This window comes from Coregonus clupeaformis, chromosome 30 (assembly GCF_020615455.1).
Source record: "Coregonus clupeaformis isolate EN_2021a chromosome 30, ASM2061545v1, whole genome shotgun sequence".
Classification (NCBI taxonomy): domain Eukaryota; kingdom Metazoa; phylum Chordata; class Actinopteri; order Salmoniformes; family Salmonidae; genus Coregonus; species Coregonus clupeaformis.
The window spans coordinates 25,933,406-26,005,494 of record NC_059221.1 but is presented as its reverse complement, the minus strand read 5'-3'; the positions used below and the strand labels follow the sequence as shown (position 1 = coordinate 26,005,494).

Here is a 72,089-nt window from a genome sequence, read left to right as displayed (position 1 = left end):
CCTCAGTGAGATACCACCACCACTCACCTAGTCAGTCTGTCTCCTCAGTGAGATACCACCACCACTCACCTAGTCAGTCTGTCTCCTCAGTGAGATACCACCACCACTCACCCGGCCAGTCAGTCAGTCTGTCTCCTCAGTGAGATACCACCACCACTCACCCAGCCAGTCAGTCAGTCTGTCTCCTCAGTGAGATACCACCACCACTCACTTAGTCAGTCTGTCTCCTCAGTGAGATACCACCACACTCACCTAGTCAGTCTGTCTCCTCAGTGAGATACCACCACCACTCACCTAGTCAGTCTGTCTCCTCAGTGAGATACCACCACCACTCACCTAGTCAGTCTGTCTCCTCAGTGAGATACCACCACCACTCACCTAGTCAGTCTGTCTCCTCAGTGAGATACCACCACCACTCACCTAGTCTGTCTGTCTCCTCAGTGAGATACCACCACCACTCACCTAGTCAGTCTGTCTCCTCAGTGAGATACCACCACCACTCACCTAGTCAGTCTGTCTCCTCAGTGAGATACCACCACCACTCACCCAGCCAGTCAGTCAGTCTGTCTCCTCAGTGAGATACCACCACCACTCACCCAGTCAGTCAGTCAGTCTGTCTCCTCAGTGAGATACCACCACCACTCACTCTAGTCAGTCTGTCTCCTCAGTGAGATACCACCACCCACTCACCCTAGTCAGTCTGTCTCCTCAGTGAGATACCACCACCACTCACCTAGTCAGTCTGTCTCCTCAGTGAGATACCACCACCACTCACCCAGTCAGTCTGTCTCCTCAGTGAGATACCACCACCACTCACCTAGTCTGTCTGTCTCCTCAGTGAGATACCACCACCACTACCCTAGTCAGTCTGTCTCCTCAGTGAGATACCACCACCACTCACCTAGTCAGTCTGTCTCCTCAGTGAGATACCACCACCACTCACCTCAGTCAGTCTGTCTCCTCAGTGAGATACCACCACCACTCACCCAGCCAGTCAGTCTGTCTCCTCAGTGAGATACCACCACCACTCACCCAGTCAGTCAGTCTGTCTCCTCAGTGAGATACCACCACCACTCACCCAGCCAGTCTGTCTCCTCAGTGAGATACCACCACCACTCACCCATTCAGTCTGTCTCCTCAGTGAGATACCACCACCCACTCACCCAGTCAGTCACGTCTGTCTGTCTCCTCAGTGAGATACCACCACCACTCACCTAGTCTGTCTGGCTCCTCAGTGAGATACCACCACCACTCACCTAGTCAGTCTGTCTCCTCAGTGAGATACCACCACCACCACTCACCCAGCCAGTCAGTCAGTCTGTCTCCTCAGTGAGATACCACCACCACCCACCCAGCCAGTCAGTCGTCTGTCTCCTCAGTGAGATACCACACCACTCACCTAGTCTGTCTGTCTCCTCAGTGAGATACCACCACCACTTCACCTAGTCAGTCTGTCTCCTCAGTGAGATACCACCACCACTCACCCAGCCAGTCTGTCTCCTCAGTGAGATACCACCACCACTCACCCTAGTCAGTCTGTCTCCTCAGTGAGATACCACCACCACATCACCCAGTCAGTCAGTCTGTCTGTCTGTCCTCAGTGAGATACCACCACCACTCACCTAGTCAGTCTGTCTCCTCAGTGAGATACCACCACCCACTAACCCAGTCAGTCTGTCTCCTCAGTGAGATACCACCACCACTCACCTAGTCAGTCTGTCTCCTCAGTGAGATACCACCACCACTCACCTAGTCAGTCTGTCTCCTCAGTGAGATACTACCACCACTCACCCAGCCAGTCTGTCTCCTCAGTGAGATACCACCACCACTCACCCAGCCAGTCAGCAGTCTGTCTCCTCAGTGAGATACCACCACCACTCACTTAGTCAGTCTGTCTCCTCAGTGAGATACCACCACACTCACCTAGTCAGTCTGTCTCCTCAGTGAGATACACCACCCACTACACCTAGCCAGTCTGTCTCCTCAGTGAGATACCACCACCACTCACCTAGTCAGTCTGTCTCCTCAGTGAGATACCACCACCACTAACCCAGTCAGTCTGTCTCCTCAGTGAGATACCACCACCACTCACCCCAGTCAGTCTGTCTCCTCAGTGAGATACCACCACCACTCACCCTAGTCTGTCTGTCTCCTCAGTGAGATACCACCACCACTCACCCAGTCAGTCTGTCTCCTCAGTGAGATACCACCACCACTCACCCAGCCAGTCAGTCAGTCTGTCTCCTCAGTGAGATACCACCACCACTCACCTAGTCTGTCTGTCTCCTCAGTGAGATACCACCACCACTCACCCAGCCAGTCTGTCTCCTCAGTGAGATACCACCACCACTCACTTAGTCAGTCTGTCTCCTCAGTGAGATACCACCACCACTCACCTAGTCTGTCTGTCTCCTCAGTGAGATACCACCACCACTCACCTAGTCAGTCTGTCTCCTCAGTGAGATACCACCACCACTCACCTAGTCAGTCTGTCTCCTCAGTGAGATACCACCACCACTCACCCAGCCAGTCAGTCAGTCTGTCTCCTCAGTGAGATACCACCACCACTCACCCAGCCAGTCTGTCTGTCTCCTCAGTGAGATACCACCACCACTCACCCAGTCAGTCAGTCAGTCTGTCTCCTCAGTGAGATACCACCACCACTCACCCAGCCAGTCTGTCTCCTCAGTGAGATACCACCACCACTCACCCATTCAGTCTGTCTCCTCAGTGAGATACCACCACCACTCACCCAGTCAGTCAGTCTGTCTGTCTGTCCCTCAGTGAGATACCACCACCACTCACCTAGTCTGTCTGTCTCCTCAGTGAGATACCACCACCACTCACCTAGTCAGTCTGTCTCCTCAGTGAGATACCACCACCACTCACCCAGTCCAGTCAGTCTGTCTGTCTCCTCAGTGAGATACCACCACTCACTGCACCCAGTCAGTCAGTCTGTCTCCTCAGTGAGATACCACCACCACTCACCTAGTCTGTCTGTCTCTCAGTGAGATACCACCACCACTCACCTAGTCAGTCTGTCTCCTCAGTGAGATACCACCACCACTCACCCAGCCAGTCTGTCTCCTCAGTGAGATACCACCACCACTCACCCAGTCAGTCTGTCTCCTCAGTGAGATACCACCACCACTCACCCAGTCAGTCAGTCTGTCTGTCTGTCTCCTCAGTGAGATACCACCACCACTCACCTAGTCAGTCTGTCTCCTCAGTGAGATACCACCACCCACTAACCCAGTCAGTCTGTCTCCTCAGTGAGATACCACCACCACCCACTAACCCAGTCAGTCTGTCTCCTCAGTGAGATACCACCACCACTCACCTAGTCAGTCTGTCTCCTCAGTGAGATACCACCACCACTCACCCAGCCAGTCTGTCTCCTCAGTGAGATACCACCACCACTCACCCAGCCAGTCAGTCAGTCTGTCTCCTCAGTGAGATACCACCACCACTCACTTAGTCAGTCTGTCTCCTCAGTGAGATACCACCACACTCACCTAGTCAGTCTGTCTCCTCAGTGAGATACCACCACCCACTAACCCAGCCAGTCTGTCTCCTCAGTGAGATACCACCACCACTCACCTAGTCAGTCTGTCTCCTCAGTGAGATACCACCACCACTACCCAGTCAGTCCTGTCTCCTCAGTGAGATACCACCACCACTAACCCCAGTCAGTCTGTCTCCTCAGTGAGATACCACCACCACTCACCTAGTCTGTCTGTCTCCTCAGTGAGATACCACCACCACTCACCCAGTCAGTCTGTCTCCTCAGTGAGATACCACCACCACTCACCCAGCCAGTCAGTCAGTCTGTCTCCTCAGTGAGATACCACCACCACTCACCTAGTCTGTCTGTCTCCTCAGTGAGATACCACCACCACTCACCCAGCCAGTCTGTCTCCTCAGTGAGATACCACCACCACTACCCTAGTCAGTCTGTCTCCTCAGTGAGATACCACCACTCCACTCACCTAGTCAGTCTGTCTCCTCAGTGAGATACCACCACCACTCACCTAGTCAGTCTGTCTCCTCAGTGAGATACCACCACCACTCACCTAGTCTGTCTGTCTCCTCAGTGAGATACCACCACCACTCACCTAGTCAGTCTGTCTCCTCAGTGAGATACCACCACCACTCACCTAGTCAGTCTGTCTCCTCAGTGAGATACCACCACCACTCACCCAGCCAGTCAGTCAGTCTGTCTCCTCAGTGAGATACCACCACCACTCACCCAGCCAGTCAGTCTGTCTCCTCAGTGAGATACCACCACCACCCACCGTCACTCAGTCAGTCTGTCTCCTCAGTGAGATACCACCACCACTCACCCAGTCTGTCTGTCTCCTCAGTGAGATACCACCACCACTCACCTAGTCAGTCTGTCTCCTCAGTGAGATACCACCACCACTCACCCAGTCAGTCAGTCAGTCAGTCTGTCTCCTCAGTGAGATACCACCACTCACTCACCCAGTCAGTCAGTCTGTCTCCTCAGTGAGATACCACCACCACTCACCTAGTCAGTCTGTCTCCTCAGTGAGATACCACCACCACTCACCTAGTCAGTCTGTCTCCTCAGTGAGATACCACCACCACTCACCCAGCCAGTAGTCAGTCTGTCTCCTCAGTGAGATACCACCACCACTCACCCAGCCAGTCAGTCTGTCTCCTCAGTGAGATACCACCACCACTCACCCAGTCAGTCAGTCAGTCTGTCTCCTCAGTGAGATACCACCACCACTCACTTAGTCAGTCTGTCTCCTCAGTGAGATACCACCACCACTCACCTAGTCAGTCTGTCTCCTCAGTGAGATACCACCACCACTCACCTAGTCAGTCTGTCTCCTCAGTGAGATACCACCACCACTCACCCAGTCAGTCTGTCTCCTCAGTGAGATACCACCACCACTCACCTAGTCTGTCTGTCTCCTCAGTGAGATACCACCACCACTCACCCTAGTCAGTCTGTCTCCTCAGTGAGATACCACCACCACTCACCTAGTCAGTCTGTCTCCTCAGTGAGATACCACCACCACTCACCCAGCCAGTCAGTCAGTCTGTCTCCTCAGTGAGATACCACCACCACTCACCCAGTCAGTCTGTCTCCTCAGTGAGATACCACCACCACTCACCCATTCAGTCAGTCAGTCTGTCTCCTCAGTGAGATACCACCACCACTCACCCAGCCAGTCAGTCAGTCTGTCTCCTCAGTGAGATACCACCACCACTCACCCAGTCAGTCTGTCTCCTCAGTGAGATACCACCACCACTCACCTAGTCTGTCTGTCTCCTCAGTGAGATACCACCACCACTCACCCAGCCAGTCTGTCTCCTCAGTGAGATACCACCACCACTCACCCATTCAGTCTGTCTCCTCAGTGAGATACCACCACCACCCACTCACCCAGTCAGTCAGTCTGTCTGTCTGTCTCCTCAGTGAGATACCACCACCACTCACCTAGTCTGTCTGGCTCCTCAGTGAGATACCACCACCACTCACCTAGTCAGTCTGTCTCCTCAGTGAGATACCACCACCACCCACTCACCCAGTCAGTCAGTCAGTCAGTCTGTCTCCTCAGTGAGATACCACCACTCACCCACCCAGCCAGTCAGTCAGTCTGTCTCCTCAGTGAGATACCACCACCACTCACCTAGTCTGTCTGTCTCCTCAGTGAGATACCACCACCACTCACCTAGTCAGTCTGTCTCCTCAGTGAGATACCACCACCACTCACCCAGCCAGTCTGTCTCCTCAGTGAGATACCACCACCACTCACCCAGTCAGTCTGTCTCCTCAGTGAGATACCACCACCACTACCTAGTCTGTTGTTGTAGATACCACCACCACTCACCCAGTCAGTCAGTCTGTCTCCTCAGTGAGATACCACCACCCACTCACCCAGTCAGTCTGTCTCCTCAGTGAGATACCACCACCACTCACCTAGTCTGTCTGTCTCCTCAGTGAGATACCACCACCCACTCACCCAGTCAGTCAGTCTGTCTGTCTGTCTCCTCAGTGAGATACCACCACCACTCACCTAGTCTGTCTGTTTCCTCAGTGAGATACCACCACCACTCACCTAGTCTGTCTCTCCTCAGTGAGATACCACCACCACTCACCTAGTCAGTCTGTCTCCTCAGTGAGATACCACCACCCACTAACCCAGTCAGTCTGTCTCCTCAGTGAGATACCACCACCACCCACTAACCCAGTCAGTCTGTCTCCTCAGTGAGATACCACCACCACTCACCTAGTCAGTCTGTCTCCTCAGTGAGATACCACCACCACTCACCCAGCCAGTCTGTCTCCTCAGTGAGATACCACCACCACTCACCCAGCCAGTCAGTCAGTCTGTCTCCTCAGTGAGATACCACCACCACTCACTTAGTCAGTCTGTCTCCTCAGTGAGATACCACCACACTCACCTAGTCAGTCTGTCTCCTCAGTGAGATACCACCACCCACTAACCCAGCCAGTCTGTCTCCTCAGTGAGATACCACCACCACTCACCTAGTCAGTCTGTCTCCTCAGTGAGATACCACCACCACTAACCCAGTCAGTCTGTCTCCTCAGTGAGATACCACCACCACCCACTAACCCAGTCAGTCTGTCTCCTCAGTGAGATACCACCACCACTCACCTAGTCTGTCTGTCTCCTCAGTGAGATACCACCACCACTCACCCAGTCAGTCTGTCTCCTCAGTGAGATACCACCACCACTCACCTAGTCAGTCTGTCTCCTCAGTGAGATACCACCACCACTCACTCACCGTCAGTCAGTCTGTCTCCTCAGTGAGATACCACCACCACTCACCCAGCCAGTCAGTCTGTCTCCTCAGTGAGATACCACCACCACTCACCTAGTCGTCTGTCTCCTCAGTGAGATACCACCACCACTCACCCAGCCAGTCTGTCTCCTCAGTGAGATACCACCACCACTCACCTAGTCAGTCTGTCTCCTCAGTGAGATACCACCACCACTCACCTAGTCAGTCTGTCTCCTCAGTGAGATACCACCACCACTCACCTAGTCAGTCTGTCTCCTCAGTGAGATACCACCACCACTCACCTAGTCAGTCTGTCTCCTCAGTGAGATACCACCACCACTCACCCAGCCAGTCAGTCAGTCTGTCTCCTCAGTGAGATACCACCACCACTCACCCAGCCAGTCAGTCTGTCTCCTCAGTGAGATACCACCACCACTCACCTAGTCAGTCTGTCTCCTCAGTGAGATACCACCACCACCCACTCACCCAGTCAGTCGCAGTCGTCTGTCTCCTCAGTGAGATACCACCACTCACCCACCCAGCCAGTCAGTCAGTCTGTCTCCTCAGTGAGATACCACCACTCACTCACCGAGTCGTCTGTCTCCTCAGTGAGATACCACCACCACTCACCTAGTCAGTCTGTCTCCTCAGTGAGATACCACCACCACTCACCCAGCCAGTCCTGTCTCCTCAGTGAGATACCCACCACCACTCACCCAGTCAGTCAGTCAGTCTGTCTCCTCAGTGAGATACCACCACCACTCACCTAGTCTGTCTGTCTCCTCAGTGAGATACCACCACCACTCACCTAGTCAGTCTGTCTCCTCAGTGAGATACCACCACCACTCACCTAGCCAGTCAGTCAGTCTGTCTCCTCAGTGAGATACCACCACCACTCACCCAGCTCAGTCAGTCTGTCTCCTCAGTGAGATACCACCACCACTCACCTAGTCAGTCCAGTGTCTCCTCAGTGAGATACCACCACCACTCACCCAGTCAGTCTGTCTCCTCAGTGAGATACCACCACCACTCACGCTCAGTCAGTCTGTCTCCTCAGTGAGATACCACCACCACTCACCTAGTCAGTCTGTCTCCTCAGTGAGATACCATCACCACTCACCCTAGTCAGTCTGTCTCCTCAGTGAGATACCACCACATCACCCTACTCTCAGTCAGTCTGTCTCCTCAGTGAGATACCACCACCACTCACCCTAGTCAGTCTGTCTCCTCAGTGAGATACCACCACCACTCACCTAGTCAGTCTGTCTCCTCAGTGAGATACCACCACCACTCACCCAGCCTCAGTCAGTCTGTCTCCTCAGTGAGATACCACCACCACTCACCCAGCCAGTCTGTCTCCTCAGTGAGATACCACCACCACTCACCTAGTCAGTCTGTCTCCTCAGTGAGATATCACCACCACTCACCTAGTCAGTCTTTCTCCTCAGTGAGATACCACCACCACTCACCTAGTCAGTCTGTCTCCTCAGTGAGATACCACCACCACTCACCCAGCCAGTAGTCAGTCTGTCTCCTCAGTGAGATACCACCACCACTCACCCACCAGTCAGTCTGTCTCCTCAGTGAGATACCACCACCACTCACCTAGTCAGTCTGTCTCCTCAGTGAGATACCACCACCACTCACCCACCCAGCCAGTCAGTCAGTCTGTCTCCTCAGTGAGATACCACCACCACTCACCCAGTCAGTCTGTCTCCTCAGTGAGATACCACCACCACTCACCGAGTCAGTCTGTCTCCTCAGTGAGATACCACCACCACTCACCTAGTCAGTCTGTCTCCTCAGTGAGATACCACCACCACTCACCCAGCCAGTCTGTCTCCTCAGTGAGATACCACCACCACTCACCCAGTCAGTCAGTCTGTCTCCCTCAGTGAGATACCACCACCACTCACCTAGTCTGTCTGTCTCCTTAGTGAGATACCACCACCACTCACCTAGTCAGTCTGTCTCCTCAGTGAGATACCACCACCACTCACCTAGTCAGTCAGTCAGTCTGTCTCCTCAGTGAGATACCACCACCACTCACCCAGCCGTCAGTCAGTCTGTCTCCTCAGTGAGATACCACCACCACTCACCTAGTCAGTCTGTCTCCTCAGTGAGATACCACCACCACTCACCCAGCCAGTCTGTCTCCTCAGTGAGATACCACCACCACTCACTCACAGTCAGTCTGTCTCCTCAGTGAGATACCACCACCACTCACCTAGTCAGTCTGTCTCCTCAGTGAGATACCATCACCACTCACCTAGTCAGTCTGTCTCCTCAGTGAGATACCACCACCACCACAGTCAGTCAGTCAGTCTGTCTCCTCAGTGAGATACCACCACCACTCACCCAGCCAGTCTGTCTCCTCAGTGAGATACCACCACCACTCACCTAGTCTGTCTGTCTCCTCAGTGAGATACCACCACCACTCACCCAGTCAGTCAGTCTGTCTCCTCAGTGAGATACCACCACCACTCACCCAGCCAGTCTGTCTCCTCAGTGAGATACCACCACCACTCACCTAGTCAGTCTGTCTCCTCAGTGAGATATCACCACCACTCACCTAGTCAGTCTGTCTCCTCAGTGAGATACCACCACCACTCACCTAGTCAGTCTGTCTCCTCAGTGAGATACCACCACCACTCACCCAGCCAGTCTGTCTCCTCAGTGAGATACCACCACCACTCACCAGTCAGTCTGTCTCCTCAGTGAGATACCACCACCACTCACCCAGTCAGTCTGTCTCCTCAGTGAGATACCACCACCACTCACCTAGTCAGTCTGTCTCCTCAGTGAGATACCACCACCACTCACCTAGTCAGTCTGTCTCCTCAGTGAGATATCACCACCACTCACTTAGTCAGTCTGTCTCCTCAGTGAGATACCACCACAACTCACCTAGTCAGTCTGTCAGTCTGTCTCCTCAGTGAGATACCACCACCACTCACCTAGTCAGTCTGTCTCCTCAGTGAGATACCACCACAACTCACCCAGTCAGTCTGTCTCCTCAGTGAGATACCACCACCACTCACCTAGTCAGTCTGTCTCCTCAGTGAGATACCACCACCACTCACCTAGTCAGTCTGTCTCCTCAGTGAGATACCACCACCACTCACCTAGTCAGTCTGTCTCCTCAGTGAGATACCACCACCACTCACCTAGTCAGTCTGTCTCCTCAGTGAGATACCACCACCACTCACCTAGTCAGTCTGTCTCCTCAGTGAGATACCACCACCACTCACCCAGCCAGCCAGTCTGTCTCCTCAGTGAGATACCACCACCACTCACCTAGTCAGTCTGTCTCCTCAGTGAGATACCACCACCACTCACCCATCTAGTCTGTCTGTCTCCTCAGTGAGATACCACCACCACTCACCCTAGTCAGTCTGTCTCCTCAGTGAGATACCACCACCACTCACCTAGTCAGTCTGTCTCCTCAGTGAGAAACCACCACCACTCACCTAGTCAGTCTGTCTCCTCAGTGAGAAACCACCACCACTCACCTAGTCAGTCTGTCTCCTCAGTGAGATACCACCACCACTCACCTAGTCAGTCCTGTCTCCTCAGTGAGATACCACCACCACTCACCTAGTCAGTCTGTCTCCTCAGTGAGATACCACCACCACTCACCTAGTCAGTCTGTCTCCTCAGTGAGATACCACCACCACTCACCCAGTCAGTCAGTCAGTTGTCTCCTCAGTGAGATACCACCACCACTCACCTAGTCAGTCTGTCTCCTCAGTGAGATACCACCACCACTCACCCAGTCAGTCAGTCTCTGTCTCCTCAGTGAGATACCACCACCACTCACCTAGTCAGTCTGTCTCCTCAGTGAGATACCACCACCACTCACCCAGTCAGTCTGTCTCCTCAGTGAGATACCACCACCACTCACCTAGTCAGTCTGTCTCCTCAGTGAGATACCACCACCACTCACCTAGTCAGTCTGTCTCCTCAGTGAGATACCACCACCACTCACCTAGTCAGTCTGTCTCCTCAGTGAGATACCACCACCACTCACCTAGTCAGTCTGTCTCCTCAGTGAGATACCACCACCCACTCACCCAGCCAGCCAGCCAGTCTGTCTCCTCAGTGAGATACCACCACCACTCACCTAGTCAGTCTGTCTCCTCAGTGAGATACCACCACCACTCACCTAGTCAGTCTGTCTCCTCAGTGAGATACCACCACAACTCACCCAGTCAGTCTGTCTCCTCAGTGAGATACCACCACCACTCACCTAGTCAGTCTGTCTCCTCAGTGAGATACCACCACCACTCACCTAGTCAGTCTGTCTCCTCAGTGAGATACCACCACCACTCACCTAGTCAGTCTGTCTCCTCAGTGAGATACCACCACCACTCACCTAGTCAGTCTGTCTCCTCAGTGAGATACCACCACCACTCACCTAGTCAGTCTGTCTCCTCAGTGAGAGTACCACCACCACTCACCCAGCCAGTCTGTCTCCTCAGTGAGATACCACCACCACTCACCTAGTCAGTCTGTCTCCTCAGTGAGATACCACCACCACTCACCTAGTCAGTCTGTCTCCTCAGTGAGATACCACCACCACTCACCCAGCCAGTCTGTCTCCTCAGTGAGATACCACCACCACTCACCTAGTCAGTCTGTCTCCTCAGTGAGATACCACCACCACTCACCTAGTCAGTCTGTCTCCTCAGTGAGATACCACCACCACTCACCTAGTCAGTCTGTCTCCTCAGTGAGATACCACCACCACCCACCCAGCCAGTCAGTCAGTCAGTCTGTCTCCTCAGTGAGATACCACCACTCACCCAGCCAGTCAGTCAGTCTGTCTCCTCAGTGAGATACCACCACCACTCACCTAGTCAGTCTGTCTCCTCAGTGAGATACCACCACCACTCACCCAGCCAGTCTGTCTCCTCAGTGAGATACCACCACCACTCACCCAGTCAGTCAGTCAGTCTGTCTCCTCAGTGAGATACCACCACCACTCACCTAGTCTGTCTGTCTCCTTAGTGAGATACCACCACCACTCACCTAGTCAGTCTGTCTCCTCAGTGAGATACCACCACCACTCACCTAGTCAGTCTGTCAGTCTGTCTCCTCAGTGAGATACCACCACCACTCACCCAGCCAGTCAGTCAGTCTGTCTCCTCAGTGAGATACCACCACCACTCACCTAGTCAGTCTGTCTCCTCAGTGAGATACCACCACCACTCACCCAGCCAGTCTGTCTCCTCAGTGAGATACCACCACCACTCACCCAGTCAGTCAGTCAGTCTGTCTCCTCAGTGAGATACCACCACCACTCACCCTAGTCAGTCTGTCTCCTCAGTGAGATACCACCACCACTCACCCAGTCAGTCTGTCTCCTCAGTGAGATACCACCACCACTCACCTAGTCAGTCTGTCTCCTCAGTGAGATACCACCACCACTCACCTAGTCAGTCTGTCTCCCTCAGTGAGATACCACCACCACTCACCCAGCAGTCAGTCAGTCTGTCTCCTCAGTGAGATACCACCACCACTCACCCAGCCACAGTCAGTCTGTCTCCTCAGTGAGATACCACCACCACTCACCTAGTCAGTCTGTCTCCTCAGTGAGATACCACCACCACTCACCTAAGTCAGTCTGTCTCCTCAGTGAGATACCACCACCACTCACCCAGCCAGTCTGTCTCCTCAGTGAGATACCACCACCACTCACCTAGTCTGTCTGTCTCCTCAGTGAGATACCACCACCACTCACCCCAGTAGTCAGTCTGTCTCCTCAGTGAGATACCACCACCACTCACCCAGTCAGTCTGTCTCCTCAGTGAGATACCACCACCACTCACCTAGTCAGTCTGTCTCCTCAGTGAGATACCACCACCACTCACCTAGTCAGTCTGTCTCCTCAGTGAGATACCACCACCACTCACCTAGTCAGTCTGTCTCCTCAGTGAGATACCACCACCACTCACCCTAGTCAGTCTGTCTCCTCAGTGAGATACCACCACCACTCACCCTAGTCAGTCTGTCAGTCTGTCTCCTCAGTGAGATACCACCACCACTCACCTAGTCAGTCTGTCTCCTCAGTGAGATACCACCACAACTCACCTAGTCAGTCTGTCTCCTCAGTGAGATACCACCACCACTCACCTAGTCAGTCTGTCTCCTCAGTGAGATACCACCACCACTCACCTAGTCAGTCTGTCTCCTCAGTGAGATACCACCACCACTCACCCAGTCAGTCTGTCTCCTCAGTGAGATACCACCACCACTCACCTAGTCAGTCTGTCTCCTCAGTGAGATACCACCACCACTCACCTAGTCAGTCTGTCTCCTCAGTGAGATACCACCACCACTCACCCAGCCAGTCTGTCTCCTCAGTGAGATACCACCACCACTCACCTAGTCTGTCTGTCTCCTCAGTGAGATACCACCACCACTCACCGCCAGTAGTCAGTCTGTCTCCTCAGTGAGATACCACCACCACTCACCCAGTCAGTCTGTCTCCTCAGTGAGATACCACCACCACTCACCTAGTCAGTCTGTCTCCTCAGTGAGATACCACCACCACTCACCCAGTCAGTCTGTCTCCTCAGTGAGATACCACCACCACTCACCTAGTCAGTCTGTCTCCTCAGTGAGATACCACCACCACTCACCTAGTCAGTCTGTCTCCTCAGTGAGATACCACCACCACTCACCCAGTCAGTCTGTCTCCTCAGTGAGATACCACCACCACTCACCCAGCCAGTCTGTCTCCTCAGTGAGATACCACCACCACTCACCTAGTCAGTCTGTCTCCTCAGTGAGATACCACCACCACTCACCCAGCCAGTCTGTCTCCTCAGTGAGATACCACCACCACTCACCTAGTCAGTCTGTCTCCTCAGTGAGATACCACCACCACTCACCCTAGTCAGTCTGTCTCCTCAGTGAGATACCACCACCACTCACCCTAGCCAGTCTGTCTCCTCAGTGAGATACCACCACCACTCACCTAGTCAGTCTGTCTCCTCAGTGAGATACCACCACCACTCACCCAGCCAGTCTGTCTCCTCAGTGAGATACCACCACCACTCACCTAGTCAGTCTGTCTCCTCAGTGAGATACCACCACCACTCACCTAGTCAGTCTGTCTCCTCAGTGAGATACCACCACCACTCACCTAGTCAGTCTGTCTCCTCAGTGAGATACCACCACCACTCACCTAGTCAGTCTGTCTCCTCAGTGAGATACCACCACCACTCACCTAGTCAGTCTGTCTCCTCAGTGAGATACCACCACCACTCACCCAGTCAGTCAGTCAGTCTGTCTCCTCAGTGAGATACCACCACCACCCACCCAGTCAGTAAGTCTGTCTCCTCAGTGAGATACCACCACCACTCACCTAGTCAGTCTGTCTCCTCAGTGAGATACCACCACCACTCACCTAGTCAGTCTGTCTCCTCAGTGAGATACCACCACCACTCACCCAGCCAGTCTGTCTCCTCAGTGAGATACCACCACCACCACTAACCTAGTCAGTCTGTCTCCTCAGTGAGATACCACCACCACTCACCTAGTCAGTCTGTCTCCTCAGTGAGATACCACCACCACTCACCCAGTCAGTCTGTCTCCTCAGTGAGATACCACCACCACTCACCAGCCAGTCTGTCTCCTCAGTGAGATACCACCACCACTCACCTAGTCAGTCTGTCTCCTCAGTGAGATACCACCACCACTCACCCAGTCAGTCTGTCTCCTCAGTGAGATACCACCACCACTCACCCAGCCAGTCTGTCTCCTCAGTGAGATACCACCACCACTCACCTAGTCAGTCTGTCTCCTCAGTGAGATACCACCACCACTCACCTAGTCAGTCTGTCTCCTCAGTGAGATACCACCACCACTCACCCAGTCAGTCTGTCTCCTCAGTGAGATACCACCACCACTCACCCAGTCAGTCAGTCTGTCGTCTGTCTCCTCAGTGAGATACCACCACCACTCACCTAGTCAGTCTGTCTCCTCAGTGAGATACCACCACCACTCACCTAGTCTAGTCTCTCCTCAGTGAGATACCACCACCACTCACCTAGTCAGTCTGTCTCCTCAGTGAGATACCACCACCCACTAACCCAGTCAGTCTGTCTCCTCAGTGAGATACCACCACCACTCACCCAGCCAGTCAGTCAGTCTGTCTCCTCAGTGAGATACCACCACCACTCACCTAGTCAGTCTGTCTCCTCAGTGAGATACCACCACCACTCACCTAGTCAGTCTGTCTCCTCAGTGAGATACCACCACCACTCACCTAGTCAGTCTGTCTCCTCAGTGAGATACCACCACCACTCACCCAGCCAGTCTGTCTCCTCAGTGAGATACCACCACCACTCACCTAGTCAGTCTGTCTCCTCAGTGAGATACCACCACCACTAACCCAGTCAGTCTGTCTCCTCAGTGAGATACCACCACCACCCCACTAACCCAGTCAGTCTGTCTCCTCAGTGAGATACCACCACCACTCACCTAGTCTGTCTGTCTCCTCAGTGAGATACCACCACCACTCACCCAGTCAGTCTGTCTCCTCAGTGAGATACCACCACCACTCACCGTCAGTCAGTCTGTCTCCTCAGTGAGATACCACCACCACTCACCCAGTCAGTCAGTCAGTCTGTCTCCTCAGTGAGATACCACCACCACTCACCTAGTCAGTCTGTCTCCTCAGTGAGATACCACCACCACTCACCCAGCCAGTCTGTCTCCTCAGTGAGATACCACCACCACTCACCTAGTCAGTCTGTCTCCTCAGTGAGATACCACCACCACTCACCTAGTCAGTCTGTCTCCTCAGTGAGATACCACCACCACTCACCTAGTCAGTCTGTCTCCTCAGTGAGATACCACCACCACTCACCCAGTCAGTCTGTCTCCTCAGTGAGATACCACCACCACTCACCTAGTCTGTCTGTCTCCTCAGTGAGATACCACCACCACTCACCTAGTCAGTCTGTCTCCTCAGTGAGATACCACCACCACTCACCCAGCATAGTCAGTCTGTCTCCTCAGTGAGATACCACCACCACTAACCCAGTCAGTCTGTCTCCTCAGTGAGATACCACCACCACTCACCCAGTCAGTCTGTCTCCTCAGTGAGATACCACCACCACTCACCCAGCCAGTCAGTCAGTCTGTCTCCTCAGTGAGATACCACCACCACTCACCCAGCCAGTCAGTCAGTCTGTCTCCTCAGTGAGATACCACCACCACTCACCACAGTCAGTCTGTCTCCTCAGTGAGATACCACCACCACTCACCTAGTCAGTCTGTCTCCTCAGTGAGATACCACCACCACTCACCCTAGTCAGTCTGTCTCCTCAGTGAGATACCACCACCACTCACCCAGTCAGTCAGTCAGTCTGTCTCCTCAGTGAGATACCACCACCACTCACCCAGTCAGTCTGTCTCCTCAGTGAGATACCACCACCACTCACCTAGTCAGTCTGTCTCCTCAGTGAGATACCACCACCACTCACCCAGCCAGTCAGTCAGTCTGTCTCCTCAGTGAGATACCACCACCACTCACCCAGCCAGTCAGTCAGTCTGTCTCCTCAGTGAGATACCACCACCACTCACCCAGCCAGTCAGTCAGTCTGTCTCCTCAGTGAGATACCACCACCACTCACCTAGTCAGTCTGTCTCCTCAGTGAGATACCACCACCACTCACCCAGTCAGTCTGTCTCCTCAGTGAGATACCACCACCACTCACCTAGTCAGTCTGTCTCCTCAGTGAGATACCACCACCACTCACCTAGTCTGTCAGTCAGTCTGTCTCCTCAGTGAGATACCACCACCACTCACCCAGCCAGTCAGTCAGTCTGTCTCCTCAGTGAGATACCACCACCACTCACCCAGTCAGTCTGTCTCCTCAGTGAGATACCACCACCACTCACCTAGTCAGTCTGTCTCCTCAGTGAGATACCACCACCACTCACCCAGCCAGTCTCTGTCTCCTCAGTGAGATACCACCACCACTCACCTAGTCAGTCTGTCTCCTCAGTGAGATACCACCACCACTCACCTCAGTCAGTCTGTCTCCTCAGTGAGATACCACCACCACTCACCTAGTCAGTCTGTCTCCTCAGTGAGATACCACCACCACTCACCTAGTCAGTCTGTCTCCTCAGTGAGATACCACCACCACTCACCCAGTCAGTCAGTCAGTCTGTCTCCTCAGTGAGATACCACCACCACTCACCAGTCAGTCTGTCTCCTCAGTGAGATACCACCACCACTCACCCAGTCGTCAGTCAGTCTGTCTCCTCAGTGAGATACCACCACCACTCACCTAGTCAGTCTGTCTCCTCAGTGAGATACCACCACCACTCACCTAGTCAGTCTGTCTCCTCAGTGAGATACCACCACCCACTCACCCAGTCAGTCTGTCTCCTCAGTGAGATACCACCACCACTCACCTAGTCAGTCTAGTCTGTCTCCTCAGTGAGATACCACCACCACTCACCTAGTCAGTCTGTCTCCTCAGTGAGATACCACCACCACTCACCCAGCCAGTCTGTCTCCTCAGTGAGATACCACCACCACTCACCTAGTCAGTCTGTCTCCTCAGTGAGATACCACCACCACTCACCTCAGTCAGTCTGTCTCCTCAGTGAGATACCACCACCACTCACCCAGGTCAGTCTGTCTCCTCAGTGAGATACCACCACCACTCACCTAGTCAGTCTGTCTCCTCAGTGAGATACCACCACCACTCACCCAGTCAGTCTGTCTCCTCAGTGAGATACCACCACCACTCACCTAGTCAGTCTGTCTCCTCAGTGAGATACCACCACAACTCACCCAGTCAGTCTGTCTCCTCAGTGAGATACCACCACCACTCACCTAGCCAGTCTGTCTCCTCAGTGAGATACCACCACCACTCACCTAGTCAGTCTGTCTCCTCAGTGAGATACCACCACCACTCACCTAGTCAGTCTGTCTCCTCAGTGAGATACCACCACCACTCACCTAGTCAGTCTGTCTCCTCAGTGAGATACCACCACCACTCACCTAGTCAGTCTGTCTCCTCAGTGAGATACCACCACCACTCACCTAGTCAGTCTGTCTCCTCAGTGAGATACCACCACCACTCACCTAGTCAGTCTGTCTCCTCAGTGAGATACCACCACCACTCACCTAGTCAGTCTGTCTCCTCAGTGAGATACCACCACCACTCACCCAGCCAGCGTCAGTCTGTCTCCTCAGTGAGATACCACCACCACTCACCCTAGTCAGTCTGTCTCCTCAGTGAGATACCACCACCACTCACCTAGTCAGTCTGTCTCCTCAGTGAGATACCACCACCACTCACCCTAGTCAGTCTGTCTCCTCAGTGAGATACCACCACCACTCACCTAGTCAGTCTGTCTCCTCAGTGAGATACCACCACCACTCACCCAGTCAGTCTGTCTCCTCAGTGAGATACCACCACCACTCACCTAGTCAGTCTGTCTCCTCAGTGAGATACCACCACCACTACACCCAGCCAGTCTGTCTCCTCAGTGAGATACCACCACCACTCACCTCAGTCAGTCTGTCTCCTCAGTGAGATACCACCACCACTCACCCAGCCAGTCAGTCTGTCTCCTCAGTGAGATACCACCACCACTCACCCAGTCAGTCTGTCTCCTCAGTGAGATACCACCACCACTCACCTAGTCAGTCTGTCTCCTCAGTGAGATACCACCACCACCCACTCACCCAGCCAGTCAGTCAGTCTGTCTCCTCAGTGAGATACCACCACCACTCACCTAGCCAGTCAGTCAGTCTGTCTCCTCCTCCATGGGGAAGGGACTCTTCTATTGGTTATAGACCACATGTTCCCTCTATCCCTCAAATATCTATTTACTGTGAAACCATGGAAACCCACTGGGTTGGAAATCCATGACAAATTCAGTGTGATTGGTGAGTGGGGATGCTGTTTCGTTTCTTTGCTGGTATTTTAAGTGTTTTTTTGACATGTTGTTTATTGAGAGTCAGTGGCTAATCTCTGTCTTTCTGTCTCTATTTCTCTCTCTCTCTCTCTCTCTCTCTCTCTCTCTCTCTCTCTCTCTCTCTCTCTCTCTCTCTCTCTCTCTCTCTCTCTCTCTCTCTCTCTCTCTCTCTCTCTCTCTGTCCCCCCCCCAGGTGAGTCTGGACTCCCGGGTGAGAGAGGTCATTAACAGGAAGATAGAGGAGCCCACGCCCCACACCTTTGAGGACGCCCAACTTCAGATCTACACCTTAATGCACAGAGACTCCTACCCTCGCTTCCTCAACTCGTCTCTATACAGATCACTGGTCCACCCGGGCTCCCGGACCTCCTCAGAGTCATAGGTCCACAACATTTCACTCACACAAGCTCCTCTCTCTCTCTCTCTCTCTCTCTCTGTCTCTCTCTCGCTCTCTCTCTTTCTCTGTCACATTCTTGATCTCTCTCTATCTATCTCTCTCTCTCTTCTATCTCTCTCTCTCTCTCTCTCTCTCTGTCTCTCTCTCATCCACTCCTCTCTCTCTGTCTCTCTCCATCCACTCTCTCTCTGTCTCTCTCCATCCACTCCCCTCTCTCTGTCTCTCTCCATCCACCTCTCTCTCTGTCTCTCTCCATCCACTCCTCTCTCTCTGTCTCTCTCCATCCACTCCCTCTCTCTCTGTCTCTCTCCATCCACTCCTCTCTCTCTGTCTCTCTCCATCCACTCCTCTCTCTCTGTCTCTCTCCATCCACTCCTCTCTCTCTGTCTCTCTCTCCATCCACTCCTCTCTCTCTGTCTCTCTCCATCCACTCCTCTCTCTCTGTCTCTCTCCATCCACTCCTCTCTCTCTGTCTCTCTCTCCATCCACTCCTCTCTCTCTGTCTCTCTCCATCCACTCCTCTCTCTCTGTCTCTCTCCATCCACTCCCATCTCTCTGTCTCTCTCCATCCACTCCTCTCTCTCTGTCTCTCCATCCACTCTCTGTCTCTCTCCATCCACTCCTCTCTCTCTGTCTCTCTCCATCCACTCCTCTCTCTCTGTCTCTCTCCATCCACTCTCTCTCTGTCTCTCTCCATCCACTCCTCTCTCTCTGTCTCTCTCCATCCACTCCTCTCTCTCTGTCTCTCTCCATCCACTCCTCTCTCTCTGTCTCTCTCCATCCACTCCTCTCTCTCTGTCTCTCTCCATCCACTCCTCTCTCTCTGTCTCTCTCCATCCACTCTCTTCTCTGTCTCTCTCTCCATCCACTCCTCTCTCTCTGTCTCTCTCCATCCACTCCTCTCTCTCTGTCTCTCTCCATCCACTCCTCTCTCTCTGTCTCTCTCCATCCACCTCTCTCTCTGTCTCTCTCCATCCACTCCTCTCTCTCTGTCTCTCTCCATCCACTCCTCTCTCTCTGTCTCTCTCCATCCACTCCTCTCTCTCTGTCTCTCTCCATCCACTCCTCTCTCTCTGTCTCTCTCTCCATCCACTCCTCTCTCTCTGTCTCTCTCCATCCACTCCTCTCTCTCTGTCTCTCTCCATCCACTCCCATCTCTCTGTCTCTCTCCATCCACTCCTCTCTCTCTGTCTCTCTCCATCCACTCCCATCTCTCTGTCTCTCTCCATCCACTCTCTCTCTCTCTGTCTCTCTCATCTCACTCCTCTATCTCTGTCTCTCTCCATCCACTCCCATCTCTCTGTCTCTCTCCATCCACTCCTCTCTCTCTGTCTCTCTCCATCCACTCCTCTCTCTCTGTCTCTCTCCATCCACTCCTCTCTCTCTGTCTCTCTCCATCCACTCCTCTCTCTCTGTCTCTCTCCATCCACTACTCTATCTCTGTCTCTCTCCATCCACTCCTCTCTCTCTGTCTCTCTCCATCCACTCCTCTCTCTCTGTCTCTCTCCATCCACTCCTCTCTCTCTGTCTCTCTCCATCCACTCCTCTATCTCTGTCTCTCTCCATCCACTCCTCTCTCTCTGTCTCTCTCCATCCACTCCTCTCTCTCTCTGTCTCTCTCCATCCACTCCTCTCTCTCTGTCTCTCTCCATAGCACAACCACAAAAGGAGAAAATATTTATCCTTTTGAAGATTTTTTATAATGATTGTTGTTGGATTTTTCTGTAGGATGTTTTTGGTTGCCATACCCTTCACAGTTTTTCTTTACGATGAACTCCCTTCGTCATGCCATATATGGATTTCCTGACTGCACGGACACCCACGAATGCTTCCCAATTCCCTATATAGTGCACTACCCGCATAGGGCTCTGGTCAAAAGTAGTGCACTATTTAGGGAATAGGGTTCCATTTGACAAGCCAAGTTAACTGGAAGACACAGGCTTTTTTCACAGAAGAAGACAGACACATTATTTCTGTTGGATATCAACTGCTGGTGGTGACAGCTGCTTCATCGCCTACTACTACTGACTATTCAGATATACATACAACAATCTGCTTTTTGTTTTATACACACTACCAGTCAAAAGTTTGGACACACCTACTCATTGAAGGGTTTTTCTTTCTTTTTACTATTTTCTACATTGTAGAATAATAGTGATGATATCAAAACTATGAAACAACACATATTGAATCATGTAGTAACTGAAAAAGTGTTAAACAAATCAAAATATATTTTATATTTGAGATTCTTCAAAGTAACCACCCTTTGCCTTGATGACAGCTTTGTACACTCTTGGAATTCTCTCAACCAGCTTCACCTGGAATGCTTTTCCAACAGTCTTGAAGGAGTTCCCACATATGCTGAGCACCTGTTGGCTGCTTTTCCTTCACTCTGCGGTCCAACTCATCCCAAACCATCTCAATTGGGTGGAGGTCGGGTGATTATAATAATAATAAATAATAATAATTGTGGAGGCCAGGTCGTCTGATGCAGCACTCCATCACTCTCCTTGGTCAAATAGCCTTTACACAGCCTGGAGGTGTGTTTTGGGTCATTGTCCTGTTGAAAAACTAATTATAGTCCCACTAAGTGCAAAGCAGATGGGATGGCGTATCGCTGCAGAATGCTGTGGTAGCCATGCTGGTTAAGTGTGCCTTGAATTCTAAATTAATCACCAACAGTGTTACCAGCAAAGAACCATCACACCTCCTCCTCCAAGCTTCACAGTGGGAACCACACATGCGGAGATCATCCGTTCACCTACTCTGCGTCTCACAAAGACACGGCGGTTGGAACCAGAAATCTCACATTTGGACTCATCAGACCAAAGGACAAATTTCCACCGGTCTAATGTCCATTGCTCGTGTTTCTTGACCCAAGCAAGTCTCTTCTTTTTATTGGTGTCCTTTAGTAGTGGTTTCTTTGCAGCAATTCAACCATGAAGGCCTGATTCACGTAGTCTCCTCTGAACAGTTGAGGTTGAGATGTGTCTGTCCCCCACCTTGTCACGACTGATTGGCTCAAATGCATTAAGAAGGAAAGAAATTCCACATATTAACTTTTAACAAGGCACACCTGTTAATTGAAATGAATTCCAGGTGACTACCTCATGAAGCTGGTTGAGAGAATGCCAAGAGTGTGCAACGCTGTCATCAAGGCAAAGGGTGGCTACTTTGAAGGATCTCAAATATAAAATATATTTTGATTTGTCTAAAACTTTTTTGGGTTACTACATGATTCCATATGTGTTATTTCATAGTTTTGATGACTTCACTATTATTCTACAATGTAGAAAATAGTAAAAATAAAAAAATTAAAAAAATAAAAAAACTGGAATGAGTAGGTGTGTCCAACCTTTTGACTGGTAGTGTATATACTATATTTGTATATAACATACAGTATGTTAATATTTTACTTTCTCCTGACAAACGTCCTAATTTTGGAAGAGAGCTCAGGGAAGACGAACTCGGCAATAATACACTGGAGTTATTAGTCAGATGACTTTCTAACGTTCACACAACATTAAAGACAACGTTCACACAACGTTAAAGACAACGTTCACACAACATTAAAGACAACGTTCACACAACGTTAAAGACAACGTTCACACAACGTTAAAGACAACATTCACACAACGTTAAAGACAACATTCACACAATGTTCCCAACCCTGACCCCCTCTAATCCTATTCTGACCTTTTGACCTTTGAACTCTCACCTTTGACCTGTCCACTGTCTCCCTCACCTCACTGCTGTGATTGGCCATCAGAGGCTTTGGGCTGAGCTGTGGTTGGTCGATCAATCAGGGAGGGGAGGGGCTAACCGACTTTCCATCCTAGGTGGGGAAAAAATAATTACGAAATATGTAAAAAAAAAAAAAATACAAAATGCTATTGAATTGTTAACAACTGCTTTATGGGAAATGGAGTTTGAGGACAACAGATGTCTGTAGTTAGACAGAAGATGATGCCTAGGTCTTAACTTGACTTATTGTCAATCAAAATGCTTTAAAGTTAGTATTTGTAATGTTATTTATTTTATATTTTGTTCAACTGTGATAATGATTTTATTGTACCTATATAAACAGAAATCCTTGACCGTCAACACAAACAGAGCAAGCTGTCAATCAAATCAATCACTGTGGTAAAAGTGCTTTCATGTGACACCCTATTCCCTAATTAGTGCACTATCCCATAGGGCTCTGGTCAAAAGTAGTGCACTTTATAGGGAATAGTGTGCCATTTGGGACGAACACTATGAGGTTTTGGTGTTTCCAGTTTGAAAGGCCCTGCCACTCTGGCTCCACCTGTAGGTGGTGAATGGTACTGCCTCTCTCTGGCTCCACCTGCAGGTGGTGAATGGTACTGCCTCTCTCTGGCTCCACCTGTAGGTGGTGAATGGTACTGCCTCTCTCTCTCTCCCTGTTAGGGTGGTGAATGGTACTGTCTCTCTCTGGCTCCACCTGTAGGTGGTGAATGGTACTGTCTCTCTCTGGCTCCACCTGCAGGTGGTGAATGGTACTGCCTCTCTCTGGCTCCACCTGCAGGTGGTGAATGGTACTGCCTCTCTCTGGCTCCACCTGCAGGTGGTGAATGGTACTGCCTCTCTCTGGCTCCACCTGCAGGTGGTGAATGGTACTGCCTCTCTCTGGCTCCACCTGTAGGTGGTGAATGGTACTGTCTCTCTCTCTCTCTCTCCATGTTAGGGTGGTCCCTGCTGAGTTTACACCATCTCACTAATACACACAACTCACTAATACACACAACTCACTAATACACACAACTCACTAATACACACAACTCACTAATACACACAACTCACTAATACACACATTTACATTACATTTACATTTACATTTACGTCATTTAGCAGACGCTCTTATCCAGAGCGACTTACAAACACACAACTCACTAATACACACAACTCACTAATACACACAACTCACTAATACTGTCAGAAAGAGCTATCTAGTAATGTATCAGCGCACACACTCACACACACTCACACACACACACACACACACACACACACACACAGAGATACTCAGAAGTAAATCAACAGGGGTCAATTATCAAAACTGTGTGTGTGTATGGTAGCGTATGTGTGTGTGTGTGTGTGTGTGTGTGTGCGTGTGTGTGTGTGTGTATGGTAGCATATGTGTGTGCTAGCAGGTGTGCAAGTGTCAGTGTGTGTTTGGAGTCCGTTTCCAGGTATGTTGGACAGGTGTATCTTAGGTCTCATATAGTAGATGCCGTGCCAACACCATGCCAACACCGTGCGAACATCGTGCCAACACCGTGCCAACATCGTGCCAACACCGTGCCAACACCGTGCCAACACCGTGCCAACACCGTGCCAACACCGTGCCAACATCGTGCCAACACCGTGCCAACATCGTGCCAACACCGTGCCAACATCGTGCCAACACCGTGAAAACATCGTGCCAACACCGTGCCAACATCGTGCCAACATCGTGCCAACACGTGCCAACATTGTGCCAACACCGTGCCAACATCGTGCCAACACCGTGCCAACACGTGCCAACATCGTGCCAACACCGTGCCAACATCGTGCCAACATCGTGCCAACACCGTGCCAACATCGTGCCAACACTGTGCCAACATCGTGCCAACACCGTGCCAACATCGTGCCAACACCGTGAAAACATCGTGCCAACACCGTGCCAACATCGTGCCAACATCGTGCCAACATTGTGCCAACACCGTGCCAACATCGTGCCAACACCGTGCCAACACCGTGCCAACATCGTGCCAACACCGTGCCAACATCGTGCCAACACCGTGCCAACATCGTGCCAACACCGTGCCAACACCGTGCCAACACCGTGCCAACACCGTGCCAACATCGTGCCAACACCGTGCCAACATCGTGCCAACACCGTGCCAACATCGTGCCAACACCGTGAAAACATCGTGCCAACACCGTGCCAACATCGTGCCAACATCGTGCCAACATCGTGCCAACATTGTGCCAACACCGTGCCAACATCGTGCCAACACCGTGCCAACACGTGCCAACATCGTGCCAACACCGTGCCAACATCGTGCCAACATCGTGCCAACACCGTGCCAACATCGTGCCAACACTGTGCCAACATCGTGCCAACACCGTGCCAACATCGTGCCAACACCGTGAAAACATCGTGCCAACACCGTGCCAACATCGTGCCAACACCGTGCCAACATCGTGCCAACATCGTGCCAACATCGTGCCAACATTGTGCCAACACCGTGCCAACACCATGCCAACACCGTGCCAACATCGTGCCAACACCGTGCCAACATCGTGCCAACATCATGCCATATATATATATAGTACCAGTCAAACGTGTGGACACATCTACTCATTCAAAGGCTTTTCTTTATTTTTTTACTATTTTCGACATTGTAGAATAACAGTGAAGACATCAAGACTATGAAATAACACATATGGAATCATGTAGTAACCAAAGAAGTGTTAAACAGAGAGTAGTAGATGTGATAACAGAGAGCAGTAGATGTGATAACAGAGAGCAGTAGATGTGATAACAGAGAGTAGTAGATGTGATAACAGAGAGCAGTAGATGTGATAACAGAGAGCAGTAGATGTGATAACAGAGAGTAGTAGATGTGATAACAGAGAGCAGTAGATGTGATAACAGAGAGTAGTAGATGTGATAACAGAGAGCAGTAGATGTGATAACAGAGAGCAGTAGATGTGATAACAGAGAGTAGTAGATGTGATAACAGAGAGCAGTAGATGTGATAACAGAGAGTAGTAGATGTGATAACAGAGAGCAGTAGATGTGATAACAGAGAGCAGTAGATGTGATAACAGAGAGTAGTAGATGTGATAACAGAGAGCAGTAGATGTGATAACAGAGAGTAGTAGATGTGATAACAGAGAGCAGTAGATGTGATAACAGAGAGTAGTAGATGTGATAACAGAGAGCAGTAGATGTGATAACAGAGAGCAGTAGATGTGATAACAGAGAGCAGTAGATGTGATAACAGAGAGTAGTAGATGTGATAACAGAGAGCAGTAGATGTGATAACAGAGAGTAGTAGATGTGATAACAGAGAGCAGTAGATGTGATAACAGAGAGTAGTAGATGTGATAACAGAGAGCAGTAGATGTGATAACAGAGAGTAGTAGATGTGATAACAGAGAGTAGTAGATGTGATAACAGAGAGCAGTAGATGTGATAACAGAGAGCAGTAGATGTGATAACAGAGAGCAGTAGATGTGATACTACATGACCAAAAGTATGTGGACACCTGCTCGTCAAACAACTCATTCCAAAATCATGGGCATTAATATGGAGTTGGTCCCCCCTTGCTGCTATAGCAGCCTCCACTCTTCTGGGAAGGCTTTCCACTAGGTCAGCCCAACTCAACTGGTGGACCGCGGTCCGGTTCCGGACCCAGAGAAGGGTCAATCCGGACTGGACAACATCGCATTTTGTTCTATAAAAGTAAATTCATTATTTTTAGACAGCTTTAAAAAATCAACCGGGCACATCGGCTTCTTTAACTCAGTAACCTCTCTCTCTCTCTCTCTCTCTCTCTCTCTCTCTCTCTCTCTCTCTCTCTCTCTCTCTCTCTCTCTCTCTCTCTCTCTCTCTCTCTCTCTCTCTCTCTCTCTCTCTCTCTCTCTCTCTCTCTCTCTCTCTCTCTCTCTCTCTCTCTCTCTCTCTCTCTCTCTCTCTCTCTCTCTCTCTCTCTCTCTCTCTCTCTCTCTCTCTCTCTCTCTCTCTCTCTCAAAGCAACGCCCGCCTCTACTTGTGCCCCGTCCAATCGCGTGGTTATATGCAAATACAAGAGGCCGCGTCTTACCCAATCACATCAATCCAAATATCCTCTGTGGAACCTTGGACAAGCAGACAGAAAGAAAGAGAAAAATTTGACCGCAGTTCATCTGTTAATATCACAGATAGAAGGAGCTTAGTTACCAGTATCAACTGTTAATATCACAGATAGGAGCTTAGTTACCAGTATCAACTGTTAATATCACAGATAGAAGGAGCTTAGTTACCAGTATCTTTGTTAATATGGTTTGTTAAAAAAAAATAAACTCTGAAAAACGTATATTCAAAGACGAGTGGACGGAACAGTATTTATTCATTCTCCCCACAACTAACACAAAACCAACGTGCCTGATATGCAGTGAGTCGTAGCTCTCCTGAAAAGTGCCCATGTTAAGCACCATTATGACACCAGGCACAGTAAATTGGATCAGACGTATCCCCTGAACACGGAGGTGAGAACAAACTGGATTAACCAACTCGAATCCCAATATGAGACGTCCACCCAAGTCACCTTTTCAATTCCCTGACAGCCAAACAACGTGCAACGGAGTGTTCACTGTGGATAGCTTGGGTTTTGGGAAAACACACACAAAAACATTTTCAGACGCTGAGATGGTAAAAGGATGCATGTGTGAAGTTGCTGACACCTTGCTTGAAGGTAAACAAAAAAAGATGAGCTCAGGGAAAAGATCAAACAGATCCCACAGCAATGAGGAGAACTGAAATATTAGCTGAAGATGTGATTTCACAACTTGATGAGGCCATTCATAATGCACCACGCATTTATTTAGCTGTGGATGAATCAACAGATAACACCGATAATGCCCAGCTTCTGGTATTGGTCAGATTTTATAACGAAACAAAGAAGGAATTATGTGAGGAGCTGTTGGGTTTAACAACTCTTGAAGCGCACACACGAGGAGAGGACATTCATGAGGCCATCAAAGCGATGCTGACAAAAAAGGGGGATAGATCTGAAGTCAGTGGTCTCCATCACCACAGATGGAGCTCCAGCCATGATAGGAAGAGGGAGGGGACTGGTTGCACGTTTTGAAAGACGACCACACTGACCTGACATCATGGAGCTCCAGCCATGATAGGAAGAGGGAGGGGACCGGTTGCACGTTTTGAAAGACGACCACCCTGACCTGACATCATACCACTGCATCATTCACCAATATGTCCTGTGTTGCCAGTCTAGGAAAATAGTATTCTGAGGTCATGACAACGATGATGAAACTGATCAACTTTTTGAGGGCAACATCATCCCTACAACAGCGCCTGCTACGAGGCATTCTGACAGAGGCCAATGGCTGTTTTGATGACAATGTCAGATGGCTCAGCAAAAGGCAGGGTTTTGGAACGCTTTTGGGCCATTCAGGAGGAAACCAAAGCTTTCTTATCAGAGCAAAAGAGTGACAAGTCAACTCAGTTTTCTGTATTTTTTGGAAGATGAGGAGAAGATGGAAACAGTTGCGTTTTTTTGACAGACATGAATTAACTGAATGTTAAGCTGCAGGGACGGGACAACACAGTGTGCGATTTGATAACAGGGCTTTCCAGAGGAAGTCAGGGCTTTCCAGAGGAAATTGGAGCTTTTGAAGAATGATCTCCAGGGAGAACTTGTCCACTTCCCCCAATCGTCTGGTGCAAACGCAGGGAGACAAAGACGTGTCCCAACCATGTAGATTTAATCCAGAAGCTGATGGAGAACTTCCAAGGCTCGCTTTGACGACTTCACTGTTGGAAGAGAACTGCTGCTGCTCATCAAAGAACACCTTCTTGGTCACAAATGTGACAAAGTTGTCACTGCAAATGGAGTTGATTGAGCTGCAAGAACATGTGGCTTTGAAGGAGCAGGCTGGTGATTGGCTTTGAAGGAGCAGGCTGGTGATTGGCTTTGAAGGAGCAGGCTGGTGATTGGCTTTGAAGGAGCCGGCTGGTGACCCTGTCACTCTCTGGGGAAAGATGGCGCCTGCAGCTGATGTTTCTGTTCTCAAGATACTGGCACTATAGAGTACCAGTCAAAAGTTTGGACACACCAACTCATTCCAGGGTTGTTATTTTATTTTTTACTATTTTCTACATTTTAGAATAATAGTGAAGACATCAAAACTATGAAATAACACATATGGAATCATGTAGTCACATTTATTTGTTTAAACAAATCAAAATATAGTTTATATTTGAGATTCTTCAAAGTAGCCACCCTTTGCCTTGATGACAGCTTTGCACACTCTTGGCATTCTCTCAACCAGCTTCATGAGGTAGTCACCTGGAATGCATTTCAATTAACAGGTGTGCCTTGTTAAAAGTTAATTTGTGGAATTTCTTTCCTTCTCTCCACTTGGTAAGAAGAATGCCCCTCTCCCCACCGGTGTGATCACTACCTCTGAGGGTTTAGAGCTTGAGGTAGTCACCTCATACAAGTCCTTGGGAGTACGGCTAGACGGTACACTGTCCTTCTCTCAGCACATATCAAAGCTGCAGGCTGTTAAATCTAGACTTGGTTTCCTCTATCATAATCGCTCCTCTTTCACCCCAGCTGCCAAACTAACCCTGATTCAGATGACCATCCTACCCATGCTAGATTACGGAGACGTAATTTATAGATCGGCAGGTAAGGGTGCTCTCGAGCGGCTAGATGTTCTTTACCATTCAGCCATCAGATTTGCCACCAACGCTCCTTATAGGACACATCACTGCACTCTATACTCCTCTGTAAACTGGTCATCTCTGTATACCCGTCGCAAGACCCACTGGTTGATGCTTATTTATAAAACCCTCTTAGGCCTCACTCCCCCCTATCTGAGATACCTACTGCAGCCCTCATCCTCCACATACAACACCCGTTCTGCCAGTCACATTCTGTTAAAGGTCCCCAAAGCACACACATCCCTGGGTCGCTCTCATTTCGCTGCAGCTAGCGGCTTGAACGAGCTGCAAAAAATACTAAATCTGGACAGTTTTATCTCCATCTCTTCATTTAAAGACTCAATCATGGACACTCTTACTGACAGTTGTGGCTGCTTCGCGTGATGTATTGTTGTCTCTACCTTCTTGCCCTTTGTGCTGTTGTCTGTTGCCCAATAATGTTTGTACCATGTGGTGTTGCTACCATGTTGTGCTGCTGCCAGGTTGTGTTGCTACCATGTTGTGTTGCTACCATTTTGTTGTCATGTGTTGCTGCCATGCTATGTGGTTGTCTTAGGTCTCTCTTTATATAGTGTTGTGGTGTCTCTCTTTATGTAGTGTTGTGGTGTCTCTCTTTATGTAGTGTTGTGGTGTCTCTCTTTATGTAGTGTTGTGGTGTCTCTCTTGTCGTGATGTGTGTTTTGTCCTATATTCTATTCATATTTTTTATTTTTAACTGCACCTCAGAAATTGCAGCCCAAATAAATGCTTCACAGAGTTCAAGTAACAGACACATCTCAACATCAACTGTTCAGAGGGGACTGCGTGAATCAGACCTTCATGGTCGAATTGTTTGCAAAGAAACCACTACTAAAGGACACCAATAAGAAGAAGAGACTTGCTTGTGCCAAGAAACACGAGCAATGGACATTTGACCGGTGGAAATCTGTCCTTTGATCTGATGAGTCCAAATGTGAGATTTTTGGTTCCAACCGCCGTGTCTTTGTGAGACGCAGAGTAGGTAAACGGATGATCTCCGCATGTGTGGTTCCCACCATGAAGCATGGAGGAGGAGGTGTGATGGTACTTTGCTGGTGACACTGTATGTGATTTATTTAGAATTCAAGGCACACTTCACCAGCATGGCTACCACAGCATTCTGCAGTGGTAAGCCATCCCATCTGGTTTGAGTTTAGTGGGACTATAATTTGTTTTTCAACAGGACAATGACCCAAAACACACCTTCAGGCTTTGTAAGGGCTATTTGACCAAGAAGGAGAGTGATGGAGTGCTGTATAAGATGACCTGCCCTCCACAATCCCCTGGCCTTCAACCAAATTGAGATGGTTTGGGATGAGTTGGACCGCCGAGTGAAGGAAAAGCAGACAACAGGTGCTCAGCATATGTGGGAACTCCTTCAAGACTGTTGGAAAGCATTCCTCATGAAGCTGGTTGAGAGAATGCCAAGAGTGTGCAAAGCTGTCATCAAGGCAAAGGGTGGCTATTTTGAATAATATAAAATATAAAATATATTTTGATTTGTTTAACACTTTTTTGGTTACTACATGATTCCATATGTATTATTTCATAGTTTTGATGTCTTCACTATTATTCTACAATGTAGAAAATAGTAAAAATAAAGAAAAACCCTGGAATGAGTAGGTGTGTCCAAACTTTTGACTGGTACTGTACATCCTGACCATGTTTGGATCCACATACAGCTGTGAATCAGCCTTCTCCACAATTAACTTTATTAAAAACAAATTCCGCACCAGGCTCACCAATGAACACCTGCACCAGTGTCTCAGATTTGCTCTCACACCATTTGTGCCAAAGTTCGAAGCATTGGCAGGAGACAGAAAGTGTAATTTCTCTCATTAATGCAGGCCCAGGCCCTGAGTGACTTAAACCTGAATATTGCATGGCCCATAGTGAACATGGCCCATAGTGAACATGGCCCATAGTGAACATGGCCCATAGTGAAAGTTCTGTGCATTCTCCTTTGTTCTCCAGAAAACCTGCACTTTATTTAATTCAAGGAACCATGTACAATGGTTCACAGTGCACTTTTTGCATAGACAATTATGAAACCACTTTTGTTCTTCAGTAATGTTGACGCAATGTTGCATGAGTTGTAATTAATTCAAATTCTTAGTCTCATTTTAATGTTTATTTTTTAGTAGATGTTTGAACATTGCTGCGGGGGACTTGCTTCCATTCAGCCACAAGTGCATTAGTGAGGTCGGGCACTGATGTCGGGCGATTAGGCCTGGCTCGCAGTCGGCGTTCCAATTCATCCCAAAGGTGTTCGATGGGGTTGAGGTCAGGGCTCTGTGCCAGTCAAGTTCTTCCACACCGATCTCGACAAACCATTTCTGTATGGACCTCGCTTTGTGCACGGGGGCATTGTCATGCTGAAACAGGAAAGGGCCTTCCCCAAACTGTTACCACAAATTTGGAAGCACAGAATCATCTAGAATGTAATTGTATACTGTTACGTTGATTTCCCTTCACTGGAACTAAGGGGCCTAGCCCGAACCATGAAAAACAGCCCCAGACCATTATTCCTCCTCCACCAAACTTTACAGTTGGCTCTATGCATAGGGGCAGGTAGTGTTCTCCTGGCATTCGACAAACCCAGATTCGTCCGTCGGACTGCCAGATGGTGAAGCGTGATTCATCAATCCAGAGAACGCGCTTCCACTGCTCCAGAGGCCAATGGCGGTGAGCTTTACACCACTCCAGCCAACGCTTGGCATTGCGCGTGGTGATCTTAGGCTTGTGTGCGGCTGCTCGGCCATGGAAACCCATTTCATGAAGCTCCCGACGAACAGAACTCGGTAGTGAGTGTTGCAACTGAGGACAGACGATTTTTACGCACTATGCGCTTCAGCACTCACCGGTCCCGTTCTGTGAGCTTGTGTGGCCTACCACTTCGCGGCTGAGCCGTTGTTGCTCCTAGACATTTCCACTTCACAATAACAGCACTTACAGTTGACCGGGGCAGCTCTAGCAGGGCAGAAATCTGACGAATTGACTTGTTGGAAATGTGGCATCCTATGACGGTGCCACGTTGAACGTCACTGAGCTCTTCAGCAAGGCCATTGTACTGCCAATGTTTATCCATGGAGATTGCATGGCAGTGTGCTCGATTTTATACACCTGTCAGCAACAGTTGTGGCAGAAATAGCTGAATCCACTAATTTGAAGGGGTGTCCACATACTTTTGTTTATAAAATGTACCCTAAACAGTATATAGAAAAGTATGTGGACACTCCTTCAAATCATAATTGCTCCTTAATGTACCAAATTAACCAAGCCTCACAGTTGTAAGTAGGCCCTAAACCTTCATGTTTTAATATTCCATTTTATGTTTTTGACAGAGAGACTAAAAGAGAGTTTGTCTCCTCAGCTTCTGTGGTCAAGAGGGCCATCTGTTGGATGCTAGAGGGACATGACAGGCTATACAAGAGGACAGGCTGGACAGGAGGACAGGCTGGACAGGAGGACAGGCTGGACAAGAGGACAGGCTGGACAGGAGGACAGGCTGGACAGGAGGACAGACTGGACAAGAGGACAGGCTGGACAGGAGGACAGGCTGGACAGGAGGACAGGCTGGACAGGAGGACAGGCTGGACAAGAGGACAGGCTGGACAGGAGGACAGGCTGGACAGGAGGACAGACTGGACAAGAGGACAGGCTGGACAGGAGGACAGGCTGGACAGGAGGACAGGCTGGACAAGAGGACAGGCTGGACAGGAGTCAACCCATCTGTTGGATGCTAGAGGGACCGGCTGGACAGGACAGGAGTCAACCCTCACATATCTATAATGTTACCGTAAAACTATGATTAAAACTGTAATTCTGCTCTGAGCTGTTTTTAAAGTGTTTCGTCATTGAATGCTCTAATGAACGTGACCCACCGGTAATTTCCTCATCATGTCTTCAGCCATAATGTTCTCTGGACTTAATTAGACATGGATGTTCCTTAATGTACAGTACACTACAACATGGGCCTCATCTTCAGTAGTGACCTCAACATATAGAGGCTGCCTGTCACAAGAGAGAGAGGGAGAGAGGGGCTGAGGGAGAGAGAGACGGCGGGAGAGAGAGTCTGAGGGAGACAGAGACAGAGAGAGGGGCTGGATACGTCACCATGCAGAGAGAGGGGCTGAGGGAGAGAGGGGCTGAGAGAGAGAGGGGCTGAGGGAGACAGAGAGAGGGGCTGGATATGTCACCATGCAGAGAGAGGGGCTGAGGGAGAGAGAGACAGAGACAGAGAGAGGGGCTGGATATGTCACCATGCAGAGAGAGGTGCTGAGGGAGAGAGGGGCTGAGAGAGAGAGAGGGGCTGAGGGAGACAGAGACAGAGCGAGGGGCTGGATACGTCACCATGCAGAGAGAGGGGCGGAGGGAGAGAGGGGCTGAGGGAGACAGAGACAGAGAGAGGGACTGGATAGGTCACCGTGCTGAGGGAGAGAGGGGCTGAGGGAGACAGAGAGAGGGGCTGGATATGTCACCATGCAGAGAGAGGGGCTGAGGGAGAGAGGGGCTGAGGGAGACAGAGACAGAGAGAGGGACTGGATATGTCACCACGCAGAGAGAGGTGCTGAGGGAGAGAGGGGCTGAGGGAGAGAGGGGCTGGGAGAGAGAGGGGCTGAGGGAGACAGACGGAGAGAGAGGGGCTGAATAGGCCACCATGCAGAGAGAGGGGCTGAATAGGCCACCATGCAGAGAGAGGGGCTGGATAGGCCACCATGCAGAGAGAGGGGCTGAATAGGCCACCATGCAGAGAGAGAGGGGCTGGATAGGCCACCATGCAGAGAGAGGGGCTGGATAGGCCACCATGCAGAGAGAGGGGCTGAATAGGCAACCATGCAGAGAGAGGGGCTGAATAGGCCACCATGCAGAGAGAGGGGCTGAATAGGCCACCATGCAGAGAGAGGGGGGATGGATAGGCCACCATGCAGAGAGAGGGGCTGGATAGGCCACCATGCAGAGAGAGGGGCTGGATAGGCCACCATGCAGAGAGTGAGGGGCTGAATAGGCCACCATGCAGAGAGTGAGGGGCTGGATAGGCCACCATGCAGAGAGAGGGTACTGGATAGGCCACCATGCAGAGAGAGGGGCTGAATAGGCCACCATGCAGAGAGAGGGGCTGAATAGGCAACCATGCAGAGAGAGGGGCTGAATAGGCCACCATGCAGAGAGAGGGGCTGGATAGGCCACCATGCAGAGAGCGAGGGGCTGAATAGGCCACCATGCAGAGAGAGGGGCTGGATAGGCCACCATGCAGAGAGAGGGGCTGGATAGGCCACCATGCAGAGAGAGGGGCTGAATAGGCCACCATGCAGAGAGAGGGGCTGAATAGGCCACCATGCAGAGAGAGAGGGGCTGGATATACAGACCTCGGCTTCAGTTGTGACCTCAACATAAACGCTCAATGTTGTCACCAGAAAGAGATGTGGGAATATGTGTCCAGAGAGAGGGGGTTAATATGTTACCCTCCAGAGAGAGGGGGTTAATATGTTACCATCCAGAGAGAGGGGGTTAATATGTTACCATCCAGAGAGAGGGGGTTAATATGTTACCAACCAGAGAGAGGGGGTTAAGATGTTACCATCCAGAGAGAGGGGGTTAATATGTTACCATCCAGAGAGAGGGGGTTAATATGTTACCATCCAGAGAGAGGGGGTTAATATGTTACCAACCAGAGAGAGAAATAGGCTGAATACTTCACCACAGAGACATTTGACATTTTAGTCATTTAGCAGACGCTCTTATCCAGAGCGCCACGCTCTACCGACTGAGCTACACGGGGACTATAAGACAGGGGCTGTCTGAATATTTCCACTGAACCCTAATCAGACTACAGAAATTAAGCATCTAGTCTTGCAGCTCTTTAGACGTAACTCAGCTCGTGCCTCTGTGTGTCTGCCAGACCAGAGAGGGATTTGACAGGCTGATCTGGTGCCTCTGTGTGTCTGTCAGACCAGAGAGGGATTTGACAGGCCGATCTGGTGCCTCTGTGTGTCTGCCAGACCAGAGAGGGATTTGACAGGCTGATCTGGTGCCTCTGTGTGTCTGTCAGACCAGAGAGGGATTTGACAGGCTGATCTGGTGCCTCTGTGTGTCTGCCAGACCAGGGAGGGATTTGACAGGCTGATCTGGTGCCTCTGTGTGTCTGTCAGACCAGAGAGGGATTTGACAGGCTGATCTGGTGCCTCTGTGTGTCTGCCAGACCAGAGAGGGATTTGACAGGCTGATCTGGTGCCTCTGTGTGTCTGCCAGACCAGAGAGGGATTTGACAGGCTGATCTGGTGCCTCTGTGTGTCTGCCAGACCAGAGAGGGATTTGACAGGCTGATCTGGTCCCACTCTGGATTCACACGGATGGAAATAACCTGCTATTGCCGGAATAAACACAGAGCTCCACAAAACACCAGCACTGTGCACTCTGACCAGGACGCTAGACCTGGAGTCGGGGTCACTCTGACCAGGACGCTAGACCTGGAGTCGGGGTCACTCTGACCAGGACGCTAGACCTGGAGTCGGGGTCACTCTGACCAGGACGCTAGACCTGGAGTCGGGGTCACTCTGACCAGGACGCTAGACCTGGAGTCGGGGTCACTCTGACCAGGACGCTAGACCTGGAGTCGGGGTCACTCTGACCAGGACGCTAGACCTGGAGTCGGGGTCACTCTGACCAGGACGCTAGACCTGGAGTCGGGGTCACTCTGACCAGGACGCTAGACCTGGAGTCGGGGTCACTCTGACCAGGACGCTAGACCTGGAGTCGGGGTCACTCTGACCAGGACGCTAGACCTGGAGTCGGGGTCACTCTGACCAGGACGCTAGACCTGGAGTCGGGGTCACTCTGACCAGGAAGCTAGACCTGGAGTCGGGGTCACTCTGACCAGGACGCTAGACCTGGAGTCGGGGTCACTCTGACCAGGACGCTAGACCTGGAGTCGGGGGTCACTCTGACCAGGACGCTAGACCTGGAGTCGGGTCACTCTGACCAGGACGCTAGACCTGGAGTCGGGGGTCACTCTGACCAGGACGCTAGACCTGGAGTCGGGGTCACTCTGACCAGGACGCTAGACCTGGAGTCGGGGTCACTCTGACCAGGAAGCTAGACCTGGAGTCGGGGTCACTCTGACCAGGACGCTAGACCTGGAGTCGGGGTCACTCTGACCAGGACGCTAGACCTGGAGTCGGGGTCACTCTGACCAGGACGCTAGACCTGGAGTCGGTGTCACTCTGACCAGGACGCTAGACCTGGAGTCGGGGTCACTCTGACCAGGACGCTAGACCTGGAGTCGGGGTCATTACTGCACATCGCAGCAAAATGTTTTGCAATGGAGAACAGAAACAAGCGTAGATATTAGGCCACCTCACAGTCTTTTCAAACCGTTTTGGTCTGTTTCCTACATTGTGAACAGGGCCCCTCCCGTGTCGGCCGAGGAGAGGTGGCTCTGTACCATTAAATTATGGTAGGACTACCTCATAATGATCTCAGAGGTACGGAACTACAACGTTTGGTAATTTATAGATGTTTATAGGTTAATTACAGTTAGTTTGCATCAATGAGAAGGTCTACAGCAGTTTGACTTTTAGGAGAACCTAGTAAGTGTCATGCAAAGGAGCTGAGATGTCATGGATAACAAGGCAGGTGAATTGGCTAGTGGTTTGTTCCTCTGTTGGGTTTTTCCAGTGGTGGAAAAAGTACCCAATTGTCATACTTGAGTAAAGGTTAAGATACCTTAATAGAAAATTACTCAAGTAAAAGTCACCCAGTAAAATTCTACTTGATTAAGAGTCTAAAAGTATTTGGTTTTAAATATACTTTGGTATAAAAGTAAATGTAATTGATAAAATATACTTAAGTATCAAAAGTATAAATAATTTCAAATTCCCAAACCAGACGGTACCATTTTTTATTTGTATTATATATGGATAGCCAGGGGCACACTCCAACACTCAGACATCATTTACAAACGAAGCATGTGTGTTTAGTGAGTATGTCAGATGAGAGGCAGTCCGTCAGATCAGAGGCATTAGAGATGAAGGATGTTCTCTTGATAAGTGCATGAATTGGACCATATTCCTGGCATGCTAAGCTTTCAAAATGTAACAAATACTTTTACGTGTCAGGGAAAATGTATGGAGTAAAAAGTACATTTTCTTTAGGAACGTAGTGAAGTAAAAGTAGTCAAATATAAATACTAAAGTACAGACACCCTAAAAAACTACTTAAGTAGTAATTTAAAGTATTTTTACTTCAGTACTTTACACCACTGGGTTTTTCCAACAGCAAACTTTCAGTTGATCCAGTGGGAGGTGATGGGAAATATACATCAACTTTTGGAAGGTGTATTTTCTATGATTAAGTTAATTGCAGATACAGTGGGGGAAAAAAGTATTTAGTCAGCCACCAATTGTGCAAGTTCTCCCACTTAAAAAGATGAGAGGCCTGTAATTTTCATCATAGGTACACGTCAACTATGAAAGACAAAATGAGATTTTTTTTTCCAGAAAATCACATTGTAGGATTTTTAATGAATTTATTTGCATATTATGGTGGAAAATAAGAATTTGGTCAATAACAAAAGTTTCTCAATACTTTGTTTTATACCCTTTGTTGGCAATGACACAGGTCAAACGTTTTCTGTAAGTCTTCACAAGGTTTTCACACACTGTTGCTGGTATTTTGGCCCATTCCTCCATGCAGATCTCCTCTAGAGCAGTGATGTTTTGGGGCTGTCGCTGGGCAACACGGACTTTCAACTCCCTCCAAAGTTTTCTATGGGGTTGAGATCTGGAGACTGGCTAGGCCACTCCAGGACCTTGAAATGCTTCGAAGCCACTCCTTTGTTGCCCGGGCGGTGTGTTTGGGTTCATTGTCATGCTGAATGACCCAGCCACGTTTCATATTCAATGCCCTTGCTGATGGAAGGAGGTTTTCACTCAAAATCTCACGATACATGGCCCCATTCTTTCCTTTACACGGATCAGTCGTCCTGGTCCCTTTGCAGAAGAACAGCCCCAAAGCATGATGTTTCCACCCCCATGCTTCACAGTAGGTATGGTGTTCTTTGGATGCAACTCGGCATTCTTTGTCCTCCAAACACGACGAGTTGAGTTTTTACCAAAATGTTCTATTTTGGTTTCATCTGACCATATGACATTCTCCCAATCCTCTTCTGGATCATCCAAATGCACTCTAGCAAACTTCAGACGGGCCTGGACATGTACTGGCTTAAGCAGGGGGACACGTCTGGCACTGCAGGATTTGAGTCCCTGGCGGCGTAGTGTGTTACTGATGGTGGACTTTGTTATTTTGGTCCCAGCTCTCTGCAGGTCATTCACTAGGTCCCCCCGTGTGGTTCTGGGATTTTTGCTCACCATTCTTGTGATCATTTTGACCCCACGGGGTGAGATCTTGCGTGGAGCCCCAGATCGAGGGGAGATTATCAGTGGTCTTGTATGTCTTCCATTTCCTAATAATTGCTCCCACAGTTGATTTCTTCAAACCAAGCTGCTTACCTATTGCAGATTCAGTCTTCCCAGCCTGGTGCAGGTCTACAATTTTGTTTCTGGTGTCCTTTGACAGCTCTTTGGTCTTGGCCATAGTGGAGTTTGGAGTGTGACTGTTTGAGGTTGTGGACAGGTGTCTTTTATACTGATAACAAGTTCAAACAGGTGCCATTAATACAGGTAACGAGTGGAGGACAGAGGAGCCTCTTAAAGAAGAAGTTACAGGTCTGTGAGAGCCAGAAATCTTGCTTGTTTGTAGGTGACCAAATACTTATTTTCCACCATAATTTGCAAATAAATTCATAAAAAATCCTACAATGTGATTTTCTGGAGAAAAAAAATCTCAATTTGTCTGTCATAGTTGACGTGTACCTATGATGAAAATTACAGGCCTCTCTCATCTTTTTAAGTGGGAGAACTTGCACAATTGGTGGCTGACTAAATACTTTTTTTCCCCACTGTATCTAGTACTCACAAATATTTTATATGAGGGTATAAAGTCAGATGAAATTGGCTTCCTCTTTGGGCTTTTCCACAGCAAACATTCTGTAATGCAGATAGAACTTTCTTGGGTCTTTCACCTGCTGTTCATAGGGGGCGCGTTCAGCAGGACGTGTTGTGGAACGTTCAGATATAATTATGACATGTAGAACAAACATGCCTCTTACATGTACACCAAGGATCACGTCTGCTATATTCATGACATCTGTACTTTCCAACATTAAACAATGTTCGGCTACTGAACTGAGCGTGGCTCGGGGTTGAGAGCGTTTAAAAAGTGTCAACAAGAACTCACCAGGACCCCCCAGACTCTTTCCACACTCCTTAGATCAGTTTTTAATTAAATTGACACAAGTTCCCGTTGGGAGGACAAACGTTTACATACAAAATAAATCACTTGCATGATAAAACTTTTCAAACCAGTCGATAGTTCGTCAGGAGGCTCTTCACTCCAGCATGTCTGAAATCCAACCTACATTTTATAAAAATTGGTTTCAACAAACGGAGATGTGTTGCGAACTCGATAGTGACGTCGGCTATTTCTCCAGTCCCCGCTAACCCTTTAGTAACGTTCAGCAGAGAACAACCCGTCCTCCTCATCCCTTATTCACGCTGCTCCTCCAATCTCTACATCTTCTAGCAAATCCTCTGGTTTCTCTCGTTTGTTTACGGAATAATCAAAACCTAAATGGAACTATAAGAACCTGTGTAGCATGTATGTATGTATGCATGCATGTAGATTCAGAATAACTCCCAAGCACATTTTCAAAAAAAAAAAGGCTTGTTTTATATACAGCAAGTATGCATCCCAAATAGCACCTTATTCTCTTTTTAGTGCACTACTTAGGGAATAGGGTGCCATTTGGGACTTACCCTAAGAGTGTATATACTCTATACAGCAAGTGTATAAAACTAACAGTAAAATAATTATTTTGTGGCACAGAGGGGCAAATTAAGGCACACCTATGTTCCCTAATGCAAAGAAAGAAAAAAAAAAGTTTTAAAGTAAGATATAGCTTCAACTAATAAACAGCAAACCAAAAACGTTGTTTTAAGAGTAAGTGTTCAACTTCAGCATGGTCCCAGAACGGTTTGTGCTCTTGCCAACTCGTTATCAAGCCAAGCATGACATTCCATAAGAGGTTGTGGCAAGCAGAAACACAAAAGGCACCCAGACTAGCTCCATATAATAGACAGAGAAAAGGATATGAAAATTAAATGCTACCAAATGTCAAAACATTTTATCCAGATTTATGAGTTAATGTTTAAAAAAAGATTAAAAAAAAAAAAAAAGAAGAAAAAGTATCAAAAACAACAAAGGAAAAACAGTCTGCAGTCGTAACAAAATAGGTCCCGGTTGACTTCGTTATCCATGTCAGCTCTTCTTGTAGCAAATCCAGAATATCATCTCAACAGAACTGGGGAGGAGGGAGAGAGAAGGTTTTTATTAAAATGTTTTACTTGCAATGATCATGGGATGTGGTTGGTTTTACTTTAGTTGAATGCACTGATTGAAGTCACTCTGAATAAGAGTGCTAAATGACTAGATTGTGAGTATACATGACAAAAACAAAACAAAACAAAAAGTGGCCGGTAGGTGTGTTGAATTATCTTGATGTGAGAGAATGTATAACATCATTAGAAGTCTGGATGGTTACAACAACAGTAGCGCCAGTAAAGTCAGCACTGCTTGACAATGTCTGCTGCCGTCTTGTGGTGACAAGGTGGTACTGCATGAGTACTGAGCAGCCAAGCCATAATAAGCACCATGTTTCCACTTCCCCTACTTTAATATTAATTAATATGCCATTTAGCAGACACTTTTATCCAAAGCGACTTACAGTCATGCGTGCATACATTTTTGTGTATGGGTGGTCCCGGGGATCGAACCCACTACCCTGGCGTTACAAGCGCCGTGCTCTACCAGCTGAGCTACAGAGGACCACACTACTTCTAACCCTTATTTACATCTCACACCAAGTCAGGGTTAGGTAACCTCTGGTCTCTACCCCTATACACATGCCTGCAGATCTGACAGGACTGGATGGGCAGAAGCAGTAATGGGAACTCCACCTAACCAATCCAACCAAACCGTTCCAATCATTTAAGAACTGCCTACAAAGCTTGGGAACAGGGTATCAGACCTGTGCAGAAAAATAATGTTATTTTTGTAGTTTATTTAAAAACTTCAAAATACTTGAGGTAGTCCAATATAGCTGATAAAGAGTTAACTAAAAAAAAGGCAACTATTTTATTTTGATATTCAAATTAAGCATAGATAAAACGAAATGATCCCAGGTCTGTCCTAGACCCAGACAGAGTGAAATGGATACACAGCCTACCTTCCAGCGGTTGCCACAGCCGTTGCACAGTACAAAGGTGGTCATGGGCTCATCAGCACTGCGCGTTTGCACCTACAACACACAGGGAGAGACGGCGCATATTTACAACGAGCCACACATACAGGAGCAAGGAGGAGCCACACAACACGGACGTACCCACACACACTGTTCTCACCTGTAGAAGCATGTACCCACACACACTGTTCTCACCTGTAGAAGCATGTACCCACACACACACTGTTCTCACCTGTAGAAGCATGTACCCACACACACTGTTCTCACCTGTAGAAGCATGTACCCACACACACTGTTCTCACCTGTAGAAGCATGTACCCACACACACTGTTCTCACCTGTAGAAGCATGTACCCACACACACTGTTCTCACCTGTAGAAGCATGTACCCACACACACTGTTCTCACCTGTAGAAGCATGTACCCACACACACTGTTCTAACCTGTAGAAGCATGTACCCACACACACACTGTTCTCACCTGTAGAAGCATGTACCCACACACACTGTTCTCACCTGTAGAAGCATGTACCCACACACACTGTTCTCACCTGTAGAAGCATGTACCCACACACACTGTTCTCACCTGTAGAAGCATGTACCCACACACACTGTTCTCACCTGTAGAAGCATGTACCCACACACACTGTTCTCACCTGTAGAAGCATGTACCCACACACTGTTCTCACCTGTAGAAGCATGTACCCACACACACTGTTCTCACCTGTAGAAGCATGTACCCCACACACACTGTTCTCACCTGTAGAAGCATGTACCCACACACACTGTTCTCACCTGTAGAAGCATGTACCCACACACACTGTTCTCACCTGTAGAAGCATGTACCCACACACACTGTTCTCACCTGTAGAAGCATGTACCCACACACACTGTTCTCACCTGTAGAAGCATGTACCCACACACACTGTTCTCACCTGTAGAAGCATGTACCCACACACACTGTTCTCACCTGTAGAAGCATGTACCCACACACACACTGTTCTAACCTGTAGAAGCATGTACCCACACACACTGTTCTCACCTGTAGAAGCATGTACCCACACACACTGTTCTCACCTGTAGAAGCATGTACCCACACACACTGTTCTCACCTGTAGAAGCATGTACCCACACACACTGTTCTAACCTGTAGAAGCATGTACCCACACACACTGTTCTCACCTGTAGAAGCATGTACCCACACACACTGTTCTAACCTGTAGAAGCATGTACCCACACACACTGTTCTCACCTGTAGAAGCATGTACCCACACACACTGTTCTCACCTGTAGAAGCATGTACCCACACACACTGTTCTCACCTGTAGAAGCATGTACCCACACACACTGTTCTCACCTGTAGAAGCATGTACCCACACACACTGTTCTCACCTGTAGAAGCATGTACCCACACACACTGTTCTCACCTGTAGAAGCATGTACCCACACACACTGTTCTCACCTGTAGAAGCATGTACCCACACACACTGTTCTCACCTGTAGAAGCATGTACCCACACACACTGTTCTCACCTGTAGAAGCATGTACCCACACACACACTGTTCTAACCTGTAGAAGCATGTACCCACACACACTGTTCTCACCTGTAGAAGCATGTACCCACACACACTGTTCTCACCTGTAGAAGCATGTACCCACACACACTGTTCTAACCTGTAGAAGCATGTACCCACACACACTGTTCTCACCTGTAGAAGCATGTACCCACACACACTGTTCTCACCTGTAGAAGCATGTACCCACACACACTGTTCTCACCTGTAGAAGCATGTACCCACACACACTGTTCTAACCTGTAGAAGCATGTTATTTTCTGTGATTTTACCCCAGGTGTGCTATACTGAACCGACTACACGTGTTGACCTGTGTGTTGGTGTAATGAAGTTAATGTCGTACCGTCGTAGGCTCACCCCACAGCTTGAAATATTTCCACTGGCGTTAGCTTTTATGTGGTGCCACTTGCTAGTACGTTATACAGCAGGCGATCGCGTGTGTTGGCGAGACAGAGGACAGGTGATCAAGTACTGATAAGGACATGAGGAAGCTGTACTGTTAGGCTGCACTCCGTGACGCTGGTTACACAGGTCCAGTTCACTACGTCAGTACCTGTGTAGAGGTGCAGTTCACTACGTCAGTACCTGTGTAGAGGTGCAGTTCACTACGTCAGTACCTGTGTAGAGGTGCAGTTCACTACGTCAGTACCTGTGTAGAGGTGCAGTTCACTACGTCAGTACCTGTGTAGAGGTGCAGTTCACTACGTCAGTACCTGTGTAGAGGTGCAGTTCGCTACGTCAGTACCTGTGTAGAGGTGCAGTTCGCTACGTCAGTACCTGTGTAGAGGTGCAGTTCACTACGTCAGTACCTGTGTAGAGGTGCAGTTCACTACGTCAGTACCTGTGTAGAGGTGCAGTTCACTACGTCAGTACCTGTGTAGAGGTGCAGTTCACTACGTCAGTACCTGTGTAGAGGTGCAGTTCACTACGTCAGTACCTGTGTAGAGGTGCAGTTCACTACGTCTGTACCTGTGTATAGGTGCAGTTCTTGCCCCTGCATTTGCCACATTGAAACATGTCCGTCTCTGTCCCGCCCACTTTGGACAGCTGGTGCTCTCTGATGGCGTCCTTGGTCAAAGCCTTCCTCATCTCCTTCAGCTCTGCACTCGCCATCTCCTGGTGGGTCAAACAGAGAATTGTGTAAGAATTGACCTTACAGAAGTGTCTCAGCGTCAGATGTGAAGTGTACGCAAACATGTTATTTTAGACTCAACCTTAGGACATATTTCAACTCTAAGAGGTTCACTGCCAAAACATGAAACTCACAGACACACCCCCCCACACAGACCCCTATGTACCTCAGCAGCCATGTTAGCGATGCGGTCAGCGGAGATGTTTCCAGCGAGGACGTTTCGTCGGAGGTCTGGGTTCTTCTGGTCCTTCAGGTTGGAGATACGGCTCCTCAGCCTGGACTTGTACTTCTGGTCTGTAGACTTAAACTCCTGGTAGATACGTGGAGCGGGGAAGTGAAGGAGAACACTGCACACAGTAAGACGCTCTTAGACATGCAGAGTCCGTCTATAAAAGACCAGAAACCTTGATATCCACACGTCTGTCGTCTGGTCTTCACCTCACCTCACCACCAAACATCTGTCTGGTCCTCACCACACCACCAAACATCTGTCTGGTCCTCGCCACACCACCAGAAACACCAAACCACACATTTGTCTGGTCCTCACCACCAGAAACGGACAGCAACAAGCATACAGGTGAAAGGATATAGTCCTCAATCTGAGCGGCCAAGTTCTCAGTGTCTGCTCCAATGGTCTTGTGATCATCTAACATATCAAACAGAGTGGTCATTAGTTTAAAAAATATACAAATTAAACGTCAAAATAATGCATTTTAAAATGGCCCTCCAGCCACCCCATATCTTAGATCCCTCTGTGATTGGGCTACGTCTCACCCAGAGACGTATAATACTAGAGTTGCTGAAGTCATCAACCTATACAGCTGTAGAATGTGCTGATAATGGCAGCCATCTTGGTGGAGTGTCTCACCGTCGGTCTGCAGGGCAGCCACCAGCAGCTCTCGGCACTTGGTGCGTACGCTGTCAGTGGTGACGGGCACGGGGGGGAAGGAGGTGAACTTTGGAGTGGTGGGGGTCGTAGGGGTGGTGGGGGTCGTAGGGGGCTCAGGCAGTTTCTTGCTAGGGTAGATAAGAGGGTGACAGCGAGAAGAAACATTTTACATGTTAGGAGTCACACTGATCCTTCCATTTATTCTAAACAGTAACATCAGTGTGTGTACTTTGTATTTTATTTATTAAGGATCCCCATTAGTTCCTGCCAAGGCAGCAGCTACTCTTCCTGGTGTCCAAACACATTAAGGCACTTACATTACACATAAAACAAAAGATAAAACAGTACATCCTATAACATTATTACACCACTACATATCTACAATACAAAATGTATAATACCACCATAAAACAATATTACAACGAACGAGTGTGCTAGCGTTTGTGTGCATGTCTCTTCACAGTCCCTGCTGTTCCATAAGGTGTATTTTTCTGTTTTTAAAAATCTGATTCTACTACTTGCATCAGTTACCTGATGTGGAATACAGTTCCATGTAGTCATGGCTCTATGTAGTACTGTGCGCCTCCCATAGTCTGTTCTGGACTTTGGGACTGTAAAGAGACCTCTGGTGGCATGTCTTGTGGGGTATGCATGGGTGTCCGAGCTGTGTGCTAGTAGTTTAAACAGACAGCTCGGTGCATTCAGCTTGTCAACACTTCTTACAAAAACAAGTAGTGATGAAGTCAATCTCTCCTCCACTTTAGTCATCAGAGATTTACATGTATATCATTAATGTTAGCTCCCATTTTACATCCAAGGGTCAGCCGCGCTGCCCTGTTCTGAGACAATTGTAATTTTCCTAAGTCCCTCTTTGTGGCACCTGACCACACGACTGAACAGTAGTCCAGGTGTGACAAAACTAGAGCCTGTAGGATCTGCCTTGTTAAGAACACAGAGCAGCGCTTTATTATGGCAGACTATTATCCCCAGCTTAGCTACTGTTGTATCAACATGTTTTTGACCATGACAGTTTACAATCCAGGGTTACTCGAAGCAGTTTAGTCACCTCAACTTCCACATTATTTATTACAATATTTAGTTGAGGTTTTAGTGAATGATTTGTCCTGAATACAATGCTTTTAGTTTTTGAAATATTTAGCACAAAATTATTCCTTGCCATGCATTCTGAAACTAACTGCAGCTCTTTGTTAAGTGTTGCAGTAATTTCAGTCGCTGTAGTAGCAGACGTGTCTAGTGTCGAGTAATCCGCATACAGACACACTGGCTTTACGCATTAGTAAGTGTCATTAGTAAAGATTTTTTAAAGTAAGGGGTCTAGACAGCTGCCCTGGGGAATTCCTGATTCTACCTGGATTATGTTGGAGAGGCTTCCATTAAAAGAACACCCTTTGTTTTCTGTTAGACAGGCAACTCTTTATCCACAATATAGAAGGGGGTGTAAAGCCACAACAAGTTTTTCCATCAGCAGACTATGATTAATGTCAAAAGCCGCACTGAAGTCTAAATAGAAATGCCCCCATCAATTTCTCTCAGCCAATCAGTAATTTGTGTAAGTGCTGTGCTTGTTGAATGTCCTTCCCTATAAGCGTGCTGAAAGCCTGTTGTCAATTTGTTTACTGTAAAATAGCATTGTATCTGGTCAAACACTATTTTTTCCAAAAGTTTACTAAGAGCCTGATTGGTTGGCTATTTGAGCCAGTAAAAAGGGGGCTTTTCTATTCTTAAGTAGCGGAATGACTTTTGCTTCCCTCCAAGCCTGGGGGCACACACTTTCTAGGAGGCTTAAATGGAAGATAAGGCAAATAGGAGTGGCAATATCGTCCTCTATTATCCTCAGTCATTTTCCATCCAAGTTGTCAGACCCCGGTGGCTTGTCATTATTGATAGACAATTTTTTCACCTCTTCCACACTCACTACACATAATTGAAAATGCTTGTCTTAACTAATTTGGTAAAGTAAAAAATGCTTGTCTTAACTAATTTGGTAAAATATACTTGGATGTGTAGTGTCGGCATTTTGTGGCTGGTATGTCATGCCTAATCTTGCCAATGAAAAAATCATTAAAGTAGTTGGCAATATCAGTGGGTTGCGTGATGAATGAGCCATCTGATTCAATGAATGACAGAGCCGAGTTTGCCTTTTTGCCCAAAATTGTATTTAAGCTTTTTACTATCATTCATCTTTGTTTCATAGTATAGGTTTCTTGTTTTTATTCAGTTTAGTCACATGATCTCAATTTGCAGTACGTTTGCAAGCGGGTTGTACTGCCAGACTTATTTGCCATCCCTTTTGCCTCATTCCTTGCAAACATACCATTTTTCAATTCCTCATCAATCCAAAGGGGATTTAACCATTTTTACCAGTCGTTTTCTTAAAAATGGGTGCATGATTATTAGTAACTGGAATAAGACATTTCATAAAATGTGTCAAGTGCAGCATCTGGTTGCTCCTCATTACACACCACGGACCAACATATTATTTACATCAACATAAGAATCACTACAAAACCTATTGTACACCATACTAGGCCCAGCCTTTGGAACTTTGGTTTTCCTAGATATGGCTACTATATTGTGATCACTACATCCAATGGATTTGGATAGTGCTTTAAAGCACATTACTGCAGCATTAGTAAAGATGTGATCAATACATTTTGAGGATTTCATTCCTGTGCCATTTGTAACTACCGTGATAGGTTGACTGATAACCTGAACCAGGTTGCAGGCACTGGTTACAGTCTGGAGCTTTTTCTTGAGTGGGCAGCTTCGTGAAAGCCAGTCAATATTGAGGTCAACCAGAAAATATACCTCTGTTGATATCACATACATTATCAAGCATTTCACACGTTATCCAGATACTGACTGTTAGCACTTTTGTGGTCTATAGCAGCTTCCCACAAGAATGGGCGTTAGGTGAGGCAGATGAACCTGTAGCTATATTACTAAAACAGTATTTAACATGAGATCTTCTTTAAGCTTTACAGGAATGTGGTTCTGAATATAGACCGCATTGACATTTCTGTCTTTTCTGTAGATGTCATAACCATGTATTGCTACCACTGTATCAAAAAGGTATTATCTAAGTGAGTTTCAGAGATAGTCAGAACATGAATGTCATCTGTTACTAGCAAGTTATTGACTTCATGAACCTTGTTTCTTAGGCTACAGAAAGTACCAGTTATATGTACACTACCAGTCAAACGTTTTAGAAACAAGCCCCCGGTGACATACAGTACCAGTCAAAAATGTGGACACACCTACTCATTCCAGGGTTTTTCTTTATTTTTACATTGTAGAATAATAGTGAAGACATCAAAACTATGAAATAACACATATGGAATCATGTAGTAACTAAAGAAAGTGTTAAACAAATCACCTGCAATGCATTTCAATTAACAGGTGTGCCTTCTTAAAAGTTCATTTGTGGAATTTCTTTCCTTCTTAATGCATTTCAGCCAATCAGTTGTGTTGTTACAAGGTAGGGGGGTATACAGAAGATAGCCCTATTTGGTAAAAAACCTAGTCCATATTATGGTAAGAATAGCTCAAATAAGCAAAGAGAAACAACAGTCCATCATTACGTTAAGACATGAAGGTCAGTCAATATGGAACATTAAGAACTTTGAAAGTTTCTTCAAGTGCAGTTGCAAAAACCATCAAGCTCTATGATAAAACTGGCTCTCATGAGGACCGCCACAGGAATGGAAGACCCAGAGTTACCTCTGCTGCAGAGGATAAGTTCATTAGAGTTACCAGCCTCAGAAATTGCAGCCCAAATAACTGCTTCACAGAGTTCAAGACACAAACACATCTCAACATCAACTGTTCAGTGGGGACTGTGCGAATCAGGCCTTCATGGTCGAATTGCTGCAAAGAAACCACAACTAACGGACACCAATAAGAAGAAGAGATCTGCTTGAGCCAAGAAACACGAGCAATCGACATTAGACTGGTGGACATTTGTCCTTTGGTCTGGAGTCCAAATTGACGATTTTTGGTTCCAACCGCTGTGTCTTTGTGAGACGCGCTGTGGGTGAACGGATGATCTCCGCATGTGTAGTTCCCATCGTAAAGCCTGGAGGAGGTGGTGTTATGGTGCTTTGCTGGTGACACTGTCTGTGATTTATTTAGAATTCAAGGCACACTTAACCAGCATGGCTACCACAGCATTCTGCAGCAATACGCCATCCCATCTGGTTTGGGCTTCGTGGGACTATCAATTGTTTTGCTGTGTAAGGGCAATTTTACCAAGAAGGACTGTGATGGAGCGCTGCAGATGACCTGGCCTCCACAATCCCCCGACCTCAACCCAATTGAGTTGGTTTGGGATGAGTTGGACAGCAGAGTGAAGGAAAAGCAGCCAACAAGTTCAGCATATGTGGGAACTCCTTCAAGACTGTTGGAAAAGCATTCCAGGTGAAGCTGGTTGAGAGAATGCCTAGTGTGCAAAGCTGTCATCAAGGCAAAGGGTGGTTATTTGAAAAACAAATCAAAATATTTGAGGTTCAACACTTTTTTGGTTACTACATTATTTCATGTGTTATTTCATAGTTTTGATATCTTCACTATTATTCTACAATGTAAAAAATAGTAAAAATAAAAACCCTTGAATGAGTAGGTGTGTCCAAACTTTTGACTGGTACTGTATTATTAATGTGGGCTATTTTTAGCACTTTTCTGGGATGCCTGATTGTTTTTATTGCTTTACTGAGAAGCTTGTCAGAAGTATGTTCTTTATATTTCAGCCGATTGTGCAAGCTGCAAACAGTGGACTTCCTACAAGGGCACACCGCCTCAGTGCTAACAGTATAACTCTGGTTCATAGGCACAGGATTAATGCATACAATAGCTGTAGGATCAACATAGGCATTCAGTGCAGTTAGGGGGACCTAAATTAAGTTACTTACATTGTGTCTGCCAACACCCCTGGGATAATGTACATTTGCTACAGCATTATGACAACTCAGCGACACAATGGTAGGGATTAACTGAGCTGGTCTTGGGTCATTGATAAGTCAACATCTCAACGCAGCCCTGAAATGCGTGGACAGAGTCCAGGATGGACTCTGTCATTCCTGTAGAGCAGCTTCTGTTTCCAGAAGGTGTCGAAGTTCTCTACAAAAGTGATTCCAACAGAGCTACAGTAATCTTTTAGCAATACCAGTAGCCTGCTGAATCTTTCACACCCGCGCCCCAACTATGGTGCCGGACCGGAAATAATTGTCCGCTTTTTGAAATAATTCAGAGCTAGAATCTGCCCGGCATCTGTCGTAGAATGGTCGGAAGCAGCCTTGTAATGTCCTGTACTCGTGCTCCAGGATAGCACAGGGTTTTTGGCCCGGGAACCAAGATGTTTCTTACAATAGAACTGCCGATGATGACAGCTGGTGCAATGGCTGAGGAAGTCCGGCCGTTCTTTCACCTCGAGAGGTTTCGTAAACCCCTTGAGGACCGAAGGGCAGTGGGGACCAATGGACCCGAGCCAGCTCTAGTATCCTTCGTGGATGATGAATGGGCCGGAGTCTCAGACAGCCTCACGGTCTGATGAGGGTGGGAGCTATGAGGATCTGAACCAGAAATAGAAGCCACCGGAGAGGGAGACAGAACAGAAGATGAAGACACAGGTAGCTCGGATCTGATCTCGAATCGGAAGCCCCCAGGGAAGAAGGCACCGGAACCTCTGGATCCAGGGCGTCAAAGCCATTTCTGGTCTATGTCCGGTCTTAACATCTCCAAGGAGGCCCCCGTTGCCATAGGACGCGGTTTTAGAACTCCACAGCGAGTGACATATCTCCATGGCTGGTTGGTAGGGTCGAGAACAGGAACATCCCCCAAGTCATCCAGGAGCATCCTACTAGCTCCATTCTCCAGGGAAGGGGGAGACCCCTTCGGGGAGGGATCCCTGCAGAGTACCGGCCAGTCGGCTGTGGAGAGCCGACACCAGCGGCGACACTTCCACCAGGCCAGAGCGGCGTCCGGCTACTGGGGTAAAAGAGAAAGAAGAAGTAGGCGGGTGTGGATTCCCCAGTAGCTTGTGTAGGTTTGCTACTTGTTTGCTGAGAGTAGCCACTTCGCCCCTGCAGGCAAACAGTTGCTACATTGAAAGTCCGGGCGGTCCACATTGTCCTGGAATAAAGTGAAATATACAGCTCCTGCAGCATTGAAAACATTCAATTGCGACATCCATTTGAGACTGCCGGCCAGCTAGGCTTCTTTGTCGCTCTCCTTACATGGAATTCTCAACTAAGTGAACAGATAGAGCTCAGAAAAAAACAAATAACAAAATCCAAAAAAAGCAGAAAGATCTTTTAAAGTCTTTTAAATCCTCTCACTGCGGTGAGCACGAAAGCGGAGTGTCTTTGCACGTACGTCTAGCATCGGCTAACGTTAGCTATACAACGCCGTTCCAGCCAGGTCAGGTTGCAGGGAAAAAGCAGCAGGGAATACAGCCACAAATAGCGTGGGACACCTCCGCGCTCGCAGTGTTAGCGCAAGTGCTAACCGCGTCGCGGGCTGTGTTCAAGCTGTTCGTGGAAAACCCTGCTAGTTTGATACTGATAGCTACCAGCTAGGCTAGTAGCTAGCGTCGGCAAACAACTTCAGACTTTTTGGTCTGGCAGGATCCCGGGACAGATAGTAGCGGTCACAGAAAACTGAGGCTAACCGCGTCGCAGGATCCAAAATCAAAAAGTATATCAAATCAAACTTAGCAAGGAAACACGGTCACAACTTTACAAAAACAATAAAACAGAGGTCTCTCGCTCAGCGTTCAACATACGTTGCGCTCTGATGACGTAGGGGGAGATGTAGCTTGTGTGGTGTAGCCCTAGTGTTCACCTGTCAGTGTGTGTGTGTGTGTGTGTGTGTGTGTGTGTGTGAGAGAGAGACTGTATCAAACCCCTGTCATCTACCGACCCAAGCTAGATTACGCATCACCCAAGAGTAGTTCATTGAACCACCTCTGCTACATTCAGTGGCTTGCGAAAGTATTCCCACCCCCTTGACATTTTTACAACCTGGAATTAAAATTGATTTTTTGGGGGGGTTTGTATCATTTGATTTACACAACATGCCTACCACTTTGAAGATGCAAAATATTTGTTTTCGTCAAACAAACAAGAAATAAGACAAAAAACAGAAGACTTGAGCGTGCATAACTATTCACCCCCCCCAGGTCAATATTTTGTAGAGCCACCTTTTGCAGCAATTACAGCTGCAAGTCTCTTGGGGTATGTCTCTATAAGCTTGGCACATCTAGCCATTGTACAGCAATCTTTAAGTCATACCACAGATTCTTAATTGGATTGAGGTCTGGGCTTTGACTAGGCCATTCCAAGACCTTTAAATGTTTCCCCTTAAACCACTCGAGTGTTGCTTTAGCAGTATGCTTAGGGTCATTGTCCTGCTGGAAGGTGAACCTCCGTCCCAGTCTCAAATCTCTGGAAGACTGAAACAGGTTTCCCTCAAGAATTTCCCTGTATTTAGCGCCATCCATCATTCCTTCAATTCTGACCAGTTTCCCAGTCCCTGCCGATGAAAAACATCCCCACAGCATGATGCTGCCACCACCATGCTTCACTGTGGGGATGGTGTTCTCAGGGTGATGAGAGGTGTTGGGTTTGCGCCAGACATAGCGTTTTCCTTGATGGCCAAAAAGCTAAATTTTGAGTCTCATCTGACCAGAGTACCTTCTTCCATATGTTTGGGGAGTCTCCCACATGCCTTTTGGCAAACACCAAATGTGTTTGCTTATTTTTTTCTTCAAGCAATGGCTTTTTTCAGGCCACTCTTCCGTAAAGCCCAGCTCTGTGGAGTGTACGGCTTAAAGTGGTCCTATGGACAGATACTCCAATCTCCACTGTGAAGCTTTGCAGCTCCTTCAGGGTTATTGTTGATGTCTTTGCACCTCTGATTAATGTCCTCCTTGCCTGGTCTGTGAGTTTTGGTGGGTGGCCCTCTCTTGGCAGGTTTGTTGTGGTGCCATATTCTTTCCATTTTTAATAATGGATTTAAAATGGTGCTCCGTGGGATGTTCAAAGTTTCAGATCTTTTTTATAACCCAACCCTAATCTGTACTTCTCCACAACTTTGTCCCTGACCTGTTTGGAGAGCTCCTTGGTCTTCATGGTGCAGCCCCTTCCTTAGTGGTGTTGCAGACTCTGGGGCCTTTCAGAACAGATGTATATATACTGAGATCATGTGACACTTAAATAAAGTCCACCTGTGTGCAATCTAACTAATTATGTGACTTCTGAAGGTAATTGGTTGCACCAGATCTTATTTAGGGTCTTCATAGCAAAGGGGGTCAATACAAATGCACGCACCCCTTTTCCGGTATTTTTTTTTTTTTGAATTCTTTGAAACAAGTAATTTTTTTCATTTCACCTCACCAATTTGGACTATTTTGTGTATGTCCATTACATGGAATCCAAATAAAAATCTATTTAAATTACAGGTTGTAATGCAACAAAATAGGAAAAAACACCAAGGGGGATGAATACTTTTGCAAGGCACTGTATGACTCCACATTAGCCCACTGAGCTAAAGCCTAGGCATTAGATCAGGGAGCTCACACAAGGTTATTCACTGAACTACCTCTGGTACCTGACACACTTGGTTGTCACGGTGTCTCACCTCCTGTCGCTGGATCCAGGACTGTCCTTGGACGTTGATGACCTCAGAGGAGAGCCCTCCTTCTTCTTCTCCTCCACAGCCTTCCCCTCAGCACCGTCTGAAGAGACAACACATCATTATTCCCATTCAGGTGTTTATCTCTTTAGAAAAATGCTTTCTGTTTAGTCTTCTTCATTACTGTACAAGTCTGTATTATAATAATTTTCCATCCCGGTCTCTCTAGAGCAGACATGTGGATCGCACCTGTCCAGTACAGACAGACAGTGGTACGAGGCAGACCTGCAGGACAGACAGACAGTGGTACGAGGCAGACCTGCAGGACAGACAGACAGTGGTACGAGGCAGACCTATAGCAGACGTACCCAGTAGTTTCTTCCAGGATTTGATGAGTGACTTGGCCAGAGTCTGGACCTCTTCCTCTGAACTCTGCTTCCTCACAGCGTTCACCGACATGCCGATCCTGGTGGACTAACACAGACATCTTTATCATTACGGTCAGCGATTTTTTTTTCTACATTGCATTTAAAAATTCTAAACTGCTATTCAGAAAACAGCAACAACAAAAAATGACCCCTGCCATTAATGATCACTATCAGGTTTAAAGGTCTGTGGAACGGCTATTAAATGCTCAATATCAGGTTTAAAAGGTCTGTGGAATGGCTATTAATGATCAATAACAGGTTTAAAAGGTCTGTGGAACGACCATTAATGATCAATATCAGGTTTAAAAAGGTCTGTGGAACGGCATATACAATGTCAACCACTACTCAACCTGATCATAAATTGTGAGTCTTTTTTCACAATAAAATTGCAGCTTTAAAAATAACGGATTGCATGCATCTAGTTTCAAGTTTCATTAGTCGTATGTACGGGATAAGCATGGTATACATCGTCCAATGAAATGCAAGAACAATAAGAAATAATAAAATATAAGAATACGAACATAAAGTAAATAGAACAGAATAAATATTTTAGCATAAATATAATAGGAGGAGGAGAATTTATAGTGCCAATATTTACACGTTTTGGGGAAGGGGGGGGCAGTGTATAAACTGAGCAGTATAATAAGATTCTGGTAGCAGCGGTTGTGATGTGCGTGTAGTGTGTGTGTATATATATATGTCTGTGTGCCAAGTTGTGGAGAATCAGAGCATGTGGTCAGTCCAGTTCAAGTGTTCAGCAGTCTGATGATTTGTAGATAGAAACTGTCTGCTATTCTGAGCCTGTTGGTATCAGACCTCATGCTCCGATACCGTCTGCCCTACAGTAAGGGAGTGAACAGATCGTGGCTGGGGGGGGTGGGGTCCTTGATGATGCTGCAGGACTTCCTTAAGCACTGCTTCAAGTAGATGTCCTGGATGGTTGGGAGCACGGTCCCAGTGATGTACTGGGCCATCTTCCCCACCCACTGGGGGAACTTGCGGTTGTGAACTAAGAAATTCCCGTACCAGGCCGTGAAGCAACCGGTCAATTATTCTCTAGATGGTGCAGCGGTAGTATTTGGAGAGGAGCCGGGGCGGCATGCTGAACTTCTTCTGCCGCCTTCGGGAGTAGAGACGCTGTCGCGCCCTCTTGACAAGGGTGGTGGTGTTGGTCCATGACAAGTCCTTGGTGATGAGGATGCCGAGAAAACGCTGTCTCTCTCTCTACTGCAGTCCCGTTGATGTGGATCTATCGTCGCACTTGCAGGACTAATGCAAGAAAGGCTACTATTCCTAATGTGATGAGTAGATAGTGTATCAGTGTTGCTTCCGTCCCTCTCCTCGCCCCCTACCTGGGCTTGAACCAGGGACCCTCTGCACACATCGACAACAGTCACCCTCGAAAGCACCGTTACCCGTCGCTCCACAAAAGCCGCGGCTCTTGCAGAGCAAAGGGAAACGACTACTTCAAGGTCTCAGAGCGAGTGACGTCACCCGATTGAAACGCTACTAGCGCGCACCGCTAACTAGCTAGCCATTTCACACCGGTTACACTGGCGTAGTCATAACTTAGGCTAATAATCTAACTCACTCAGTTAGCAAACACAGTTGTGAACAGAGCAGCCTAGGGGGTGTGAAACAGCCTGAGCACAATAGTGACAGAGTAGGACTGATCAGAGACGTTGCTTCTTTTTTTTTGGCCTTTTATAAACACATTTAATGTAATTCTACTACACTTTACATGACCGGACATCTTTTTAATATAACAAATTAGTAGCCTGCTCTGCTGACACTGACAAACAGTTAAGTAAAAACAACCTTGTCTTGAATGAAACCATCTAATTTATGCCTACTAAAAGGGGAGACAAATTGTACAATATGACGTCCATCTATTATTGTCCCCCCCCCCCCAAAAAAAAATTATATCCTGTGGTACTGATCCAATGATAAAGATAGTGAATATGCACACTCAATAGGGATATGGCCGATGCTCTCAGCTGGTGTCAATTCGGAGTTGAAAATTTAAATAAACTAGAGACAGATTAGTATTTTCTTCCGTCTTCTCTTTTCAACAATAGCCATTTGAGTTTTAGACTCAACAAATCAGCAATTTGGTAGGCTATTTGCCACGCACTGCCCAAATTGCACACTTAAATCAATCCACAGCAAAAAAAAATTAAAATTAAAATGATGACCCTCTGGGGCCAAATCATGCGCTCTGGTGTAGTATTTTATTTCTGTATAGGCACAAGCAATTATATAGCTAATTTAATTCCATTTTCTTTAGGGGAAGCTTATCTTCCCCTAGCCTATGGGATGCTCCGCCTATGCCAACATCAATGTGAAAGTAACCGGTGAGTTCAAATGCTGACATCAAATTCAAAGCAATCAGCGCCCTGCCTAAACGGCTGACCGGCAAAGCAAACTGTCTGGCACCGTCTCTGCCTTCCAAGGGATGCGCCGCATGGTCCTAAAGCCAGCCAAACAATTTGTTAACAGACGTTACATTTTTAAAATCGGGCTTGGAATAACTGTAGCCTACTTTACATGTTTGGTCTTGAGCTATGGTCTGGCCCTGCCCAAAATACACCCCTGATGCCGATCCTGGACTGACACCATAGAGAAATTGTAAAGACATAGTATTGTATTGACATTTTTTTACATTTACATTTTTAGTCATTTAGCAGACGCTCTTATCCAGAGCGACTTACAGTTAGTGAGTACATACATTATTTTTTTTATTTTTTATACCGGCCCCCCGTGGGAATTGAACCCACAACCCTGGCGTTGCAAACGCCGTGCTCTACCAACTGAGCTACATCCCTGCCGGCCATTCCCTCCCCTACCCTGGACGACGCTGGGCCAAATGTGTGCCGCCCCATGGGTCTCCCGGTCGCGGCCGGCTACGACAGAGCCTGGATTCGAACCAGGATCTCTAGTGGCACAGCGATGCAGTGCCTTAGACCATTGCATTGACCATAGTAACACATTATAATAGTATTTTCTTCTGTGGTATAGACAGAGAGGCCTACAGTAAACAAGCTTAGGTCTACCTGTAGTGTCTCCAGAGACATCTTCATGTTCTTCAGTTCCCTCAGCAGATATATGGCACCATCCTGTGAATAAAGGAGACAGATAAATATTGATACCTATTAAATTGAAATGGACGCTGTATACAATAATATCAATCTATTTTTTAGTGAACGAGCATTATGCATATGCTGTTATTCGAACAATATTAGGCTAGAATCTAGATGATAAGACCAATAAAAACTGGGTGGTGTAGGCCTATGGTGATATGGGAACGAATGTGAGCACAGCGGCCAAATTTGGTTAGGTTAACTGTACGTTTTAAATGGCTGGTCATCCGTGTGGCGGGGACTGAATGCGTATGGATGTAAGGACTTTATCTCCAGGTAAAATATTCCGGTGTCGCCTCCATGCAAGGGTCGAAAGCAGAGGTAGTGAGTGGCATGTTCAAAAAATGACATATCTAGGCCAAAGTTAACCTATACAGATAACAAACGATCCCGCTGATTAACCCGAGTAGCCATGACTGGGCTTAACTAATTAGGAGAACAGAGGGGCAGGGGGGGGGTGTGGGGGCAGGTTTTAATGTCTACGGTGTGGACAGCCGTTCATAACAAACAAATCACCGCGTGAATGCAACAATGTTTCAATATGTTGCCATTACAACCTACGCTGCCACACAGTAGTAGTGAAGTGCAACAATTCACTTTCACTTCAAGGTCGACAGCGCAATCAACTCGTTTTTTCCCCTGTTCGGAACCCCGAAAAACCAATAGCCAACAGCTTTCTGTAGCTTGCTAGAATTTTCGATGTCTACAAAAGGTGCATCCGACATCACACGACCACCACAACACTCCTGCCATGCCTAGCATACCTGATTTCAGCCGCGCCACCTAGCAAACTCAACTTACCGTGTTTTTCTTGTGCACCATTTTGTCCAGCGTTTTAGCAATGCGTTCGACCTCCTGCTCTTTCGCCATTTTGCTTATATTTTTGCAGCTGCTCTTCTCTCCCGCTACGGATGAACCTCCATTTATGTTGAAAAACCTCTCTCGTCTCTTTCCCTTCCCCTACTGTCACCAACGCATCCACTTATTTCCCTACGGCGCGGTGTGGCTTTTCTGTCTGTTAAGGCGAGAGAGGTTGGGATTTGTAGTTTGTGGACTACAGAAAATATGCTGTTTGACGCTTGTTCATTTCTCTAATCTTTCACCCAACCATTACTTCACCAAATGCGCTCCAAACGTGTGCAAACATCTCACTAATCACTTTCTGTTTTTTTTTTTATAGACCGCATGAAACTGTAATCAGTTGACTCATCTGCCTCTGTTGCTCTTGTTGAACTCACCTCCCTGGCCTCGGTAAATAACACCTTTCTTTCATTAGCCCAGTGGGCGTCGCTGTTTCCACTCTTTTGGGTTGACTAGTGGCGGGCTAACCTAACACAGCAGGTTTAAAAGAAACTCCTCGAATGGCTTGTCCGAAGACAGTACAGTATGAAGACGAGCAGAAACTCATTCTCCAATAGAAATCCCCCGATCACGCTTGTAGGCGACGTTGGCTAGCTCTGCTCATGCGCATAAACACCTCATCGGGTCTAACGGGTCGTATCGCGCTTAACTGCGCATGTGCAGGCCGTAAAATCAAAAGGCACTCCTTCGATATAAAGTAGTTTTTTTTTCTCACGAAAATGAAAACGTGTCAGTTTGTCACGAGGTCTGAGTAATAACATGTTCAACTACTTAAGACATTGGCTCGAATCTAGGTTGTGCCTTTTAGATTGAGAAAAAAATAACAACTAAAGGAAGAATCTTTCACTTCTCTCATTGACTGGTCTGGTCTGTTTCGCAAGCGTTCCCGGAAGTCTCGCGATGTTGCGCCTCTTGATTTAGAAACTCTGGCATTTCTTTCTTTTTGGTCCTGACGAGAGAAAAAAAACTGTCGGGGTAGATTATTTTCTGCACTGTTCATCCAATCCAGTAAATGTGCATTAGTTAAAATGGAGTGTCGCCAGGCTTCTCCTCTTCCTCTCTGATGTCGACTTTGTTAACCCGGAGAGGAAGAGGCGAAGCGAGAGGATTACTCCGTCCAAAATCTGTCAGCGTGAGATAAGCCCATTTTTTTTGTATGGAGGTCTATGAGAGAGTGTCGAATTACGTGAGGTTTATTTGATCAAATATAAGTTTGGTAATGTTTAGGCTGATATACGTGGATGCACGTGGTATTCCGGCAACTTTGAGAAAAACGACTTAGGTGTGCCTTTTGTGCATATACTGCCCTCTAATTGGCTAGAATGGTCACACCTGATCTCGCCTGCCTTCCATCATTAAGGACATGTATTTCCATTGTAAAAGCAGTCACTTTGCTATCTTAACCAAAGAGTATCTATTATATTGACAACGGCCGAAAGTGGAAGAGGCGACACACTCTCTTTCCATTTCCCCTGAAAACCGGATGCACATTTTATAGATTATATTGACCAGATACTCTAGTGGCCGTTCTAACAATGAAAATAAATGTCTTGAAAAATGGAAGCCAGCCTGGAGGAGGCAAGATTAGGTGGGACCATTCTAGCCAATGAGAGGGCAGATATGCGTGTGAGGAGCAACGGTTTCTGCTAGTTAACCCAGACGCAAAGTCTCCCTCCAAAGATTTTCTATGGGGTTGAGATCTGGAGACTGGCTAGGCCACTCCAGGACCTTGAAATGCTTCTTACGAAGCCACTCCTGTGTTTGGGATCATTGTCATGCTGAAAGACCCAGCCACGTTTCATCTTCAATGCCCTTGCTGATGGAAGGAGGTTTTCACTCAAAATCTCACGATACATGGCCCCATTCATTCTTTCCGTTACACAGATCAGTCGTCCTGGTCCCTTTGCAGAAAAACAGCCCCAAAGCATGATGTTTTCACCCCCATGCTTCACAGTAGGTATGGTGTTCTTTGGATGCAACTCAGCATTCTTTGTCCTCCAAACACGACGAGTTGAGTTTTTACCAAAAAGTTATATTTTGGTTTCATCTGACCATATGACATTCTCCCAATCCTCTTCTGGATCATCCAAATGCACTCTAGCAAACTTCAGACGGGCCTGGACATGTACTGGCTTAAGCAGGGGGACACGTCTGGCACTGCAGGATTTGAGTCCCTGGCGGCGTAGTGTGTTACTGATGGTAGGCTTTGTTACTTTGGTCCCAGCTCTCTGCAGGTCATTCACTAGGCCCCCCGTGTGGTTCTGGGATTTTTGCTCATCGTTCTTGTGATCATTTTGACCCCACGGGTGAGATCTTGCGTGGAGCCCCAGATCGAGGGAGATTATCAGTGGTCTTGTATGTCTTCCATTTCCTAATAATTGCTCCCAACGTTGATTTCTTCAAACCAAGCTGCTTCCCTATTGCAGATTCAGTCTTCCCAGCCTGGTGCAGGTCTACAATTTTGTTTCTGGTGTCCTTTGACAGCTCTTTGGTCTTGGCCATAGTGGAGTTTGGAGTGTGACTGTTTGAGGTGTGACTGTTTGAGGTTGAAAATTACAGGCCTCTCTCATCTTTTTAAGTGGGAGAACTTGCACAATTGGTGGCTGACTAAATACATTTTTTTCCCACTGTACTTGGATGTGTAGTGCCAGCAAATGTTGCTGGAATGTCATGCCTAAGTTTGCTAATTTTGCCAATGAAAAAAAAACTATTAAAGTAGTTTGCAATATCAGTTCGTTTTGTGATGAATGAGCCATCTGATTCAATTAATGATGGAGCTGAGTTTGCCTTTTTTCCCAAAATGTAATTTAAGGTGCTCCAAAGCTTTTTACCATCATTCTTTATGTCATTTATCTTTGTTTCATAGTGTTGTTTCTTCTTCTTTTTATTCAGTTTCATCACATTTCTCAATTTGCAATACGTTTGCCAATCGATTGTGCAGCCAGACTTATTTGCCTTTCCTTTTGCCTCATCCCTCTCCACCATACAATTTTTTCAATTCCTCATCAATCCACAGGGATTTAACAGTTTTTACAGTCATTTTCTTAATGGGTGCATGCTTATTATTAACTGGAATAAGCTATTATATAAATGTGTCAAATGCAGCGTCTGGTTGCTCCTCAATACACACCACAGACCAACATATATTCTTTACATCATCAACATAGGAATCACTACAAAACTTATTGTATGACCTCTTATACGCAATATTAGGCCCAGCCTTTGGAACTTTGGTTTTCCTAGATATGGCTACTATATTGTGATCACTACATCCAATGGATTTGGATGCTGCTTTCAAACAAATCTCTGCAGCATTAGTAAAGATATGCTCAATACATTTTGATGATTTAATTCCTGTACTGTTTGTAACTACCCTGGTAGGTTGACTGATAACCTGGACCAGGTTGCAGGCACTAGTTACAGTTTGAAGCTCTCTCTTGAGTGGGCAGCCTGATGAAAGCCAGTCAATATTTAAATCACCCAGAAAGTATACCTCTCTATTGATATCACATACATTATCAAGCATTTCACACATGTTATCCAGATACTGACTGTTAGCACTTGGTGGTCTATAGCAGCTTCCCACCAGAATGGGCTTTAGATGAGGCAGATGAACCTGTAGCCATATTACTTCAACAGTATTTAACATGAGATCCTCTCTAATGTTCACAGGAATGTGGTTCTGAATATAAACAGCAATACCTCCACCATTGGCATTTCTAGCTTTTCTGTAAATGTTATAACCTTGTATTGCTACCACTGTATCCTCAAAGGTATTATCTAAGTGAGTTTCAGAGATAGTCAGAATATGAGTTTCATCTGTTACTAGCAAATTATTGATTTCATGAACCTTGTTTCTTAAGCTACATATGTTAACGTGGGCTATTTTGAGCACTTTTCTTCTGGGATGCTTACTTGTTTTTTATTGCTTTACTGGGAAGCTTAGCAGCAGTAGATGTGGTCATGATCTTTATGTTAGTGCAGGGTGAGCGGCACACAGTGGACTTCCTCCTCAGGCACACCGGCTCAGTGCTAACAGTATAAATCTGGTTCTTAGGCACATGATTACTGCATACAATAGCTGTAGGATCAGCAGAGGCATTCAGGGCAGTTAGAGGGACATAAATTAGGTTACTTATATTGTGTCTACCAACGCCCTTGTTGTAATGTACATTTGCTGAACTCTGCGTCACAATGGTAGGGATTAGCTGAGCTGGGCTTGGGTCATTGCTAAGTCATTGTCTCAACGCAGCCTTATAATACTGTGAAAGGATCCAGGAACCCAAATGATTTGGGTGGATCCCATCCTCCTTATAAAACATGTTTTTTTCCCAAAAGGTATCGAAATTGTCAACAAAAGATAAACCCACTGAGCTGCAATAATCACGCATCCAGTTGTGAAGAGCAAGAATCCTGCTAAAGCGTTCAATGCCACGATTCAGAGAGGGCACAGAGTCAGATATGATGGGTTTTTAGTTAGTGTCTAGCAGAGAGTCAATCAGTTCTTTAAAATCCAGTTTCAACTGTTCAGAGCTGCCCTTCATAATGTCATTAAAACCCACATGGACTACGATAGAATTGATTTCCATGACCTGACTTAGTATATTCGGGAGCAGCTTAGTAGTGTCATTTACTTGAGCTCCAGGATAGGACATTGTTTTTGCACCAGGAACAGTCACATTTCTTACCATTGAGCTGCCCAAAATCACGGCTGGCGATAAGGACGAGGAAATTCACTCACTCCCATGCTTCACAGGATGCAGGCCTCCGACAGATGGAGAAGCCCTGCTCGATCCAGGGCAGGGACGGAAGGTTGCTTCCACGGCTCGTGACATGCGACCATCGTTGATTGCCTTTCTCCTCATGCTGTGCTCCTTCAACGGCGCTATCAGATGGGGGAGCTCCGGGCAACACCGGCCAGGCGGATAACGACAAAAGACAAGGCAGAGATGTATCCAACAAGTGCGAACGACGTCCAGCAAACCGGCGTAGAAAAGGTAAACATTCCACTCTGCGTTTTCCCCAGTTTCTTCCGTAGGCTGGCGACCTGCGTGATCAAGGAAGCCACCTCAAGCCTATAATCCTCGGCAAGTAAACAATTGCCGCATTGGAAATCCAAGTGATCCGGTTTGTCCTGAAACAAAGCGTAATAGATACAGCTCCTACAGCGCTGGAACCGTTCATTTAGTTCTCCAGACAAAGAGGGCTCCATTGCAAAACTAATCTGGCACTAACTTCGTTAGCTTGATGGCTAGCAGCTTAGCATCTCTGTCAAGCAGGCTTCAACCTGTCTCTTAAGGGGGATTCCGGGACAAGAAATAGCGGTCCTAGCTGTTAAAATACTGTTGAAATCCACGACGCGGTTCTGTATTCGTTTTTATGAATAGCGTTTTTGTTTTAATCCAAAATAACAAACCAAGTGTTTTCCAGCATACAATGTTCAGCTGCGCACTCTGATGACGGTATGGTAAAAAGCAAAAATATCTTATTTACATAGGTATTCAGACTAGAAATTTAGCTCAGCTGCATCTTGTTTCCATTGACCATCCTTGAGATGTTTCTTCAACTTGATTGGAGTCCACCTGTAGTAAATTCAGTTAATTGGACATGATTAGGAAAGGCACACACCTGTCTATATAAGGTCCCACAGTTGACAGTGTATGTCAGAATATTTTTTTTTTTTTTACATTTTAGTCATTTAGCAGACGCTCTTATCCAGAGCAACATACAGTTAGTGAGTGCATACATTTTTCATACTGGCCCCCCGTGGGAATCAAACCCACAACCCTGGCGTTGCAAGCACCATGCTCTACCAACTGAGCTACAGGAGGGAGGTTGAAGGAATTGTCCGTAGAGCTCCGAGACAGGATTGTGTCGAGGCACAGATCTGGGAAAGGGTACCAAAACATTTCTGCAGCATTGAAGGTCCCCCCAAAAACAGTGGCCTCCATCATTCTTAAATGTAAGAAGTTTGGAACCACTAAGACTCTTCCTAGAACTGGCCGCCCTGGCCAAACTGAGCAATCGTGGGAGAAGGGCCTTGGTCAGGGAGGGGACCAAGAACCCGATGGTCACTCTAACAGAACTCCAGAGTTCCTCTGTGGAGATGGGAGAACCTTCAAGAAGGACAACCATCTCTGCAGCACTCCACCAATCAGGCCTTTATGGTAGAGTGGCCAGACGGAAGCCACTCCTCAGTAAAAGGAACATGACAGCCCGCTTGGAGTTTGCCCAAAAAGGCATCTAAAGACTCTCAGACCATGAGAAACAAGATTCTCTTGTCTGATGAAACCAAGATTGAACTCTTTGGCCTGAATGCCAAGCGTCACGTCTGGAGGAAACCAGGCACCATCCCTACGGTGAAGCATGGTGGTGGCAGCATCATGCTGTGGGGATGTTTTTCAGCGGCTGGGACTGGGAGACTAGTCAGGATCGAGGGAAATATGAATAGAGCAAAGTACAGAGAGATCCTTGATGAAAACCTGCTCCAGAGCGCTCAGGACCTCAGACTGGGGCCGAAGGTTCACCTTCCAACAGGACAACGACCCTAAGCACACAGCCAAGACAACGCAGGTGTGGCTTTGGGACAGGTCTCTGAATGTCTTTGAGTGGCCCTGCCAGAGCCCGGACTTGAACCGGATTGAACATCTCTGGAGAGACGTGAAAATAGCTGTGCAACGACGCTCCCCATCCAACCTGACAGAGCTTGAGAGGATCTGCAGAGAGGAATGGGAGAAACTCCTCAAGTACAGGTGTGCCAAGCTTGCAGCATCATACCCATGAAAGATTGAGGCTGTAATCACTGCCAAAGGTGCTTCAACAAAGTACTGAGTAAAGGGTCAAGTAAATACTTACGTAAATGTGATATTTCTGAAAATGTTTCTTCTTCTAAAAACCTGTTTTTGCTTTGTCATTATGGGGTAATGTGTGTAGATTGATGAGGGGAAAAAACTATTTAATCAATTTTAGAATAAGGCTGTAACGTAACAAAATGTGGAAAAAGTCAAGGGGTCTGAATACTTTCCGAACGCACTGTAAGAGCATGTGACAGATGGGAGCAATAATAAATATCCTGCTGCAGTCTTCAGTTGGCTCGTCTTTCCTATGTTATTGTGATATACAGTAATGCTTACTTCATTGAACAGAAATATAAATGCAACATGCAAAAATGTCAAAGATATTACTGAGTTGCAGTTCATATAGGGAAATCAGTCAATTGAAATAAATTCATTAGGCCCTAATCTATATATTTCACATGACTGGGAATACAGATAAGTATCTATTGGTCACAGATACCTTAAAAAAAGGTAGGGGCGTGGATCAGAAAACCAGTCAGTATGGTTACACGTGATCTGCGGTTTTGAGGGGGGTTGGACGTACTGCCAAATTCTCTAAAACGACGTTGGAGGCGGCTTATGGTAGAGAAATGAACATTCAATTATCTTGCAACAGCTCTGGTGGACATTCCTGCAGTCAGCATGCCAATTGCACGCTCCCTCAAAACTTGAGACATCTGTGGCATTGTGTTGTGTGATAAAACTGCACATTTTAGAGTGGCCTTTTAATTGTCCCCAACACAAGGTGCACCTTTGTAATGATGCACCTTTGGTGCACCTTTGTAATGATCATGCTGTTTAATCAGCTTCTTGATATGCCACATCTGTCAGGTGGATGGATTATTTTAGCAAAGGAGAAATGTTCACTAACAGGGTTGATAACACATTTCTGGTTTATTTTATTTCAGTTCATGAAACATGGGACCAACAATTTACATGTTGCGTTCATATTTTTGTTCAGTGTGTGTGCCGTTGAAATTTGTCCATAGAATCAATGACCGAAAAATACATATTTTTGACATCCAGAAAATATGTATTTTTAACGTCCATATAAGACATATTTTCCGCTTCCGGAAAATACGTCTTCTGACCTTTCATTCAGCACCAGAAATACATGTGATGCCAACGTCTTTTCAACATCATTTTTGTTTACTGGGATAGGATATGCTGTAGAAATGGGCAAGGTGAGGTGTGTGGGCCTCTAATCACATGGAATGGTGTGTACTGTGTGTGTGTGTCTATGCGTTGTAAGGAAACTCCACCTCCGCTAGTGGGGGAAGTCCCTCTCTGTCACTGTTCAGGCTACACACACACACACACACACACACACACACACACACACACACACACACACACACACACACACACACACAAACACGTTGGGAGGGATCCCCCCCCCATAGTGCCAGTGAGATAATGTATTTTAGACAGTTTCCAAGGCTATACTATTCCTGTCCGTAACTGTTCTGCTCCACTGGGGGAAAAACAGAAAAGGAAAAGAAATGCCGCACACTGCTGATATTTATTTATAACAACGTTTCGACCCTGGGGCCCACTGATGAGGACATGTTGTCATACCAAAGTTATTCAACAGAGAGATGAATCTGTGAACACACAGCCTTCTTGCTTTGTGTGTGTCCGTCTTCAACATCTAATACACCGTAGGCTAAAGTAAAGGTATTGTAGTAGGTCTATAGTAGCTAATACACCGTAGGCTAAAGTAAACGTATTGTAGTAGGTCTATAGAAGCTAATACACCGTAGGCTAAAGTTAACGTATTGTAGTAGGTCTATAGAAGCTAATACACCGTAGGCTAAAGTTAACGTATTGTAGTAGGTCTATAGAAGCTAATACACCGTAGGCTGAAGGTATAGTAGGTCTATGGTAGCCTAACTTGTAATACATTTATCTAAACGTATTTTACTCCATCAAAACAATCTGGTCAATCAGTTGTTATCAGAACCGTTTTTATTATGCCAACTGTTACTGTGGGGCGTTTATACGTGGGCTTGGAATGTGTGTTAATTATTACAGGCAGTCCTTTTGCACGGGTCGCCAATGGCAGTTCCTTTATTACACCACTAGATGGCAGTGTTTTCAGATGATTAGTTAAAAAGTATTAGTTTCCCCCCCCCACACACACACACACACACACACACACACACACACACACACTTTTCCACATAGTATTACATGACAAAAATAGTATTACATGACAAAGCTACAGTTCAATACACATCACACACAAAAAGGCATTCAGACATATGCTGCACACATGATACCTGGTGCTCTCGACCCCAGCCACTACAGATCAGGAGCTTTTAATCCCACCCCTCAGCTACTCTCAGCCTATCCAACCTATCTCTGTAGACCACCCTCTGTTGATTTCCATGTGCCTATTCATTTTTTATTTACGTTCTGTGGATACTATGCGATTAGAAAGGTTCAGAAATATGGATGTGGGTACGCAGACCCGCGAGCCACTGCAGCCCCTCGTGATGAGTTCATATTTTTTGTGGCCCCCCACCCCCATCAAAGTTTCCCATCCCTTGATCACATTATTATGTAAAACCATTATGAAGTTTTAAATATTTTTACATTTTTAGTCATTTAGCAGACGCTCTTATCCAGAGCGACTTACAGGAGCAATTAGGGTTAAGTGCCTTGCTCAAGGGCACATCGACAGATTTTTCACCTAGTTGACTCTGGGATTAGAACCAGCGACCTTTCGGTTACTGGCACAACGCTCTTAACCACTAAGCTACCTGCCGCCCTAAATAGTCTACCATGTGTGATTTTTGTGTTTAACCTTCAGAGTAGGCTATTGTAATAGACAGTGTTGTTTATATAAGATGATAAGAGTTGATATGAGGACAGATATTAGACTGAGAATGAAAAGAGCTCTCTGTTTTAAGATACATAGTGTTGGTGGTTTCTCACCTTAAGCCAGCGGTTTTGCGCCTGCCTTTACTGACAAGGATCTGCACAGTTCTCTCTCTCTCTCTCTCTCCCTCTCTCTCTAATCCCTGATACAGTGGGAACAGTTCGGTGGATGATATGTGAGCACAGAACAGGACAGTAAATGGACTCAGCTGAGCTCTTCCATTAATTTATTTATTTTTTAAAGGGACTGGGAGACATCCAAGCTGATTTGAGAAACAAAGAGGCATTATCCTCCCTGCCTCTCCTCTGTCTAGGGTCCTCTCTGTCTGTTAGAAGAGAAGAGAGTACATGTTCTTGATTCCTAACACATGTACTGGAGCACATACAATACTAGTTCACACACACACTTATGCACACACACACACACACACACTGGTTCACAAAAAACAAAAACAAGCAGACAACAGGCCAGGAGACACAAGCAGACAAGACAAAACATATATTTTTTGTAAATGTTGCATCCAGTTTTTAGTTGAGTTGCGCTACAGAAGAAAGTACTGAGTCAACATCGGCTACTTCCTGAATATCTTTCCAATATTTTCTAATAGTTCATGGGAAGTTAAGGATAATGACTAGTAATGAAAGTAAGATAACGATTATATCAGAGCTTTCTTTTCCAAGGAATGACCAGCTATAGCTTCCAATCAGAGGAAGAGAGTCAGTGGACTAAGGAAGTATATTTTTCTAAGAACGCTAACCTAAGGAAGAGAGTGGATCCAAGACAATGCCGTTTCCCTCATATGAGTGTGTCAAACACTGACTCACGGGTTCATGGGTCAGTCTAACCCTGGCAGTGGTCGACACTGGGGACACCAGTCAGTACAGTATTAGCTCAGCTCTTCCTTGCTCTTGATGTTCGATCGGGATCAAGTCTGGGCTCTGGCTGGGCCACTTAAGAACATTTAGAGACTTGTCCCGAAGCCACTCCTGCGTTGTCTTGGCTGTGTGCTTAGGGTTGTTGTCCTGTTGGAAGGTGAACCTTCGCCCCAGTCTGAGGTCCTGAGCGCTCTGGAGCAGGTTTTCATCAAGGATCTCTCTGTACTTTGCTCCGTTCATCTTTCCCTCGATCCTGACTAGTCTCCCAGTCCCTGCCCGCTGAAAAACATCCCCACAGCATGATGCTGCCACCACCATGCTTCACCGTAGGGATGGTGCCATGTATCCTCCACACGTGACACTTGCCATTCAGGCCAAAGAGTTCAATCTTGGTTTCATAATACCAGAGAATCTTGTTTCTCATGGTCTGAGAGTCCTTTAGATGCTTTTCGGCAAACTCCAAGCGGGCTGTCATGTGCCTTTTGCTGAGGAGTGGCTTCCGTCTGGCCACTCTACTATAAAGGCCTGATTGGTGGAGTGCTGCAGAGATGGTTGTCCTTCTGGAAGGTTCTCCCATCTCCACAGAGGAACTATGGAGCTCTGTCAGAGTGACCATCGGGTTCTTGGTCACCTCCCTGACCATGGCTCTTCTCCCCCGATTGCTCAGTTTGGCCGGGGCGGCCAGCTCTAGGAAAAGTCTCGGTGGTTCCAAACTTCTTCCATTTAAGAATGATGGAGGCCATTGTGTTCTTGGGGACATTCAATGCTGCAGATATTTTTTGGTAACCTTCCCCAGATCTGTGCCTCGACACAATCCTGTCTTGGAGCTCTACGGACAATTCCTTCAACCTCATGGCTTGGTTAGGGACCTTTATTAAGACAGGTGTGCCTTTCCAAATCATGTCCAATCAATTGAATTCACCACAGGTATACTCCAATGAAGTTGTAGAAACTTCTCAAGGATGATCAATGTAAACAGGATGCACCTGAGCTCAATTTTGAGTCTCATAGCAAAGGGTCTGAATACTTATGTAAATAAGGTATATATATATTTTTATATATATACATTTGCAAACGTTTCTAAACACTGTTTCTGCTTTGTCATTATGAGGTATTGTGTGTAGATTGATGAGGAAAATTTTTTATTTAATCAATTTTAGAATAAGGCTTTAACTTAACAAAATGTGAAAAAAGTCAAGGGGCCTGAATACTTTCCGAATGCACTGTAGGCGAGACACGTCAGAACAAAATTCGTTTTGATATTTTTTGTGACTATCTGTTGTTCCATGTGGTGAATCTGTTATTCAATGTGTTTTTGTATGGGCTAATAGCAGTAAGGACTATCTGTTGTTCCATGTGGTGAATCTGTTATTCAATGTGTTTTTGTATGGGCTAATAGCAGTAAGGCCCAAAATATTTGTTGATACTTCAAGGGGTCTTAAAATTCGAAATTGAAAAGCTAAATTATCCTTGGTATGACATTCTTAAAACAATTCCATATAGCTTAGTAGAACCCCTCCCCCGGCTTAGACAGAGCTTAGACGGGGCTTAGACAGGGCTTAGACGGGGCTTAGACGGGGCTTAGACAGGGCTTAGACGGGGCTTAGACGGGGCTTAGACAGAACTTAGACAGGGCTTAGACAGGGCTTAGACAGGGCTTAGACGGGGCTTAGACAGGGCTTAGACAGGGCTTAGACGGGGCTTAGACAGAATTTAGACAGGGCTTAGATGGGGCTTAGACAGGGCTTAGACAGAATTTAGACGGGGCTTAGACAGGGCTTAGACAGGGCTTAGACAGGGCTTAGACGGAGCTTAGACAGGGCTTAGACAGGGCGTAGACTCTGATGAGTTAAAGGGAAACAGTACAGAAGCAGAACAAGCAAAGTTTATTAAAGGGATAGTTCACCCAAATTACTAAATTACTGGTTTCCTTACCCAGGAAGTAGTCTATGGACAAGGTATGACAGCAATCCATGCTGTGGTTTTATTTCCCTGTTATTGTTATCAAATATTTCCCACAAATCCCATTAAAGTCATGGGACCAATATGACATTTTTTTGCACATCATGTACAAATATTTCAAAAGTATCGCAAATGTATTGTGAATCACTTAGACGAACATGATGTGCAAAAAAAAAGCTAATATCGGTCCCATGACTTGAATGGGATGTGCCACAAATGCTAAATGCCACAAATACTAAACCAAAGCATGGATTTTGGTCATCAATGTACCTTGTCCATAGACTGCTTACAGGGTAAGAACACCAATATGTATTTTAGTAGACTATCCCTTTAAACGATTTCACAGAGATTCATCTGACCAAGTTCACAAGATGACCAAAAACAGGAACAAACAGTACTGTACTTCTGATCCGCGACGCAACTTTGGTTTTAGAAATGGGGGGGGGACATAATTTCTTCTTTTTATTATAATTTCTTATCCAGTCGGATAAACACCAAACAGCCTACCCGACCGCTCTGAGTCATCCGCATGGTCCTAAAGCACACCGTTGCCTCGTTTTGTATCACATTCCAATGATAAAACTGGGGGGGGGGGGACAAAAATGCAATTTCAGAATGTGGGGGGGACATGTCCTCCCCCGTCCCCCGTCCCCAGTGAAAGTTGCGCCCCTGTTTCTGATGGTAGAAAAGAAACAGTTAACATTTACATAAACAATCAATATTTTAGAAATACAAATGACTTAACTTAAAGACAGACACCTTTATTGGAGGGCGAATTATTATAGATGACATCCCACACGCTGTAGCGCGTGTTCAGTGTAGCCTTTTTGTCTTCTACTGAAAACAATACCAAACCAATCAGGTGGTTGTTCGACAAAACCAGGCTTCGGA

At 47.2% G+C, this 72,089-nt stretch overlaps 2 protein-coding genes across 3 annotated transcripts in view; one reads left to right on the top strand and one right to left on the bottom strand.

Moving 5' to 3' along the window:
• The window catches only part of rgs19 (regulator of G protein signaling 19), a 186,877-nt gene extending 153,784 nt beyond the window's left edge, over window positions 1-33,093 (top strand). Inside the window, exons 6-7 of one of the 2 annotated variants that reach the window (XM_045209509.1) lie at window positions 18,929-19,117; window positions 32,986-33,093. In XM_045209509.1, coding sequence (XP_045065444.1) covers window positions 18,929-19,117 — 189 coding nt within the window. In that variant the 3' untranslated portion in view covers window positions 32,986-33,093. Of the gene's footprint in view, window positions 1-18,928; window positions 19,217-32,985 lie in introns of those variants that run through there. The other variant, XM_045209510.1, reaches the window with a different exon arrangement.
• Window positions 33,094-39,922: 6,829 nt separating this feature from the next.
• Window positions 39,923-59,052, bottom strand: tcea2 (transcription elongation factor A (SII), 2). The gene is made up of 10 exons (XM_041857232.2): window positions 58,582-59,052; window positions 57,694-57,756; window positions 54,581-54,686; window positions 54,219-54,315; window positions 45,543-45,691; window positions 45,264-45,320; window positions 44,841-44,995; window positions 44,512-44,658; window positions 41,956-42,027; window positions 39,923-41,031 (listed from the first exon to the last, which is right to left on the bottom strand). Exons 1-10 carry the CDS (start codon window positions 58,648-58,650, stop codon window positions 41,023-41,025), a joined length of 924 nt encoding a protein of 307 aa, XP_041713166.2. The 5' UTR covers window positions 58,651-59,052; the 3' UTR covers window positions 39,923-41,022.
• Window positions 59,053-72,089: the final 13,037 nt, after the last annotated feature.

Excerpts from the sequence above, each read along its gene's own strand:
- tcea2 (XM_041857232.2), bottom strand. The coding sequence starts at position 58,650 with ATGGCGAAAGAGCAGGAGGTCGAACGCATTGCTAAAACGCTGGACAAA. Across the intron at positions 45,321-45,542 it reads GGCTGCCCTGCAGACCGACG|ATGATCACAAGACCATTGGA; the intron begins GTGAGACACTCC and ends TTGATATGTTAG. Across the intron at positions 44,996-45,263 it reads GGCCGCTCAGATTGAGGACT|GTATCTACCAGGAGTTTAAG; the intron begins ATATCCTTTCAC and ends TCCCCGCTCCAC.